This window comes from Diplotaxodon limnothrissa, linkage group LG12 (genome assembly GCF_057381915.1).
Source record: "Diplotaxodon limnothrissa isolate DT_005_m linkage group LG12, D_limnothrissa_male_GT1.1, whole genome shotgun sequence".
NCBI lineage: Eukaryota > Metazoa > Chordata > Actinopteri > Cichliformes > Cichlidae > Diplotaxodon > Diplotaxodon limnothrissa.
This window is the reverse complement of record NC_140607.1, coordinates 18608902-18680990: the sequence shown is the minus strand read 5'-3', so window position 1 is coordinate 18680990 and position 72089 is coordinate 18608902. Positions and strand designations below refer to the sequence as shown.

At 40.5% G+C, this 72089-nt stretch overlaps 2 protein-coding genes across 2 annotated transcripts; one reads left to right on the top strand and one right to left on the bottom strand.

The window, feature by feature from the left end:
* Positions 1-29875: 29875 nt before the first annotated feature.
* Positions 29876-58633, top strand: rasa1a (RAS p21 protein activator (GTPase activating protein) 1a). The gene is made up of 25 exons (XM_085367251.1): positions 29876-31115; positions 44954-45106; positions 47474-47609; positions 48528-48598; positions 50161-50278; positions 50572-50603; positions 50845-50897; positions 51014-51164; positions 51323-51401; positions 51841-51964; positions 52067-52223; positions 52367-52454; positions 53231-53311; positions 53676-53833; positions 55254-55330; positions 55445-55617; positions 55710-55869; positions 56056-56198; positions 56336-56451; positions 56546-56632; positions 56731-56798; positions 56892-56980; positions 57065-57142; positions 57436-57570; positions 57664-58633. The coding sequence occupies exons 1-25, from the start codon at positions 30580-30582 to the stop codon at positions 57745-57747; spliced, it is 3147 nt and encodes a 1048-aa protein (XP_085223377.1). The 5' UTR covers positions 29876-30579; the 3' UTR covers positions 57748-58633.
* A 167-nt stretch (positions 58634-58800) lies between these two features.
* ccnh (cyclin H) lies at positions 58801-64290 on the bottom strand. Its single transcript, XM_085367252.1, has 10 exons — positions 64156-64290; positions 63931-64082; positions 63707-63832; positions 63541-63614; positions 62250-62463; positions 61978-62141; positions 61572-61642; positions 61218-61323; positions 59035-59098; positions 58801-58931 (listed from the first exon to the last, which is right to left on the bottom strand). Exons 2-10 carry the CDS (start codon positions 64045-64047, stop codon positions 58905-58907), a joined length of 963 nt encoding a protein of 320 aa, XP_085223378.1. The 5' UTR covers positions 64048-64082; positions 64156-64290; the 3' UTR covers positions 58801-58904.
* Between the last annotated feature and the right edge of the window lie 7799 nt (positions 64291-72089).

Here is a 72089-nt window from a genome sequence, read left to right as displayed (position 1 = left end):
AGTTAGCCTAAAGACATAAGGAAAGAGACACCGGGACAAGCTGTAAGCACAAGAAACAATCTGTCCTATATCTTTTGCCCCCTCCCTCCCCGCATATCCTTTTGTGCTCGCGCAACTCAAAGGAATTTGTAAACCTGTCATGCTGTTATGTATTCCCTTGCATTGCTGATGTTATGCTGCTGTTATACCTTTCTGCCAGAGCAGCATTCAGGTCATGCGGCTCTTGCGAGGTAGCGATAAACTTATTGTACATTTTAATGGGGTCAACAAGTAGAGGGTTATATTTCATAGGTGTGTTGTATTGTTTGGCACATACAGGTTGACCTTTCTTAGTAGCTCAAGGCTTTTCTGGTCAAAAGCACTTCTCGACATATAAATAAGAAACAGCGTTATCACAATACCACACTGTGCGTGCAAGAACACAATTTATGAATCTCCAAATGCTTGTTAGTACACATTTAACACCCACATTCGCACAAGCGCAGCATACTAATGTAGCAGTCTGATCACCGCATGTCCCGATTAAATGCAGCAAAGACGGGAGGTTTTGAGCTGCATTGTCATTCTGCTCAATGATGTCTCAATAGGTTCTCTGTTTACCAATTAAAATGCTCCATCCATCTCAGCCATAAACAATCATCCTTGCTCAGAATGGTCCTTATCAGTACATAATGAACCATCACGGTTAAGTGTGCGAGCCAGCAAATTGATGTCCTTAAGCTTCTGACATGAGGCATACTTCACGTTGGCTCTTTGAAAGTGCATCTCAAAGATCACTCTCTGCTGCACAGAGAAAAAGAATGAGCTTTCAAGTGTCATTAGGGGAGAGGGGGAGAGGGGGGGGGGCTTATTGAAGTGATCCTCCATACAAAGTCTGCTTTTGAGTATCAAACACATGTCACCAGCTTAAAAAGTGACTGTTAAAAAGTCAGCTTCCTCATTCGTCCGCATTCCTCCACAACCAGCATATTATATAATAAAAAGAATGCTGCAAATTATGCGCATTTATTCTTTGGACTTAAAAGGCACAGCATTTTGTCTAGTGAGTTACTTTAATTCAATTTTGATACAGCAGTAAACATTTGAAAGCTTCACTTTTGGACTGTGAACTCTTGACAGTATGCCACTAATTGAATAGAACTGCTCGCAGCTACTTTAAATTTTGCAAATGGTTCACTTCAGTGCCACAGCACTCAGTGCTAATTTGGGAATGTCCCCAACATTTAGACCCTCTTTCAGAAAAAGAAAAAAAAAAAAAACAGGGGGACGAGGACTATAAAGACATGAATTTGCTCCCACTGAGGGTGCAAAATTTAGATTGGCGCCGACACTTACCAACAGCTACCAGCCTGAGAGGAGTGTCACGATATCTGGGCATCCGAGGGTGAAAAACAGGCACTAAGAAGGGAGTTCTTTCTCTTCCTAGTCATAAATGATCTATTCTCTGCCATTATGCACTCTAACTGGAGCTTTTAAGAATTCTAGTTGATGCCAGGCTCCAACAGCGAGGACCAATTAGATACAATGCTGTTATTTGGACAAGGACCAAGCTGCAGTGCAGTACCAGCGGCTTATGAAAAGTACATGAGGGTGTGCTGGCACAGGTCATATTACAGGAGGGGTACTACAGTGCCCACAGAAGTCTGCATCACCCATTTATTATTATTATTATTGTTGTATTTTTTTAAGATGGGCATGCTGTATCTCCTCTGCGTGGCACTTTGAGTGTTTGCAGGAAGGAAGCAGAAAAAGAATGAATTACACTATGAGTGTGCACCCAGCATGCCAAGTCTCCTGCAAGAGTTTGTCATGCTGCATTTAGTATGTAAGTTTGAGGGTGGGGGAAAGAGAAAGGCAGGGACTGCTATTGTGTGAGTTTGCACCTTCACCGTAGCGATATCTGCTAAATTCATTACTCTAGTTGCCTTTAAATGCTTTAAATCCCCCCGTGTACACACACTAATTAAGGCAAAGCACAGTCATTAAAGTCCATACCAGCTCACCATTAAGTGATTGTTTAAAGTCATGCAGATGACTGTGGATAAAACAAAAAGGCTACCTGCAACCGCCGGAACCGCAGCTGCAAAGGCTGACAGCCTTCACTGCATACACTGCATCCTCCCTCCTTTAACTTATTTGTTCTTGCAGTTATGTAAATTGTCTTATTTGCAGTATTTGTGGCTATTCATTGCAGTCTCTGTAGTGCTCTGCATCTCACGTGTGGAATCTAATTATAGACTCATTTGCACTTCAGAGGAGAAGATAGTGGGCTCAGCCTGGTGTAGAGCATGCACAGAAGTCTAATAAAAAAAAAACAGACTCTACGTTTTATTGAATCCCCCCAGTAAGAGTCACTTTTCACATCCAGCCACAGCATTATAGTCAATTATGTTTGTAACTGTTAGCTGGTGAAAGCTGACTCAACAGTGATTGACAGTTTTATAAACATTTACTTAGTCTGAATGAGAGAGTGGGTGCCTGACAAATTCTCTCCAGACTAAATTACCCCTCTGGGGGGGATTGTTGGGTAACTTGGATGAGCTCTAATCAGCACTCCTGCACAGCCTCGTTCCACTGCGCCACCAATCGCTGTATTGCGTTGCAATACCGGGGAGTTCTCTGGATTCGGCCTGTACCCATCATATCAGCACGACGACAATGCGAGGTGAAAGCTGCTGTCTCCAGTCGCTGAGCAACACCTCAACTCTGCACTGTCAGTCAATAAAGTTACAAGGACACGATGAACTCCCAAGTTTTCTGCCAAGCTCGTCCTCCTCCCCCCCCCCCCCCCCACACCCACCCTCTACCTCCTCTGTTTACTACACTTTAGCTCAAAGATGCTGACGTGTGGAGAAGCACGGAACTGTCAGTGCAGGAAGATGAAGTGAACATGCGCCTCCCACTTTGTCGGGAGTGGGGCTCCACTGCCTCAGCCGGGAACTCTACACAATTAGTTCAGAGCCTCGAGGGGGATGGCTGCTCATAGGAGATGAATGCTCGCAAGATACAGAGTCAGCTGTCTATGTGAGCATTTTTGGATGTCACAGGAAAAAAGTAGCAATAATATATTTTTTAAAAATTGCAAGGAATACTTAAATTTTTTATGGAAATTAAAAGTCTGATTAGGGTAATCCTAGCAAGACTGAACATGTCTAAAAGCATTTTGTCAGAAGCACACGCTTACATCTCTGTACAGGCTTCATTCCACTCTGCAGCCCTTATGTTCATTAATGTTGCAATACCAATGCATGCACTCAGCTATCTTAAGGAGACCTCCCCCCTCCCCCTTTCATCCCTCCCTACTTCCTTTCTTTAACAGTGGCAAATCATAAAGAGGCTGTAAAGCCAAAGGAGAAAAATATGTCATGTGTCACGTCAGGCTTTTCTCACATTCAGTTTGATATGAGCAAGCAGAGACTTGGCGGGGATCCCGGCCGAGATTCTGAACCCAGCATAATCTCCAAATCCTCTCCAGCCCACTTCAGATCCCAGACCAGCCTTGAGTTCAATAATGTAACGCTACACACTGCCGCAGTTAATAGTAGCAAGTTTCAGGGTGAAAAAGTTTCCATTTTAAATAATCATGCCCACTTCAGTCCACGCTCTCCCACTCCGAGCCTTATGTTAATGCCTCGGATGACTCCAGTGTGAATGGATGTGCAATTTTCCCTCTTCCTTCATAGAATATACAGTAAATTTTGAACTTAGCTCTGTGCCCTCTGAATGAAAATCATTTCCTTTTATCTTTCATTTTACCAACCGCGTGTTATCAAATCCTTCCTGACGTGTAAAAAAAACGATATCTTGTGAATAAATAAAATGAGCAAGTGGATTTCATTTTTTGTCCCTCAGTTTTCTTTTCTCCAGAAAGTTATTATGTCGTGTTTTAGTTTATTTAGCAGGAACAAGAACCTACTAATTTAAACCTATTTGATGTTCCCAAACACCTTATTTCTCTCACTGATACTTCACAGAACATAATCTATGTTGTTTACCTTGTCAGACCTCCAAAGAATGTTATTATGGCTGTAAAGCAGTATGTGGCATCTGCATGAATATGTATAATAGTCTGTTTGCTTATTGACTTTAACAAACCCCTCTCATATTTGCCAGGGCTGGGTTTGTTGGGGTCCATGTGATCTACACAGAGAGGAAAAACTAACAGCGAAAGATATCTTTCGCTCGAATGAAGCCTCTCTGGAGATTTCTGCTGCGATGGAACTGCGTAAATGTAGTGCGGGAATAAGGTCTGACAATGTGAGACTAGTGGAAACAGAGAGCAAGATGGATGGCGGGGAAAAAAGGCGGGTTCTGTTGATCACTTGTTGTTGTTTTCGCTGCTATGACTCTCTTTTCTCCCGCTGACAGAGAGAAAATATTAGAACCTTTCTTCTTTTTCTTTTTTTTTTTCTTCCTCAGCCAGAAACTGCGTCTGTTGCTCTCCAGTGGTCTCCTTCTCTTTTTACTGTCACTGGAAACATTCAACCCAAGGCATTTTCACACAGCGAGAGGCATCTGCCACCACCAACCTACATATTCACACGCACATTTGCTCACATACAAACCTCTGAAACAGATGAACAAACATCCACAGTGCATCCACAAAAAACGCCGGCAAAAATATGTAAACATTATTTGCATAATCACACACATGCCTCCGCGAATCCAAACACACTTTGGGACTGAAGTCTGGGATATTCGTACTTAGCGTGCAATTACACTCAATTTTTTCGAGACTCCTTTTTTATGCTTCATATATTTATGCTACTTACAATTGCATTAAATAACTAGACTAAATGGAGCTGCTATACATCCAGCAGGTCTCTACCTGAAATGGTGCCACATATGCAAACTATAGCAATGCCTGTATTATAGCTCCAAAGCAGCAATAGATAAAATACCTGAAAGTACAGATTGACCAAAGAAGGCAGAGAAATTCTAATGAACGCAGAGAGCAGAACTGAGCAAAGAATCAGCACAGGTATAGGAACCATGCAGTATATTTAGGATTGTTTCCCACAGGGAACAAATACCAGCCTGAAGTCTGAGAGTCAGCATTTTTTTTTCCAGTTTTTTTGCAGCTCTGTTTACCATATTTGCAAGATTTCTCAGGTAGCTCCACAGTGGTCTCCCAGGATAGAGATGCAGAGGTGTGGAGTTAAGAGAAGAAGTACAGCTGCGCACTACTGTAGTGCTCCTGGGTAGCCTTACAGCTCCCCCACATGGAGAACAACGAACCACTGAGCTGTGACATATAATAAATAACGGGAGATGTAAAATACTTGTCAGTGCCAAGGTTAGGGTATGCTGCATGAAGAGGAACTTGCTTGACTGTCATCGACATAAAATCTAAACAACTTTTTTTTTCTGTGCCTCTGTCCAAAAATTGCCACTCGTTGATATTAACGCTGATCGACTCTAGGCACGTTAAACTTTGAGGTAACTCGTGAATCACTGAGCTGCACAGTAAGAGTCCATACAAACACAATTCGATAGCACCACATAGCTCTTGCGAGTGCATTCGTTCAGAGGGCAGGATGCAACTATAATTGTTGCCTTTGAACGCAGGAACAGAGACACAATACAACTGACTAAGCCAAGACTGTGCTGTGCAGGGGGAAATCTGAATGAAAGGGGTTTGTGTCTCCCAGAGGCACGGAGCGAGGACTGGGGCAGAGGAAGGCACGGGGCGCACAGAATGGTTTATTTTTCTGCAGACCAGTCTCCTCCAGGATGTTCTTTGGACACCACCACAGATGTTTTGGATGTAACGAAAAGGCACAATTGGGGCTGGCCTGAGTTCAGTTTCGGTCTGTGAATGGCGCCTTTCAAAGGTTCTGCTGAACCACATGGTGCCCAGGAACTCGGGCGCAAAGCCTCATTAGAGTTACTCGATGTTGCAACCATAAAGAGGCTCAAATAAGTCTGTTATTTATTTATTTATTAAGTTTGTTTACTTTTCTCTTGATCCTGAAGCGGCATAAATATTTGTAGTACAAATTAGATGATGGTTTGAACGTGCCTCTGCATGACACCTAATCCCTCCAGTACTCTGCGTGTGAAATACCTCGGCAGACAGAAATGTTTCTGCACATCCTTCAGAGCTGCTGTCAGTGATGAGGTGTTTAAAATTTAAAGGTGGTGAAGTGCTAACTTTATTTTTACAGCGGTTACTCTGAGTTATACAAATTTAATTACCTTTCACTTTTCTACTGGATACGGACCGCTCAGAGTTTTGTAGGCTCTTCCTTTCGTTAGATATCACAGCTTTTACCCGTGCAGGCTTTATAACGTGAGTGACATTCCCGCTTTCTCTTTGCAATTATGAATGCCCAATCGGAACCTGATGTAATCGTTACCTGCTGAATTTAGATTTTGCACGTGCACGTGGAGGTCAACACAAATAAAAAGCTTTCCCTAGGCGCCGCAGCCCCTTTGCACCGACAGAAGAGGCCACGATATCCAATTAATAAAGGAGGTTAAAGTTGACTTTCCACTGGCTGGTCCAATCTCAGCAGGTGCCCTGGTTAATTTGGTGAACAAAGTCATGGCGGGGGTGGGTGGCCACTTAGGAAAAAGCGAGTCGGAGGAGAATGGATGGATGAGAGGAAGCAGGATAAAGACTGAGGGAAAGATTGCGGCCCCCTGACAGCTCAGCACGCATTGCAAATGAGGAAGCTGACTGAACAAAAAAAAACATCTGCTGAATGTGTAATGGGAGCGATCAGACCGGTTCAGGAGAAAACTGCGTGCTACATCAAACACCAAAACAAAACTTTTGCAACAACCAGAACTAGATAAGTCCACTGAAGTTTTTGTTTGTTTGTTTGTTTTTTACTGCCTCAGTGGAATGACTCTTTGTGTATCAAGTCTGCATGTAAATGTCACATTTCATAGACTGGCCTGGTGTTTGTTACATAGCAAAATACTGTTAGGAGCTTTTTTTTGTTTTTTTTTACACCTCTGCTTAGTCCAGAGTCGTAGTACATGATCAGAAAAGTTTTTCTGATGTGACATGTAGCTGTTTCTTTTTCATAGGCCTCCCCTCCTCAGCTCCCACGTGGATATGCAATCAGAAGCATCGTTCACTTGACTCTACCCGGGAAGCCAGTGACTCTTCTCTCTGCAAAAGGAATCCTGCGAGCTCAAAAACAAAAAGATGGACAGCTGTTGCCACAATACACACACCCCCTGTGACAAGCCGCCAGGGACGAAGCTTATGACTATATCCACTTTTTCCCTAAATTCACATACAAGCACTGTTGGCAGCTTTTCCTCAGCAGGCTGAGAAGAATTCCTGTCTGCCGCCTTTGTTTTTCTCCTCCCCCTCCATCTCTCACCCCTGCACCTCCCCGTCTCCGTCACATCTTCCACGCTTTGGTTTATGAATCCAAACTGACGGCAGGCAGACTTCTTTTCAAACTTTGAGAACAGTGACTCTGAATAGAACATGTAGCCCTTCGGCTCCTGGGGGCTCCAACACTCCTGAGCTTTCTTGAGTGGTGCATTTCAGAAGTGGAAAAAAAAAAACACATATTCAAAATAAAGAAAGTGACAAAGCAAAAAATATATATATGAATTTCTTTTCTCCAAAGAATTCACGAAAAGGTAATCCTAGAAAGCGCAGGTAATAAAGGGATTCGTGAAACTTGGGGGTAGCATTTGTTTAATAAAAAAAAAGAAATCTCAGAGAACTTTGGCCACACATTACTAGGATTTCACAGCTGTTTCATCATTTCCAATGGAGATCTAGCTTATCATTACAAGCTCTTGAAGGAGCCACTCTCAGCAGTATTATCTTGATGCAATGTCATCAAATCATAGCGTGCCCTTATTCTGAATAAATGTTTTCATCTAGCCTTGAAAAGCTTCCCCTATGGCTACAGCATAATATTTCATTACTTTGGTGTAATTTTCACTGGAATAAATTGAACAAAGTAATTTGATGCAGCCATGGTCTTTTAAAGTTTGAGATTGAATTTCACCTACCTTCAAAGTCTGCTAACACAATTAAGCTTAGTTCTTTGACTTTGAGTCTCTTTGTTCTGAACGTCTTTTCTTAGAAGTTAATTGCATTTTTTTTGGGGGGGGGGGGTTGTTCAGCAGTATAAAATGGCCATTTATGATGCCTCACTTATATCTCTTAAACCAGGCTACCCTGTTGTTGAGTAAAACACTTAAGGTAAAATTTTCTATATACCGTTTTTTGTTTTGTTTTTGATCTGTAGAATTTGGGTTTTATAAATCTATGTATGTGTTTGTGTGTGAGAGAGGGAGTTTGAGGTTCTGTGTTCTCAATAAATTTCATTTTTTGAGAGGATTTGGGAAATACTTGGTGATGAATGAAGAAAGTGTGAAAGAGAGGTGAATGAGGAAGCTTTAAGTATTAGAAAGGCCAACTATGAAGTGGATGAATAGTGGAATGGCAGCTGATCCAGATGACACACCTGAGGAAGTATGGAGAGGATATAGGAGAAAGGGCAGTAGACTTATTAACCAGATTGCTTAACACAATCATGGAGAGTGAGTTGATTCTGAGGAATGGAGAAATGTTCTAATCCTGCATTTCAAGAACAAGGGTGATGTTGGTGTAAAGTTGATGAGCCATGTCATGAAGCCACGAAGTTGTTGAAGCTAGGTTAAGAAGAGAGGTGATCATCAGCAAGCAGCAGAGCACTACAAATGTAATCAATGTTTTGAGAGTGATGATGGTGTATTGAAAGAGTATAGAAAGCCTCACCAGGTGTGCAGTGACTGATAAATTCAAGGTGTGGGTGGGATTACGTCTGCCCTGAGTCTGTTCTCGTTTGTGATGGTGATGGACAGGTTGGGAAATCAGGTCAGGCAGGAGTCTCTGTGGACGATGATGTTTGCAGATGACACTGTGATCTGTAGTGATAGTTGGAAGCAGGTGGAAGAGAGCCTGGAGAGCTGGAGATTTGCTCTAGAGAGAACAGGAATGAAAGTCAGTAGAAGCAAGACAGAATACATGTGGACAGCTGTAACAGTAAGGATGCAAGGAGCAGAGGTAGCGAAGGGGGATGAAGTTAAATATCTGGATTCAGCCATCCAAAGCAATGGATAGTGCACAAGAAGTTGAAGAAGAGAATGCAAGCAGGGTGGAGTGGATGGAGAGGAGTGTCATGGGTGATTTGTGACAGAAGGATAGCAGCAAGAGTGAAAGGGAAGGTAGTGAGAATTGCTATCATGTATGGAGTTTGGAGGCTGTAGCACTGAAAAAAGACAGGAGGTGGAGATGAAGATGTTAAGATAGTAGATAGATAAGAAAAAAACAGGAACTTTTCTGTCATTTCCTTGTTTATCTAGTACTGAACTACTTTGGTATAATATGAGTGGCATTGTGGGTCTTTAACAATAGAAAAAGCTGTAAAACATTTGAAAATACACCCGATGAATCCAAGGTCCACTACTGACAATGTGTCCCAAATTTAAAATGATAATCTAGATCAGATCTCTAATCCTTAAACCTAACCAAGGAAGGAAAATGGCAGATTAGCCTGGGTAAAAGACCGAAAGTTGAAGCACACAATGATGTGTGCTGCTGGCAAAGTTTCTGGGCTGCCTTTCCTCATAACAGCCATCCCTCAAGAGTCTCTCCATCTAAAGCAATGCATTATCAGGGACTGTAACATCTAGTCCTTTTTACTGAATCAGTGGCATTGTGGGCGGAGTCTTTAACAATAGAAAAAAGCTGTAAAACATTTGAAAATACAGTTAAAAGTTCAAAATCTATGCACTGCTTCACATTTTCCAAAGCCTTCTAGCAGGCCAGATTGGAGTCTTTGCCGGGTCGATTCTGCCCCCTGGACATTATGTTTGACATCCCTGGTTTAGTTATACAGAGGAGTGATAGTGGATATATTGGACAAAGGATGCCAGGCAGGAAGAAAAGAAGAAGACCTGAGGTGGTTCATGGATGTATGGATAGGGTGAGATGGAAGCAAATAGTCTGCAATGCTGACCCTTAAAGGGAGCAGAGTGAAGACAAAGAAGAAGTTCTCGCTAAATTTCAAATCAAGCTCACTTTTAATGGTTGAAAACTTCAGTGGTTCATTAACTTGCTTTCCTTTAAGATCCCAGGAAGGTCTGTTAAAGCTAAGTGAATGACCTGCCTTACAGAACAAAAAAATGGTCCAATTAAACTCTGCCCTCCATCACTGTATTTAACCTCAGTAATGACTTACTTATGCAGAAGAGGTTTGATTCTTATTCCATTTTTTTCATGGGCACATTAATGGGAGACCACAGGTTCGCTCTCCACAAAAGGTTTGGTCTTAACCTGAGGTCATCACATTAAGGCATTTGCAGTCTGCAAACATTAAGAGTTAAATATTTGTTAAACACATTATAATCACTGTCATTGTCAAGTGGCCAACTATAGCCCAGCAGGTAGAGTGGTGGTTTGATCTCCGCTTCCTTCAGTCAACGTGTTGAAATGTCATTGCCCTTAATACATTATTTGTGGGTGTCTGTGATAGAAAAAAGTGCAGCATCACAGCGAGTAGGTGAATGAATTTGAGCTCCTTCTTAATGTATGCATAACATAATTGTGCATCCTTTTAAGTCATGCTCTGAAGCATAATCACGGATAAAGGTCCGTGCACAGCTTGTGACAGCAAGTGACTCTTTAGCTCAGGGTGATGAAGAGGATGAACACAGGAACAAAAAAAAAAAAGAAAACAATGGGTAGTCAGTTACATGTTGTAGCTAAGTGTCCAGCCAATTGGCGCTTGCAAGCCCAGCGTCCCTGTAGCCTCCTCTGCAGCCATCTGTGAGTAATGCTCTGAGAATAAGCAACGGGGAGCTGGGGAACTCTGGAAATGCTGAATCAAATCAGCACGACCAGCTGTAAGAGAAGAAAAGTAAGATGTAGAGTCCTGGGAGTAAAAGAAATAGAAAAGTAAGCAAAAGAGAAGACTTGCCTTTTTTTACACACTGAGAAAGTAATGCTTAAATATCAATATTGCAAGTAGAAACATGACACTAGTCACAATTGTTGTAATTTTATAGCAAATATTTTCACAATTCAGATTTCTCCCTCCCCCCTCCACAATACAATGTAAATGCCAGTGGATTTGCAAATCTAGAGACTTGCAAAAGAAGGTTTTAATATTTGTTTAACTTTTTTCCCCCGCTTTCCATCACAAGGCTAAGCAGATTTATAAAACATGCATGAGCGTAGCTGGGACGGGATTATCACGAGAGAAATGCAATAAACTTCGTGAAATGGCACTACACATTGCTTTCAGCCTCCAAAACCCTCGTCTCCTGGATAAGGGATTTCAAAACAAAATGTGCATTCTTGCATTGGTTTGCATGTAATTGGGGGACTGCGGAAGGGAATGACCCATCGAGGACGAAGGGAAGGAGGGGTCGGTCAGGGAGTTTGGGAGGGTTGGAATGGGCTGCTCTATCATCTCCACCCAGACGCCGCTGGGATTTAGAGTGAGAGACAGCGCTGAGCTGTGGAGAGACAAATCACTTCTCTTGACCTTTGAGAGAACAGCTACATACAGTAATAATCAACTGAACTGGGGGGCAGGGGGGGAGGGGTGCACTGGCTATAATATTGAGCTTGCCACAGAGAAGTGCTCCTCCAACATACTGCTGGAGGAGATAAGACCGGAAGGGATGGAGGCCTAAGCGCTCCTCGATTCCTTACATGGGCTTATGATCTCCTCATCTTAAAACTCTGGTGATGATGTGAGAACTTGTTTATCTCTCAGTTTTAAAACAAACCACGATGCAACAGTGCACCGCCAGCGCTCAAGTCAGTTTAAAGATTTCTCGCAGCCGGATCAAAGTCTTTCCATCAGCGCTCCAGACTGCATTCTTCCTCCAGGGTAGCACTTCACTGAGGTCTTGAACACTGAGATTTCCACTTTATGTGCCTTCATTAAATACTAACTAGTGCCATTTTTCGCCTCCCTGTGATTCACAAGCTCTTCTCTGCCTTCGGTGATATGCAAGCAATGTTGCAGCTTTATGGCCCCCTAACTTGCTCACCTGCCACGGTATAGAGGTTAGTATGATGGACTAGTTACTTGTGGTGCCTGTCACTGTAGTGTGCATTGCACTCTGATCTACATCGTTCTTGGCTTTAAGTACTACTTCATGCCCTGAGCAATTATGGGCTGCTTCACTATAGTCAGCCAGAGAGAAAGCTGAAGATGTATTGGTGGGAATAGCACCGTTTCTCCTAGTGAATTATTCATCTGTTACATTACTGTAGAAGTGATTTAGATCTTTCTTTGGATTGCCTGATTCACTTTCTCCTGTAATTTCTAACAGCCTACTCTCTGTGCTTTTAACATGAGAGAGAGCTAGGCCAAACTTTAAGCACAACATCCATCCACCAATCCAGCAATCTGCCAAACCATCCACCGTCATCCATCTTTTTAATTCAATTCAGTTCAGTTCAATTGTATTTATATAGCACCAAACCACAACAGCAGTCATCTTGTAAGGTAGAGATCCTACAATAATACAGAGAAACCCCCAACGATCAAACAACCTCCTTTGAGCAAGCACTTGGAGATAGTGGGAAGGAAAAACTCCTTTTTAACAGGAAGAAAGCTCCAGCAGAACCAGGTTTGGGGAGGGGTGGTCATCTGCCATGACCAGCTGAGTCAATGGGACAAAGACAGGACATCCATCCATCCACCCATCTATAATGCTTATTCACATCCCCTTTCATGTTTCCCCACCCCTCTGAGTTACCTACTGACTCTAGTGCTATTAGGATCCTTATAGTTCAGCCATGTCTAACTGCAGTCCAGTGTACACAACAGGAGCAGGCCCAGGGGATTCTCCCACACCTCATCACTTAGACAAATTAATAACTGCCATAAAGACTCAAGTGACTTATGAGGCTGTGAAAAAGCATCATCTTCCACGAACAGTGCGCTGTATCCCGTAATAAATTTTAGGGGGAAGCACGCATACGTGCCACTTTATTATTACAAATAATAAATGAACATTAGGCAACTGGTAATACAACCAATTTGTCTTTCTGAGGCTTGCTAATGACGCAAAGCACTGTGAGTGAACTTACGAGAGAGAACTCTGGATATTCTGGCACTTTCCATTAAAAATTGAAACGCAATCAGTGTTGTAATCTTCAGCTGCAACTCTCGCTGAAGTCAATGGCGCTGAAACAACAGCGAGCCAGTTCAATCTAATATCAATCAATCATAAAAGATTGTATTCGCCGGATGAAACTGCTGAGACCGAGAGCTGTACACACAGCCACTGCACTCTGCAAGCCAGACGAACGTGACTAACTGTCCACCTTTGCGTTATATTTTCACAGCAAATGTGAGCAGACAGGTCTGAACTCTGCTTGACTTTCCATAAATACGTTTACTTGATTTTTAAACAGGGGACACCCTTGTCTGTATGCTCCATCCTCTGCCTCCCCTCGTTAAATACCCGGTCATCAGGTCACAGGATCATGGCACTGGGCTGATCTCAGCTGTCTGTGGTGTAGAATAACAGAGAATCCCATCCTGAGTGCCAGTCAGACAGCACAGCATATACCAAGCTCTAATTAAGTTAATGAATAAGATGAATCATTGTTCCAGTTTCCCAGAAAGCCACTTCAGCGAGAGCCACAGTAAAGTTGTGCTTCATGTTGACACGCAGAACAGAAGGGGGAGGATTTTAGGTTGGGTGTACCCCGTAGTGTTTGTGTGCATGTCTAAAAAACAAAGGGAAAGCACATGTGGGTAGGATGGTGTGAGTCAAAAATAAGCGTACACACAAACTGCATCTTCCTCCCTTCCTATGATTCAGTGGCTCAGTAAAGCCCAGATGTCGTAAACAGGATTTATGTGGTTTAATTAAGTTTTTGTACAATTACCTTTATTTACAGCTGCAAGACGCAGGCACCGGGGAATTCATGGGATTGTGAGCCAAACAAAGAGGTCGTAACTTCTGTCCTTTACTTCTTATTGTTGCCAAGATAGACGAATGACACGTCTGGGCACGCCGGCGACAAGTTTTCTTTGGTGCAGCTTAATATTTAAATGTATTCCAGATCAGAGATTCCTGTGTTGAAATAATGACTATTGTTGATTCGCCTGTCTGCTTTATAGCTTCAGATGATTGACAGCCAGGGTGGTATGTTTGATATGTGAACAATATCCTACTATTCTCAAACATTTCTTGTCTAAATGTATGTAAATATAGCCTGCCAGAAATGTATTCTAAAAAATGTACATTCCCTCTGGTTATCATCTGCTCCCAATGCGCATATTTCATTCCCACCAAAGTGTTCCCCAATTTCAGAGGCAAGATGATGCTGATGTGTCTCATAATGGTGATGTATTTTCTAGCTTCTATCTATATATATGGCAATTTAAGGACACCTGTTTCATACTTGATGTTACATTGCCATCTATTGGCCAGAAGATAACAGAAAGAATAGAAAAATAAGTGTCTCGGCTTGTTGCAGATATGGGAAATAAATCAAAACACGTGTTTGTTTTGACAACAACAGAAGCCCTCTCGGAAAACTGTTCCCATCTCTGTGTCAAACCGTCAGAGCACGTGGCAGTGTCTGTGTGCTGGCTCGCTGCCATGTGGCACACAGAAATGTCTGTGACTGCTGGCATTGTTGTCCTTTCAGGAGTCTCGTCAACACAGGCATTGTGCAGTGACAGTCACGCAACTTTATCACTTGCAGATGTTTCGCTTAAAAATGCGTCACGTCAAGAAGAATGCAGCAAGAAAAGAAGAGCTTTTAGTGCATTGTCTGTGATACCAATTACCTTTTCAATGTTGTTTTCACCAGATGAATGGTACAATGTGTGCTCTTTTTCTCAGCCCTGTCAAAACAAGGAGCCTGCAATCTCACCACAAGAGGGGGCTTCATCCACACCTTTTATCTCACTGGGATTAGCCTGGCAGCATGCAGAGCCACTGCCTTTCTGCTCACTTTCTTGAAATCGTTAAATGTCAAATTTGCTTAATATGTGGCTTAAAAAACTGATTATTGATGGTTTTGAAAAGTGTCTCTTTGTGCTCAAAATTGTTTATCTTCTTATATCTCTGTAGAACACCTCAACATTGATCTTTTAACATGTACTGATGGTGAACAGCAAAATCAATACCACAGGCTGAACCCAAGTTTTCTAAGAACTGCTGTTTGCTTTTCTTTCTTTCTTTTTTTTGGTGCGCGTCTGTGTGTGTGTGTGTGTGTGTGGGTGTGGGTGGGGGGGTGATTTGTTTGGTTTGTACACGATGGCCTTTCGTCAACCCTGTTGAATGGGATGGGACATGAAACTAAGCTCAGACATGCAACATGCCTCAGAGGCATCCAGCCTGAATTCAAAGCTTTACTTCTCATTATGATCTTCATAAAGAGGCTTTTCGATGTCATTGGCTGGAGCATGTCTATAGAGAAGAAGCAAGAGAAAGAAAAATAAGAAAGCAAGAGAGAACATCTATCTATCTATCTATCTATCTATCTATCTATCTATCTATCTATCTATCTATCTATCTATCTATCTATCTATCTATCTATCTATCTCAAACTGGCCTGGATTATGAATTCAAATGCTTCATTGTTATTGAAAGAGTGAATCAATGAATAGCAAAAGCACCGTCATTCATCTCAGGCACATTTTTACCATGCTTTGGAAGACAGTAAAGGAAGGGAGCAGTAAAAATAGTTCCTGTCTAGCCGGTAATGATAAAACCATACCTCATCATGCAAACACTAGCCTTCATGTATTCTGAATAAAGCCAAGAGCAACATCAGGAACTATTGACCTGTTCAGTCACGCACAGCACACACAACAAAAGTCCTCAGGAAGTGTTTCTTTGAATTGTCTCGAACACTTTCTTTATCTTCCAAATCCCAAGGCATGTCAGAAAGACAGATACTTTCAGTACTCAGCCTTGAATCAAAGGTGCTAGGACAAATTCTATTTTGTGATTACAGTTGCTAAGAAAGTAGCACTTGTGCAGCTGGAGGGCAGAGAGTGTCAGTGTGGGTTTCTGTGTGCCTTTGTGAGGAGTGGTATAAAACATTAGCTAAAAGCAGGGGATAGAGTAACCTTTAATTAACTGCAGAACAAGTTTTGCCCCTAAGCAAAAAGAGGAAGCAGAAAAAAGATAGAGAAGATTTTAGAAGATTGCCTCTGGTGAAAATACAAGCTCTTTGCTGCAGGCTTGTTCAAGCTGACATCAGTTTATACATTAGTATCAACATCATTACAGTGAGGAGCAGAAGGGCCATAGGCTCTGGGCTCAGTTAATAACAATAACAGCTACATATATATTTGCAAGTGGTAAAAGCAAGGAAAACGCTTCCTTTGAATAAACAAATAAAAATTAAGAAAAAATCCTTCCATTCATATATTTTTATAACCGCCTAACCTGTTCAGGGTTGCAGTGAGGGCTTGAGCCTATCTTAGCTGTCATAGGGCATGAGGTGGGCTATACCATGGACTGTGCATTCCAGCGCTACAGAAAGCCAGTCACCCTCACATTTACACCGAAATGAACACACATGTGTTTCTGCTGGAATGAATGGGTTAAGCACAAAAGATAAACGTGCTTTCTCTTTTAATGGCTTGTTCTAGATTTCCACACCTGCAGTGCCCTTATTTTTTTTTAGCGTGGTGTCTAATCCCCCCATTTCTGCGCCACTTAATCCAAAACAAAGCCTCAGAAGCCCATGGGAGCTGCTATGTTGGGACCCAAGTTCATCACATTGTAAGCAACACACTTTTTATGACATCCATTCAGGGAGAGGATTATGCACACAAAGATAGCAGACACTCACCTCTTGCCTCCAGGCACTCGGCTGATTTATAACACAATCTATTCCATAATCTAAATTTGTTTTGCATTCAGGCTGGAAAATATTTTTCTTTTCAGAGAGATTATTTGCTTTTTTCCAAGCAACTGAATCATATAAAGAGCTTTCCAATGGGAATAATCCCACATGTAGCCATGTTTCTATATAGATATATAGAAACATGGCTACATCTGGCCTATATATATATATATGTGTATATATATATATATATAGGCCACCACAGCTGAAGTGATCAAACAAAATGCTGATGCCAGTGTGGAGGGTTTTTTAAACAACCACTAACAGCTGTGCAAACTATCCCTTTGGCACATCCTTTGATCTGACAGTGCTAACTTCTATTGTGTTGGTGCTGCTGATATTAGTACATATAAGGCACCAATGTAAGATATTACCTATATTTCAAGTGTGAAATTATTTTTGGGCATACCAACCATTATCCTCGTTGCTATGCATTTTTAAAGGGAAATCAATGATATACTAGCCTATTTTTAGTCACTTACTTTTGACTTGTCTACTGTTATCCTGATAATTTGAACAGAAGGCACGGCACTGTTATGTTGATTGGAAAAATAAGTCATGCAAAGTAAATAATGAAATTCTCACCCAGTGGAGTTCGAACAGGGAAGGCAAGGTTCGTGATATCTAAAAATGAAAAGGTATAGTAAAGTGATTTCTCTTGTTTCATCTCAGAAAGCACTTCTTCATTAAGCTTTACGTGCATATTTGTATCAGTTCTTTACATCACTGCCATCCTGTGGCAACAGTTGCCTATTGTCTCTGGAAGCAAAATTAACACAGCACTTCAGCCACTGTTGGCTGGAGCTTGTCGAGCTGAGAGGCCATCAGCTTGCAGCTGTTTGTTTGTGCATGTGCATTGTGGAGAAGTATGGGCTTTGATGGAAGAATGATGGGAGATTAGCGTGCTGCACGAGCTATCACTGGATTTGCTTTCACTGCTCTGAGATCAGTTACCATCTGTGCTTTGTGTAGAAACAGATGTTGCATTAGCAAGTATACCAGTATACCAGATGAATTTTCTCTTAGTAACCACCTCATCAAACATGATGTAAGAGGTTTTTGATGACTCATTTACTTGTTATTAATGAAGGCTATGATGATGGAGAGCGGAACTTCTGCCATGTCCAGTTTAATAAAACACGCAAGTTGAACAGGTGCAGGTTCCACTGAAACTTTCAGATCTCTAGGAACTTACTTACTCGACCAAATGTAGAATTTAACCAGCTTTTTTTGCTAAAACTCCTACTTAATATTTCATTAATATTTAATCCTTCTCTAGGTACATGCAGTTCTTTTATAGAAGATCATTTCTGCTGCAGAAATGTTTCTGCCATTCAGAATTTGGCAGAAACAACATGAAAGCATGGATCCATCCTGCATTGTACCAACAGTTCCAGCTGCTGCTGGTATAATGGTGTGAGGGAGATGTTTTGGTAGACTTTGGAACCCTTAATACCAAATAAGCATCATTTAAATGCCACAACCTACCTGTTGGTCAGTATTCCCAACCCTTTATGACCAGTGTGTACCCATCTTCTGATGACTTCTGATTTCCACAGATCCCTAAGAGAGCACCTTTGGGATCTAGTAGAACAGATTCACATCATGGCTGTGCAACCCAAAAAATCTGCAGCAACTGTATGATGAACTATATGATGCTATCATGTCAACATGTACCATAATTTTGGATGAATGTTCCCAGTATGTTGTTGAATTCATGCCATGAAGAATCAAGACATTTCTGAAAGACATTTTACAGGTGAAAGTCACATGTAATTCAAGCCCATGGGCTCACAGCCCTGCATTGAATAAATAGAAGAGAATGAATAAATGGATGGATATTAGTATGGCAGGTGGAGGTTCAGTTAGTGATGCACTTTTACTTAAGTAAAAAGTGACACAGAGGAGTCTGGCTGTCCTTACTTGCACATTGTCATGATTTGGCTATTCATCTGTAAAGACCAGGAGCTCATATTGAACATATAATGTGAAAGGGTCTTGCAGGCTGATTGGTGAGCCACCAGACAGTTGATTATATACTTAACCTTGCATCCGTTCCATTCTGTATATGGCAACGGGGCTCAACTTAAAGCCAAGGGGAGACGGATCAAGCAGAATTACAAAGAATACACCACAGAGTTGAACAGTAGGGGGTTACACATATGATTGGAAAGTGGAGTCTAGTGATTTTCTGAACATGCCACAGATCAATAAGCACATGGTGTGTTTCCAGGTTCTTAGCCCCAAGAGACTGCCCATGTTGATTTGATCAAACTGCGGTTCATTTAGCTCTCTAACTGCCTCACTCTCTCTTTCTCTTCCTGACATACATGCGCCAACAAAAACATGACACCTCACTTTGATATGTACTCTCTTCAGTTCGGTGGGGAGTCAGTACTCTAGAGAAGCTTCCATTATATTCCATTGCACTGAGTCTCAATGAAGTGTGTGAGTGAGATAGCAAAAATAGCTCTTAGGTGGCTAAAAGTGGTATTAGATTAAATGTTTAATTGCAATGCTAACCCAACTTCTATCTATGCCCGATGTCACTCTGTCCTTAATTCATTACATTAAATCCCTGCCTTGTTTCCCCAAAATATAAAATCTTTAACAAATCAAACGTGGATCATCAAGAATGAGAAATCTATACCAAATCATTTGGGTTAGGGTGAACACTGACTGTATCCAGTGCTGTTGGCCAAAAAGTCTGAATTAAGTTGGATGAAGTGGAAGAGTGTTTCTATGGTGGGAGAATCATGACTGGAATTTCCATGAATATGAAGGTAAAGGGTACAGAAGTAATGAGGAGATGCTAGGCAGGTGTGGTGTTAAGGAGAGAAATTCCAAAGGGCTAATGGAAGTGTATTTTATGAAAAGAATAGAAACAGCTGTGGTGAGCATGTACTTCGAGAAGAAGGAGGAACATAAGGTGACAAATAAGGGTGGAGGAAGGTGCACACAGGTGGACTCTATGCAAAAAGAGCCATTTGAAATGAATAGGAGACTGCATGGTTGTGTCAGGGGACAATCTAACGGGGTAGCATCAATTAGCAGTGTGCAGCATGATTTTAGAAATCAAGACGAGGAAGTGAGTGAAAGCAGAGGCAAGGATTAAGTGGTGGAAGAATGGTGCATCGAGTTCAGGGAAGCGTTGAGACAAGCTCTAGGTGGTAGGGAACAGTTACCAGGTGACTGGGAAAGTACAGCTGAAGATAAAGAAAGTAAATAATGCAGAGGATTAGTAAGGAGGAAGTGAGGGCAGCTAGTAAGAAGCTGAAGAGTGGAAAGACCGCTGGTTCAGGCGACATGTCTGTGGAAGACAGTGGGCTTTTTAACCGATACACTGATATCCAAATGCAAAGGCTGTAGTTAGATAAAGGAAATAGTTGTTGGAGTTGGGTTAAAAAGAAAGGTGACAATCAGCAAGCAGCAGTCTGGCTTAAGGGGGAGAAAGAGCACTTTACTTTGAGAGTGTTGAAAGAGAAGCATAGAAAAGATCAGAATGAGTTGCTGTGGTTTTGTGGATCTAGAGAAAGCATATGATAGGGTGTCAAGAGAGGAACTGTGGCATTGTATGGGGAAGTCAGGAGCGGCAGACAAGTATGTGAGGGTGGTGGAGGACATGTATGAGCACAGCAATCCAAAGCAATGGACAGTGCACAGAGAGATGAAGAGCAGAGTAGAGTGGCTTGAGACAATTATCACAGCTCATTTTTGAATTAAGAACACAAATGAAAAAGAAGATCTGCGAATTGGTAGCGAGACCTGCTATGATACATGGTTTGGAGACAGTGGCAATGACAAAAACATATAAGGCCAAACTAGAGGTGGGGGTGGAAGAGCTTAAGATGCTAAGATTTCATTGACATCAAGAGATCAGAAGGTATAGGATTAGAAAGGCATATACCAGAGGGACATCTCAGGTTGAGCAATTTGGAGACAAACTTAGAGATGGTTTTGGCATGTGCAGAGGATGGTGGGTGGATATATTGTAAAAGGGATGTTGAATTTGAAGTTGCCAAGCAGGAGAAAAAGAGGAAGACCTCAGAGGAGGTTCATGGATGCAGTGAAGGAGGACTTACAGAGGGTTGGTGTGAAACGTTAGCAATATAGTGAGATGGAGGCAAATGGTCCGCTGTGACAACCCTTAACAAGATTGATGCAAAACAAGATCCTTAAGCTTGACGTTTGAGTGGGACAAAGTGATCTTTGTTCCATTTGATGAATTTCTCTGCTACATTTAACAAGCACATCACCTGTTATCTGCCTTTAAAGACAACCCTGTGATAGTGAAGTGAGGCCTTTGCATCTTTACCGCTGCCCTGATTTCTCATTTGCATCACAACAATATTGATCAGTTCGATCTGCTATGGGGTTTAAGGAAGGATTTCACAGGAGCTCCCTAATGGGGTATTGCTCCAATACCACCTCAGCTGTGAATAATGCTAATAAAACCTTGGAGAGATGATCAATGCTGAGGATTCTAACAGCGTGAGAATGTTGGATAGTTTCTGGCACCGTGTAGTCAATTGAAATAAAACAAGAGTTTCATGAGAGAGTACAAAACAATGTTAATGGTATACATTCCAGTAATTATATTCACTCTATGCATACCATATGTCTAGAAATAATTTACATTGGTATGTGTTCAAAAGGGCACCAAAATAAAAATAAAAAAATTTAAAAGTATGCACACAGTTGTCCTGTCCCCTCCATGGAAGCGCAAGGCACACTGCTGTGGCAGTCAGCATTGAACATGTCTTTGGGGATGCTCCATTATTTACACCATGCCTTCCTGTGGCCCCGATGAGACATGACAGGAGCCACAGGAAGCTTATGAATTATACAGAAGGGCCTAAAAGCACGAGGGGAGCTTACAGGATGATGGGAAGGCCTGAGGACACAGCAGAGTATACTGGGGCTGCAGACTGCAATGCACATGTCACTGCAGCCTGAGGGGCTGGAGGGATCTGAAGCAGGCAGAGAGGAAGGGACATACTTTGACACAGGAAGATGCGAGAGTAGAGAGGGAGAAAAATACGCTGAAGAAGAAGAAGAAGAGGAAGCGTAAAGATACAAGAGAAAAATAAAGATGACATTTGAAAACAGCAGACATGACTGATAGAAACGCTACAAAGGCTTTAACGGGACACAGAGGAGATAAATAGCTAAAAGAGCAGCAGCAGCAGTCTTAATTTAGCCAGAGAGACATTAATCCCTTTTGGGTGCATATAAAATAGAGGAATGACAATGATGTCACGCGTGCATGTGTGCATTGGACAGTGGGGCGTGTGATGTCTCAGCTGTTGCTCAAATAGGCTGCGCAGTGAGTAGCTTCTGGTGTCAGCCTGCATGTCCTAATGGAGAGGATAACCTCATTTAGTCTGTGACTCATCACCTTATGCAGCAAAACAACACACAGTGATAAAAGATTCCGGTAATACCCTTCCTGTTTTAGTAAAGTGATAAGATTTGACCTATAGTACCAATAGGCATTTTAAAGAGTCATTTCTGGCACATATTTAGTATTAGTACAGCTTCTTTCTCTACATGTCATATGTGTGTATTATTACTGAGGACAACCATCTGCAGCAGGATTAACCCCTGATGCAGATTAGTCCGTAAGCGTATGGTCTAGATTACAATGGCTATTTGCTAGATAGAACCACTCTTTTATTGCTCTCTCTCTTATACACACACACACACTAATGTGTTTTATGAGTCTGATATTTGTAAGTAACTTTTTACAGGAAGTGCCTCTAATGACAACCCCTTTCATTGGTCCTCAGGGAGCTGCTGTCCATCTCTCACAGCATCCCCAGACGGGAAAGGGAACCGCCCAGACCGCTGGTGCCAGGGTGATATCATCTGATAATCAACCTCAAACATGGGCTCTGAGCCACACAGTGCATTTTCATATAGTGAAAGGTCTTTATCCTTCACTCTTGCTTTTATATCGAGGTTTTTTTTCCTGCAAATATTGATCCCGGAGATTGAGTGAAATTGGTGTGTCATATAAAAAGGGAAGTTGTTAGCGCTATATATATCTGAATGGGTGCCAAGTAAATTAGGCTTATTAACTAGAATCCCTGTTTCTTTAACCATAAACCAGAATTTTATTTATTTATTTATTTTATTTATTTATTTTTAATTGAGACAGCCCATTAGTTGTAGCCTGTATTATGAATATCAGCTGTCATTCTACATGTGCTTGAGCGCTCTCAAGCACATGTAGAATGACATGAGGAGCACTGGCATCACAGCAAACATCAACACGAGAGACAAGCTGGACTTGTACTTAATCATTTCAATTATCATAATAATTATTTAAAGTGTTGTAATGAGCACTTTAAAATTGGCTTTTTGTGAATCATTGTTACTATCTATGTAGCTGTGAAAAGGTAAAACAGATGGAAAAAAAACCCACAAAAGTAAACATCAGAACTTTTAGAAGCCATTCATGGTACATGGTACTATAAATGAAAGTGAAAAAAAAAACTGTCTCATTTGTCAAAGTTTGCTTCATAAATCAAAAAGTGGCTGAGTTGTACAGAGCCGCCTACTTTCCACAGCCATTCATGGCTAAAAGTGTGACTGAGGGGGCCATGTGCTCTGTCCCCCACCCCCAGTTCTCACTTCAACTCAGCCCATATGTGCATTCGGGTGGCAGCTGCAAACTCCTTCCTCCCTTCTCACTTGCCCTCTGATAAAAAAGAAAAAAAGAAAGTGGAAAAACAGCTCTGCGCACAAGTCGAAGAGCTTCTCTGGTCAGCATGTGTCTGACAGCTACTGTGAGCATCAGGAAGACACACAAAGCTAAAGAAAAGGCCTTTTCCTATCCAAAAACAACAAACCTATTATTTACAAAGCCTGTGCCATCACTGTAAGAAGCTCTTTGTCTTCTTTTGGGATTCTTTGCTCTTATTTTCTTATCAAGTAGGGGCATTAATTACATGCATGTGTGCACACACCACGCATCACAGTGGCCTTCCCATCTGCTTTGTCCTCCTGCTCCGGGGACAGGACGCGTAATGCAGCAGGCATATATGGCCGCTTGTTTAGGCAACAGGAGAGGAAGTTTCCTCCAGCGCCACTTAAAATATTACAAGACATGTGGGCCATTCAGGGAAACAAACATATACTGCACACAGAGACATAAATATGCAGAAGGCCTCACGATCCTGCCTCTTTCACACTGTCTATTTTAGACGCGATAACACTCTGAGAAATGTCACCTCACTCTTGCTCACACACACATCGTATCTGTTCAGTATGGCAAAGTGCTGTCACCTTCTTCAGCTAATGTGTCTGGGTCAAAAGTGGTAATAAAGTCACATTGATACCTACTATAGTTAAAAGACCACATACAGTGTAACTGAAAACACTAGAAATGTCTTAAAATCCAGGCCAATTTTAAATCTTTACAGATCCAGCAATGAAAACTTCAATCTGGTCGTACAGTGATTTTAAAAACCATGAAACTTAATGCTCGCGGATCAATTATTCAACAAATATTCTCAAACATAACTTAGAATATCTGCAGATTCTTTTGTACGTTTGCCCAAGGAATTCCAAGCACACTTATTACACACAATGATATTTTAATATGAGCTAAAATGTGCAGTGAATGTCATGGTCCCTGTGCCTCACCAGCTGATTCTGTATTAGGCAACATGTTTCTCTCTCTCTCTCTCTCTCTCTCTCTCTCTCTCTCTCTCTCTCTCTCTCTCTCTCTCTCTCTTTCTCTCTCTCAAAGACAAAAACAAAGACAAAAATGGTTACACAGGAATGGATGCACACAAAAACGCACACACACACACACACAAATCACTGCATGCAAATTCACACATGGGTGAAGTCCTGGAAATTAGATTTTGGACTATCTATCTCACCTCTACATGTGTAAAAAAAAAATAAAAAATCAGTCTTTCACACCCCATTACATACATGCACAGAGACAGGGTTGAATTCAGACATGGCCGAGAGTGGCTGAACTGCCATTCAGCAGGTATGAGGCTGGTCCTCTTGTATCACGTCTACTAAGGGAAGACAATTAGCTATATCCTGTCTGCAATCTTATTATGCTCCATGTGGGAGGATCTGCAGGACACGTCATCTGCCACTGGGACACATGAGATGATCCCAGTCCTCCAGATTACATCACCATACAAGGTCAAATGATGACTAGCAAATAAAGGACTGAGCCATGAGGATGCTTAAAATACATAATTATATTTTAATATGTATAATTCTGTGAAATTAAAAGCAGGGGCAGTGTTGATTTAATAAAAAGCAAAACAAAAAACAGGCTGTTCTGACACTTGAACAGACCACTCACACTGAAGTGCTTTGATTAATGAGCATGTTTAAATGTCTGGCTATCCTAGTGGGGAATGTTTGTTTTGCGTGCTTACAACTGAGTATACAGTGGGGCAAAAAAGTATTTAGTCAGCCACCGATTGTGCAAGTTCCCCCACTTAAAATGATGACAGAGGTCAGTAATTTGCACCAGAGGTACACTTCAACTGTGAGAGACAGAATGTGAAAAAAAAATCCATGAATTCACATGGTAGGATTTGTAAAGAATTTATACGTAAATCAGGGTGGAAAATAAGTATTTGGTCACCTCAAACAAGGAAAATCTCTGGCTCTCACAGACCTGTAACGTCTTCTGTAAGAAGCTTTTCTGTCCCCCACTCGTTACCTGTATGAATGGCACCTGTTTGAACTCATCATCTGTATAAAAGACACCTGTCCACAGCCTCAAACAGTCAGACTCCAAACTCCGCCATGGCCAAGACCAAAGAGCTTTCGAAGGACACCAGGAAAAGTATTGTAGACCTGCACCAGACTGGGAAGAGTGAATCTACAATAGGCAAGCAGCTTGGTGTGAAAAAATCAACTGTGGGAGCAATCATCAGAAAATGGAAGACATACAAGACCACTGATAATCTCCCTCGATCTGGGGCTCCACGCAAGATCTCATCCCGTGGGGTCAAAATGATCATGAGAACGGTGAGCAAAGATCCCAGAACCACACGGGGGGACCTGGTGAATGACCTGCAGAGAGCTGGGACCAAAGTAACAAAGGTCACCATCAGTAACACACTACAACGGCAGGGAATCAAATCCCGCAGTGCCAGACGTGTTCCGCTGCTGAAGCCAGTGCATGTCCAGGCCCGTCTGAAGTTTGCCGGAGAGCACATGGATGATACAGCAGAGGATTGGGAGAATGTCATGTGGTCAGATGAAACCAAAGTAGAACTTTTTGGTATAAACTCAACTCGTCGTGTTTGGAGGAAGAAGAATACTGAGTTGCATCCCAAGAACACCATACCTACTGTGAAGCATGGGGGTGGAAACATCATGCTATGGGGCTGTTTTTCTGCCAAGGGGACAGGACGACTGATCCGTGTTAAGGACAGAATGAATGGGGCCATGTATCGTGAGATTTTGAGCCAAAACCTCCTTCCATCAGTGAGAACTTTGAAGATGAAACGAGGCTGGGTCTTCCAACATGACAATGATCCAAAACACACCGCCCGGGCAACAAAGGAGTGGCTCCGTAAGAAGCATTTGAAAGTCCTGGAGTGGCCTAGCCAGTCTCCAGACCTCAACCCCATAGAAAATCTGTGGCGGGAGTTGAAAGTCCGTGTTGCTCGGCGACAGCCCCAAAAGATCACTGCTCTCGAGAAGATCTGCATGGAGGACTGGGCCAAAATACCAGCTACTGTGTGTGCAAACCTGGTAAAGACCTATAGTAAACGTTTGACCTCTGTTATTGCCAACAAAGGTTATGTTACAAAGTATTGAGTTGTATTTTTGTTATTGACCAAATACTTCTTTTCCACCCTGATTTACGAATAAATTCTTTACAAATCCTACCATGTGGATTCATGGATTTTATTTTTTTTTTTCACATTCTGTCTCTCACAGTTGAAGTGTACCTCTGGTGCAAATTACTGACCTCTGTCATCATTTTAAGTGGGAGAACTTGCACAATCGGTGGCTGACTAAATACTTTTTTGCCCCACTGTACATGTCTTTCAACTCGAGTGCCTCTGATGATCATACGTCAAGTCAATGTCAGCTTCTGGATTTCACAGCTCGCTGACCTTCTGTATCACAGGACTTAAGGGATCTCTACGCCTTAGAGGAGAACACAGGCATCAGCTCCCTGAGTGACCAACAGGGGTGCAGGGTGTGCTTCCTCCCTTGTTACACAATCCAGATAATACTGTGAATAGTTATGTGAAATACTAAGTAGGCTACATCCCATGGAAATTGCTTTAAAATAAATAAATAAATAAATAAATAAATAAAGCGCATTCAATATTTTTTTAAACAGTGTTTACAGATGAGAGAAAAACAAACAAAAGTTCAGTTGTTTTATCTACAAAACGTGAGTATATGTTCTCTGTGTGAGGAAAAAGTAAGCATCGCCCCTTCTGATAACAGCTTACTGTCTATCATGATTGACCACTAAAATCTACATCACTTGTAGACCGCTTTTGAAATGGTAGAATGATTGCTTTTCAGCAACTGGGAGATCTTTATGAAGATTTTACCAGACTCATAGTCATCTACATTTTTTCCACGAAGGCCTTGAAGACCTCTTTTGATACTGACTTGAAGCCACCAAGCAAACAGATGGGAAGCAAAGTTAAGATAACAGGAGATCCTGGATGTCACAGTTAGGAGAAGATAGGTTCCAGTAACTATCTAATACAGGTCTAATCACTGGTTTCCAATCTGAAACTCACGGTCCTGATTTTGGATCGGAAGGTGTGATACTTTTTTTCATATCTTTTTCATGTGACCCTTTTATTTTAAATAAATAAAATTACAAAAAATACTATTTTAATTGTCATCTAGCTTCAACTGCGTATCTGATCAACCTGAGAAATACTAGTACAAAAGCAAAGTGATCAGAGCTGTTGGCTCAAAAACTGAGAAAATAGGTTAGAAAGGCCAGGAAGCAGAGAGAGGAAAGATGAGACCTCCAGATATTCTTTTCACAGTGCCAGCTGCTCCGAAATGGATTTATGTGGAGGTAGAACAGTAATGGCAGCTGCCCTGTGGGCATGACTGTAGATGGTGGGTGGAGAACAACAGTGGCCTGCTGCTTAAGCTGCGCACGTATGCACTCTTATCTTAAAGTTAGCCAGTGGCTGATTTACTAGAACTTATGAAAAAAACCTTTAAAAAGTCAATTTAATTCATAATCAGCTTCACTACTTCTGCTGTAGGTGAGACAGGACTGTTTTATGTCTGATGAATTCAGAAAATTCACCTTCCCTTCTGCATGTTTAAAGGGTGTGTGCTGAGAGTATGTATAGAGTAAATATAAGTTTGTATCAGTAGTTTATCTGTATTCAAAATATGATGCATTCAGAAAAAACAAAACAAAAAAAGCCAAAACATATGTTTTTGTAGGTCGTGAGTAAGGCGTCACTTGGCCACCTGATTAAACTTCATGATTATCATTGTTTTCCATTGTCCTTAAGTGTATGCTTGTCTGCACCAACTTGTGCATAAGTCTAGTAAAGATCAATATATATATATATATATATATATATATATATATATATGTAGACTACATAGACAGATAGTATTTATTGAGTTTTATTGACACTGTTAATCGTTGTCCATTCAGTTAAAGGAATAAAACAAAACATTTGTCCTCCTGGTGTTGTTCTGTAATAGTGCTGCAGTTTAGCACAACATGCAGATTATTCTCTTCATCTAGAGGAAAGAGGGTGATACAGGAAACGAATTCAGCTTTGCAACAATTAGGCTAAAATTGTATTTATGCATCTAGAAATAAAAAGAAAGAAAGACTTGGGTCCGTGCGTTGCACAAATCTGAACCTGGCTGCTATTTTAACGCGGTTAGCAATGACGTCTGCAGCACTAAAAAGGACCATGCCAGAATTAAAAATTCAAGCCTATTTCACTAGGAGCCAGCAATGTGATGGAACATCTGTGCGTGCTTTTTTTTGAGCGTTTTCCCTTCACATTGGTATTTTAGTAGTATTATCATGCTATTTATGACTTTGCAATTAAAGCATTTTCCTGTTTTGTATAAACGTAACTGAAAGGTTGCAAATTAGTTTAAGCGGTTTTCTTGCTGCCCCGTAGTGCTATTGCCAATATGTTAAGGTAAACGCCTCGAACATCTTAAACAGCTGAATAGCATTGTAGCATATCTACCCAGTATGTTTCTATCTAACAGGATGCAGTGGTGAAATTAGTTAGAATTAGCAGCCACAGCCTTTAACCCGCCCCTTTTTTTTTTTTTTTTTTACTAAAAGCCTTTGCTTTAATATAAACTAGAGGACGTGGAACTATACATGCTGTCATTTACCTAGACTTTCATTACCTGTCTGAAGGAAAAACAGGAACACACACGTACACACAAATCACAATGTGAAGTTGGGGCTTGAAAGGGAAACGCTCAGGTGTAACTGATAACATCACGGGAGATTTTGAATCTCTGTGTTCTTGTATGGAAGCAAGAATAAGAGGTACAATTAAAAAAAATATTTTTGCAGTTGTAGATTAAATGGGGAACTGTAAATAAATCCTGCCATTAAATGTTTTTTTTCTAATTACTCTTTTCTGTTTATTGTACAGAGCCGCTTATCTGATAACTAGTGAAACTTGTTCGGTGCTGCTGACGTGTTAAAAACAGCAGATCAAAGGTGTAAACATTTCCTGCCACAGTATAGTAGTTCAGCAAGAGATTATTTGCAGAAAAATATCTAGAGGACTGATTTTACTCTGCTACTTGTCTTCTTTTCTGAGATCCTCTGGTAAGAAAAAAACAAACAAACCATAATGAGATTCTATATTTCATTTACGTAACAAGGACAATATCGCATTTTATTCAACTTAATAAGATTTAACGTGATTGAAGATGCCATGGATTAAATTTGGGGGGAAAAAAAGTTCCGCTCTGTGTTCACTTAGCTGTGTCTGATCTTTAACTGGAGAGGAGTGGGAGAGGGAGGGGAGACAAGAGCAGCGCAGCAGCGGGCAAGCCACTAGCCCCGAAACCCAGAAATAAAGCTTGTACGCAGATAATAAATGTTGGTAAACGACATGGCAGTACGCGGAGAACAACATGCGGCTCCGGGGATATAGGAGATAAGGCTGAAGTCGTCTGGGAACGCTACTGGAGACGGTTTAAAACTGAAGAAAACAACACTGGGAAAAAAGAAGGGGATTACACACAACAGTGACAATAAAACAACACTCATCGACAAGTGGTCTGCTTTGGTGCCGAGGGTGAAGTCCGAACATCCCCCCAGACTCAAAAATACCAACAGGAAATATAGGTGAAGTGATATTCTGTTGGAAGTATTGTAACGGTTAATCTCATGTAGTGTTTCTGCGTGAACTCTAAACTCAGGAAACAATGAAGACATAGCGAGCAAGAACTCATCAAGTGTCTCGAAGCTGCTAGCTGTCCCGCTAGCGTTAGCTCGGTGATTTTTGCAGGGAGCGAATGCGAGGCGAAGCTAACGCCCGCTAGTGCAGCCAAGTAAGCTAAGTTAGCTGTTGGCTAACATTAGCCGGCTAGCTGAACGCGTTTTTGAGAAACTTTTGGTGTTGTTTCCCAGGAGCCCAAACACCGGGGGATTATTGTAAAAACAGAGGGGAAGGGCAGGTTCCCTTCTGGACTTTTCCCCCTCTACGTATTTTTCTACTATGATGGCAGCGGAGGTCAGCAGTGAGGATACGGGCTCGGTCGCGACAGGGACAGGGGTGGCAGGCGGAGGAGGCCCGGAGACGACGGCCCCTTTCCCATACTATCCCAAGCCGAGCAGAGTCCGAACCACTGATTTGGTGCAAGGGCCGGCACCAGCCACCCGACAGCATTCAAACACATCTCCGGACTCCCTTTCAGAGATGAATATAATCTATTCCTCCATGCTTAGTGGGGATATGACCGGAGCAGGGAGTGGCGTAGCAGGAGGTGGACATTCAGTTTTTCAAGGAACAAGCTCAGGGACAGTGGGCGGCATGTGCTGCTCTCCAACTATGGAGGGTCCAGCTAGTCGGATCTCACCCACATCAACAGGCCCGGATGGGCCCACTGTCTTCCCACCACTTCCACCACCACCTCCTCCGCCTCCTAGCTGTGGGGGGCTCGGTGGCACTATGGATGAAAGCGACATGCAAGATGGGATGGAAATCGACGAAGAAGAGGTGACGTTCCCACTCTCCGCACCTCCCACTAACCAGTAAGTAAACCACAAGTTAAGTGACGTCTATAACTTCTAGAAAATAGAAGCACTAAAGCAATGTATTTATTTTATTGCGTTTTCATAGCCTTCCTGTTTTGCACTTGAGGTATATTTGGTAGATGTGGCTTTGAAATAATTTCAGTTCCCCAAGACACATTACCTAAAATACATCTGTTGTGCGTTTGCACACCTGTTATCCTAGAAAGCACTGAAATAACTGAGATCAAATTGAATTGTCAGGAGATTCAATATGAAATAGAAACCCTAGCAACACAGTAGTAATGCCTGTTCATTATTTTTTACAGAGAGCTGATTCACTTATAGTAAATGCCCTTATAAACATTCTCACAATGGACTACTACATATCAATAATTGACTTGGACAGCTGTTGTCAGCATAGCCTCATTTCACAGGATCAACCAAGCAGAACAAGTATTATGTATATACACAGTAAACACAATAATCAACACTGAGTAATACAGTGTAACAGTAACAAAAATGCCGTCAAGGATGTGGGACAACTGGTAGTGCAGGCGCTTTTGTTCACGTTTATGCTGTTGTTGGTCCTTCAGCTTTGCCCATTCTGCAGAGAAGTCATGGTATACAAAGAACTTCTTTGTGATGGAGTGAAACTGAGCGATTAAGAACATTCAAAATTGCACTCTGCAGCAGTTGTCCAGGCTTATTTGAGCTTTGTTGTTGTTTTTAGATTTCTTTCAAGTGAACTCGACTGTAGGTTTTTCGTTTCCTGTTCCACGTAATCTTTCAGCTTAACATTCAATTTTTTTTGTAGTTTTTATGTTTTTGGAAGAAGATAGGAAATCATTAAGTTTGGATAAAGTCAGTATATACATATCAGGACACTTTCTTTGAATAGTTCTTTCAGAATTGAAGATGCTTCTCGAATAAGAGGTAAAATGTCTTTAAGAAACTTAAAGAACTCCAATTTTTTTTTATTTTTCCAAGCTCCTTAGCCTCCCTTTCTTTTTCTGTTGTATCAAAAACCTAAATCAACAATTGTATGGAGACCAACTTGATTCCAGGTGTCGTTGGTGACAGTTGTGACAATTCGAACTGATGCTCAGGTGATGCACAAATACTTCCAAAGCAACTTTGTTTCTTTGATTAAACAAAGCATTTTTCTTGTTTTAGATTTAAGTTTTAGGCTGGCAAGAACCCTTGGCACTATTGGCCCAGATACATTAAAATCAATGCCTGTGCTTTTGACAGAAATCCATACACCTTTCTGTTATCTACTATTTATAGTAAAGTGCATAGTTCTCTGTAATGCTACATGGGAAGTAGAAAATCTTGTTTCTTGTTTGCTGCACAACTGTATGCTCTGAGAGAATGGCCATCGTGTCTAAATATTTTGCCTGTGATTGAAGTGAACTAAAACTTAAAACAAAGCATTTGCAAACCTTTTTTCTTTTCTTGTCTGCAGCACAGTAAATTCTGCCTAAGCACTGTACTTTAGAAAGCATCTGACTAATTGTGGGTACTGTCATGACTTTATCAGGCATGCACAGAAACCCATGTTCAAACCTGCGTGCGCACTGCTGATGTTGTAATAACCTAAATATAGGCCTTCCATTTGTTATAGTCTCATTAGAAAACTGCTGAGCTTTGTCATTTCTGGCCCTCATACTGTGAGATATGGAAGTGACTAGGCTTGGAGTGTGGATTCAGCTCTTATTTTAGAAGCCATTCTATATCTCGCTGTCAGATTACAGAGGAAGGGGAAGGGCAGCGTTTTACACTGTTGCCTGTTTTGGTAATGAATAACCTTAAGTGGAATGAACATCACTTATATCTAGGCTCCTACCTATCCTGCTGCTTTGGAAATTGTAGTTTTGCCCTGGAAATGCAGACTTCTTCACAGGTTTACACTCACCCCAGTTTTTCAGCTTGAAAGATTTTCACTGAGGCATTGGAGCAATTACTGCGTGTTATGGGGGGGGGCTTTCTTTGGTTTTACTTGCTTCATCATGCGTAACTTGAATTCAAATATTTATCTGCTACATTCGCTAAACCTCTCACCAGTACCTAACTTTGGACTAGAGTAGAATACCCAGAATCTTTTTGACTCTCACCAACACAGTCTCCTGTGTCTTTCTTAATCGAGTTGTGCAAGACATGTTCACAACACAAGCTTTTCCGCTGTATTGGCTTTGTGGTTTGGTGAATTGTTTGTAGTGGTTGTGATTGCACCGGAAAGCTGGACCACATTTTTGGGTATTATTAGTATATAAGAATTGTGTGGCAGTTTATTAGAATGAGGTTTACTATTTTTGATTTGGATGGATTTTCTTTGTTCTTTAAGGTAATTGTATTCCGTAAACATCTGAATAAAATACTACAGTCATACACTTAATATACCACTTGTGTGTTTTTTACATGAGAACACTTGCGATTGGCAGTAAAAGAAAATTCAGAGAAATGACCTCCTGAGAGCACTTATCTTATCACTTTTTCTGTCACTGGATGCAGCTCAGAAACAGGCAAGTTATGAGGTGCTGACTTTGTCTTGTAAAGTTGGCCCAGTAAAGGCTGGGATCTCTCTCTCCTTCTGATTGTGCCACTGATCCACTGTTGATAGAAGGGGCTGATGTGATGTCAGAGGTGCTGCGCAGTGCATCATGCCAAATCTATTAGGTGTGTAACTGCTCTGAAACAGATAGTATCTGAGATAGAAGCATCCAAGGTCTCAAATTACAATTAGATGGGTCGCACCCTGTTTTGTCCTTGGGTCCAGTCATGATTGAGTAATCGTGCCTGCAGTCAAAAATAACATTTTTTTTAAAAAAATTGTTATTATTCACCCTCCACTCTCAACCCCAACAAATATTGTACCTCAAAACAAATCAAAAAAAAGGAGGCAGACTACTTAAACTGTGGCTTAAAAGTAAAGCTGAGGGACATTGACAGCTTACTGCCTTAATCACAGTGATTCTGTATGTGTTGTTCATTTGATTATGTAGCTAGTAAACTGTTGCAAACTGTAACAGTATAAAAACAGTCATTGCTCAACATGAACCTTGGTTTTTAACATCAATCAGGGTTCTGTTTATTCTTGCTAAGCAGAAGATAAAATTCTGAATAATATCAACAAGAAAAAGCAATAAGTATGAAATAACTTACTAAAACAGTTACTTAAAATCACCTAATTTCTTCAATTACTTAAATAACCCAATCAAGTCTGCAGTGTAATTTTAGATTTAAAAATATTGCTAAATTTCTCCTTTTTATTTCCCACAGTGTTGGCCCAGCTTGTCTATGACAGCTGATTATTTTCCCTGCCTGTAATAAATTAATTTCCTCTGTAACAGTAAAACACATTAGCAGAGCTTTCACATTCCCCTGCCAGTGCTGACGAGGGCTAAAGCCAGCTAACCTGGATACATTAGGGCTACAAATAAGACTTGCGGGCTATAGTCAAAAATATTATCTAAACGGGGTATTGTCTAGTTTCCTGTGTGTATTTGTGTGCATGTATGTAGGTAAAAAGTGGAAGAGGGCTGCATTTTTTTAAGATAGCCATATTATATACATTCTTATATTAATAATGAATAATTTGCAATGGCCACAACAGTCTTAAAAGGGGCACCTTCGGTTGGAATCAGGTTCAGTCAGTCCTTCAGCTTCATTAACATAGTGCTGCCTTTTTTATTTTCATTTTAGGGATTATTTTGCTTTTGATTTTTAGGATTTTTGCACACAGTTTCTGTCCAGACCCTGGGTCAGATTTAGCTATCAGGCCCTATTTTGATCATGTGTGGTTAAAAGCACTGTATGAATGTTTGAAAGGATGTTTGATAAGAAGCTGATGATTAACAAAGATGCAGGAGTGAAGATGTCAGGTGGCCTCAGTAGTGTGTGTTCCTGCTACCTTTAGAAACCACTGGCCGTGAGCCTGAGCTTAAACAAACAGCACATTGGGAAATGAGTCGTTGATTTTGAGTTTCCACGAAGATTAGAGGGGATTTTAAGTCATAAAGGGTTTCCCACAGGAGGTTGTGGTAGGCGGAAGGAAGGGAAAAAAAATTGGAAGCAAAACTTGGATTTGAAAATCTGTGGTTGTGTGAATGAGTTTACCAGATTTACCAGTTGGCTGTGGAAACATGTCTGTAGGTTTACTGCTAATTTTGCAGCAACACTGCCTAATTGGCCTTTGTGATGAAGGCTGTTACAGACAATGGAATTCTGATAAACCACAAGGACTGATTGCATAGTTTAATTAGATTATTCCCTGATGGAAGCTGTTCCTAGTGGTCAATATATTACAGCACTTTTATTACAAAGCAGCATTTGATTAATAACACTGTGACAACCATTACACTCTTGAGCATGCCATTTCCTGTCCCTTATTTTTAAAATTATTGCAGCTCTCCTAGTGTGTGTGTGTATGTGTGTGCGTGCGCGCGTGTGCATGTAAATAATATATAGAAGTATTAGGCTGTGATTGCTCGTTGCTCAACAAATATCCCCTCAGTCTCCTGAACCATTACAACCAAGGATGATCATGCTTAGGGCTGGTTTGACTGATTTGCTGATTGATCCCGCTCCAACTTTTATTAGTATAATATCTGTCTTGTGCATTCATAACACAGTCTATAGTTTCCATATATTTCCAGCTTGCTATACATTGTCGTGCTATACTCTTCCAGCGCCCACATTGCCCTGCCTTTTCTCACCCAGCATCCTGTTTTCAAGACTTCTGAACCATTCATTGTGGCCCTAACAGGATCCTCTGAAGCATTTGAGTTGTGTTTGACAATGTGCAGGATTTCTGATTTGAATGACTTTTCTTTTTAACTAGGTTTGCTGATTGATGGATTGGGGAGTGAATGGAAAGTATTACAGTGCCAGGTTAGGCTTTGGTATTATAGTACTACTGTCATGACTTCCTGTGATATGAAAAAATTATTTTTGCGGCAGTGATGCCGTTGCAGTGAATGCTGAAGGAATAGCCACATAACTGAAAACTGCTGTTGCATGTTTCCATTTTATTGTGAGCTACAGTATCTTGTTGTTTTTTTAACAGGTGGACGTGGTTTTAGTTCTTGTCATAAATGGTGTTCCTAAATGTATGCTTGAACTTGTAGTAATCAAATGCTCAGAGGAAGATTGTTGGCATATGTGGGAGTGAAGCTTGTTATTATTACTGATGTAATCCTGTTATTTCAAGGAAGCTGATTCACAGAAGGACAGCTGAGGTATTGGCTTGAGTGACTGGGGATTAAAGTGTTGGCTGGTTATCATTTAGACTGAGCAAAGCTGAGAATCCGAAGATTGACTTTCCCATATCTTCATCTGTACAATTTCAGGTGTGCTGTCACCCTCATTATTGAGTGAGGTTGCTAGCAGATGTTGTTTGTCATGTGACAAGCATGGTATTTTACTATAGTGTCATTATATTTTTTCCCCCCTTGCTAACTCCTGGAAGTTAATCATGTTTAATAGAAGCTTATACATAATGAAATTAGAACTTGCTCCAAGTCACAACTGGTGTCTGTCATCAGCTCTACAACTTCTTTTCTATTTGTTGTGGAAACATGAAAAAACAAATGTAAGTAAATGATTAAAGGATCACATTTTGCATGGGAGTTGTTTGAATGGCTACGCACTTGTGATGCACTTGTTTATTCTGTAGGGTAATAAGACCGTTGACCGTGAACTCCTGAAAAGAAAATTCTATAATTTAAGATACTCCTTGAATTTCATGGCTGTACAAACATTGTTGTCCATCAGCAACACCATGCTAGCATGTTAGGTTTTAATTTGCTTAATTTTTTTTTTAATGCAGGTCACAAAGCTTTGTTTATGCTCGCTGTTGTTAAATTTGTGGTTAAGCTTTGGTGCAATGTTTTATGGTTGCCATGTGCATATGGAAAATGGATGAGCTGGAGGTATGGGTCTGTGTGCACGTTCAGCTCTGCAGGTATAATGGCGCTTATTTTCAGTTAGCGCAGGATGCACTGGTTCTGCTTCCCATTTGGCACAGAACTCAAAAGTATTACTGCAGCAGTTTGGAAAAAAAAGAGACCCTTTGCAGATAATTTTGGCAAAATTTGGTTTATGCTTGAACACCTATATTTCAAAGATGCAAGTCAAGCGTGCCTCAAGCTTGAGTGTGAAATTTTATGGTGGTGTGGATTTTTTTATTTTTTTTATTTTTTTTTTTTGGGGGGGGGGGGGGTTCATTTGTTTGTTTTTTTTGCACAATGAACAAAGTAACAAGCACAATCACGGCTTCAGCCCATAAAATGTGTTAGCCCTAATAAAAGTGAGATAGTCATGCATTAGGGGATTCAACAGTGTTGCCTTTTAGTAAATGGCCTCAATGTTGCTAGACTGGCAGCTGTTTTAAAGCTGTTTTTTCACAATTAATCATCACTAAAGGTATTTGATCAGTCCAGTTTAACCTGAAGAGGATTTTTAAAGGCTTAAGACTTTCATGGAAATAATTAATTTACCATGTTAAGTGAAAAGTTGGAAAATTGCCTGCCACATAAAATAAGCCGTGGTAGTGGTGGGGAAATTAAGCCAAGGCAGTGTTACTTTATGCCATTTCTAAAGCTAGCTGCCCTCATTGCACTGTGGTGCAATGTTTAATTTAAGCCTTTAACAATTTAAGAAATTATTCAAGATAGAGCTGAAGGATTTAGGCAAAACTTTTTTTTTTTATTAAACGGATACTACAATTTCAAAATTTCACTTTCTAAAGTCAGCCTTGGTTTCAGTACTTGCAAACTAATAGATTTTAAATGTGAAACTTGATAAGAAGTTATGTTATCATAACATATCTTCATATCTATTACTTTAATTTCTAAAGCAAGGACACAGTCAGTTAATTAAGAAAGCACTAATAGTAAAACAAAAATATGCTGATTTGGTAGTTTCTTTACTTGGTTTCACAATGCTGTGTACCTTGTTAAGCCAGAGTTATTTAGGTGACAAGATTGCCCTATTTTTTTTTTTTTTTCTTTTATGGATGTGTGTTTTTTTTAGTGTTTGTGGGTAGCATGCAAATGTGTGGTCATACAGTTGGCGGTATATGTGCAGATATGCCACTCCCTACCCCTGCTGTTCCCCTGCTTGGAACACCAATCGCCAGCATGCTCGTGATACGTGTTTTTAAGGGAGAGGGAGAGAGAGACTAAGGGAGAGGGAGAGAGAGACTAAGGGAGAGGGAGAGAGAGACTAAGGGAGAGTAAGAGAATGAGATTGAGAAGCGGATGAAGTGGGAGCAAAGACCAGCGCTTGACAGCAGCTGAAAGATCAAGTTGTGTTATTCTTCAGAATAGCTTCTAGAGAACCAAAGAAGCAGACAAAACCATCCAGCTGTCACCAAAATAGGTTGTCGGTTGCATGTATCCAAGTCCATCTGCATCTTTGTGTACTCCTGTTTATCTTTCTTCCATGGATATTGCTCATTAACCCTTGCTACGGGAGATGGACGTAGTAAGGCACCAAAAGGGTCACATCACCATGCTTGGTACGGATTTAAAGCTGCCGTTGGTCTGCTCTACACGTCAGAGCTTACAGTTTTTGCCTGGCCAGCAGCGCTGTCGGTGGAGTGGGTGCACCTTGTGAGAACACGGGACACAGGAGGGAGATGCAGCAGAGGGTAAACTCGGTGTAAGTGGGAGATCAAATCAGCCTATAAATCTCATTTTGCATTCACAGCTTCTTTTTCCTTTTTACTTCTTTACAGTTGCAGGAACCCCTTTTGAGCTTTTTTTATTTATACAGGTTTAAAAAAGGTTGTGAACTGGATTGCAACAAGATATATTAAGTATTAATTGTTGCAGTTTTTCAGACATGGCTTAACGTATGTCTCCAAAACATCTTAAAAATAAATTTAGAAAATTGCATGATGCTTAACCTTGGTTAGGTCAGCTTAGGGCTGGCGTGCCACTGGTCTGGCAACACTGGCAGAGACCCTGGAGTTATGCATTTTTTACATCAGAAACACTCTGGCTGGGTACAGACAGTAGTGTTCCTGCAGCCTGTTTTCACACCAATCTGCTGTCTAAAAGTGGGAAGCTGCTGCCAGAAAGTCTTGTGCACTTAGCTTTGCTAACAACAGTGCAAGAACTCGAAGTGTAAGAATCACTTACAATGTTACACCTCCATAATTTGTCAGTTTTACAAGCAGTATGCTCACACTATAGAGCCTGCAGAGATAACATTTTTTCCCCAATCACCATTTCGGACTCCACGAACCTGTTTATTTCCAAAAAGTGTCAATAACCGAATAATCATGTCTCTGTATGGTGTATTGAATGAATAGATTACACATGGAAGAAAAGAGTTGTTTAACTTTTGTGCACATGTGGTATGTTTTTGTATCTTTAACTAAATTGCAGCCTGTTGTTATCTAGCAATTGCACTTAATTCATGATAACAGTTGTAATTCAATTCGCCACACTAATATACTGCAGAAACAGTAATTTATTAACGGTTTTGCTTGGAGAAGGTTTACTGGTTTATTAAATACTCTATATGTAAGCATATGGTCAATAATGTTGTCATTGTCCAATTCTCAGACCTAAGGCACGGAAAGGTGCTAAAGGTTATTATGTGCAATTGTATGGATATATGTGATATGCAAAGAAAGCTAATAGAGTGCATTAGCTCTATTTAAGAATACTGGAATCTTGAATATGTGTGTAAAAGGTATGCCAACTACACAAAGTCTGTAGCTACGAGGTGCATTGCTAATGTACAGCCATGCACTATTTCTTTTCTTGATCCTGATGATGGCTGACAGTATGTCTGTGGAGATATTTGAGTCCAACTGTCAAGACGAAGGAAGATGAAGAATTGAGGCATAAGCTAGAGAGAAAGAGCTCCCAAAACTGCTTAATGAGAGACAGACAGGCACACAGAGAGACGATGTCTAACCCACTCAAGTCACAGTAATCTGTGCCTGTCCTGTTAGTCTTATTGCCCCTAGAGACTAGGCTCCAGCAGACAGGAATAAATATATATATCAACAAAAAAGCGTTTTGTCTGATTTTCTCACGTGTGGTAACGTAACAACAAAACTGAACATTGAGTGGATGACCACAAATACTAGAATTGTTGCTTGCAATCATCATTGAAACTCAGATTTAAATTCTCTGTATAGCATTTTTGACAAAAAAAGGTTACTGTGTAAATTCATCCATAGTCTGGTGAAGCTTGTTAAATCCTTAAATCTTATCCTGTCCGCTAATTTTAGAGACTGTATTTTCAAATAGTAGCATGTCATGACTGCACTGTTTTTGGGTTTTTTGAGGTGGGGGTTTAAGAAACAATTCACTCTCTGGATGATGCACTTTGCCTTCATGATATAGACTGATTAAATTTGCTCAGATCAGTCCGTTGATGTGATTGTCTGTCATTTTCTATATCCATTTTAATGTCTGTGAATGAGTCCCTCTGTGGGTAGGATACAATATGGTTATGCTGTTATGGTGATCCTGTTGTCTAATACCCTGATCATGAGTTGGGTGCACACGAATGACCCAAACAATTTTGTTATTTGTTATTTATCCTCAGCTTTATTTATATTGTTATTTAAAATGCCTGTATGGAACGACTGTTCTCCTGTTAGTTAGACATATAGGTTTTATATCCATGCATGCATGCTCATAATTTTTGTTCTGCAAGCTTGAATATTAAAGTATGATTAAGTGCTAATTTTGTTCTATTAATAAACAAGTATTTTATCCATTCAAGTTCTTCTTTAAATTTGGATGAGTGCTTCTCTCTCTCTCTCTCTCTTTCTCTTTCTCTTTCTCTCTAAGAGTCTGTTGGCTGTCTTTGTGTAATGAACCTCTCATTGTAGTTAGATTTAAAAAAAAAAAAATGTTTTGTGCTCTTTGTGGCTTTGTGGTGCAGGCTGTCCTTTCTAGAACAAAAGCTATAAACAGCACGTAACCCTTGTGTCTAGTGATAGAATATTTTTAAGGCTTTCGGTCATCAGCCCTGTATTGAGTCATCTTGCTCAACTCACTAGACTTAGGCATGCTAATGTGCAGCAGTGCACAGTGATATTGTTCTTAAATGCATTACACGGTTAGCTAAACTGTCCATGTAACCTACCCAAGTAAATCACTTGTTTACAAGCTTAGCTGGAAGGTTTATCTTGGCCTCTTGTATCGTGATGGAGTGATAAAACAGGTCTCTGGTGTGAAGATACCATTCAAAATGCAGGCATTGGCTTGGTGACACTGTGGGAACATGGGTATCTGTCACCTAGTGTGGACGGCACACTGTTGTCATTACATTCAGGGTGGCTGTAGCTCAGGTGGCAGAACAGGTCAGCCACTAATGGTGGTTCGATCCCAGGCTGCCCCCTGGCTGCATGCCAAATATCCTTGGGCAAGATACTAACCCCATGTTTGCCTACTGGTGGTGGTCAGAGGGCGCCAGTGTCCGGCAGCCTCGCCTCTGTCAGTGCGCCCCAGGGCAGCTGTGGCTACAATGTAGCTTGCCATCGCCAGTGTGTGAATGGGTGAATGACTGAATGTAGTGTAAAGCGCTTTGGGGTCCTTAGAGAGTAGAAAAGCGCTATACAAATGCAGGCCATTTACCATACTGTAACGTATGGGAGTTGCCGGGCTACTGTGCAATATAATGAAAATAGTAATGTTTTTAACATTAGTCTTTAGAAACACACACACACGGCCATGGAGCTGTAGTTGAAAAAGTAAATTCCTTATCTTGTGCCAAGCTAAACCAAAACGTCATGGTGTTGCTTGATGTTCGTGTTTTGACATGAAAGAGCATTCCTGAAGCTGATAGTAGCACTGTCTCATATCACCATTGCTGTGGCTTATTTATCTCAACACTTCTCCTTTTGTTTAACTATTTGCATCCCGTGTCATCATAGAGGATATATAGCTTACACACAGAGCTGAAGGAAACTTCATCCAATGAAATAGTTTTACTAAATGTAGATGCAAAAGAGCCTAAAGTTTCACAAAAAATCACTTTGATTATACTTTATCATGATGTGACATATGATGTTACAGCTCTCTTTTACCACCATTTAGTGGTCCACTATCCACAATTGTCTCTCTGTTATATGGAGTGCAGCTAGCGAGTTTTCAATGGAGTCATTCGATTACATTTAGATCACACATTTTCTTTTTTGTATTTTGTTGTTGTTCATAGTGGGATGTAGAGCAGGGCAATATGGCCAAAAATATTTATCACAATATATATTTGAAAATTTGCAATAACGATAGAACTAACGATATAATAGATGCAAGCCAAAATACTTTACAACTCCGCAACTTTATTAGTGCAAAAAGCCCCCATCAATTTAGTTTCATTTAAACAAGAAGCTGTTTTTTATGTGCATTAATGCTATATAAAAATTTAACAGTGCAAATGCAAGTTCCTTGCTGACAATTTAACCAAAAGGCATTTTCAGTGGAAACTGGCCAACATATCCTGAGCATAACCATGTATAATATCCACAAAAGTTAAAAAGAGGTGTTTTGCAACATGAAACTGCAGTGTGCCAAATAAATAAGTCAAATACGTATTTTTCGGACCATAAGGTGTGCAGAATTATAAGGCGCATTAAGCGACACAATAAGGTAATGTTATGTTGAAGCACAGTACGTATTACTCCGCGAGGCTCCTGACTACGGTAGCCGTAATGATCCGACAATCCATCAAGCATTGCAGCTTCATAGCTTACCAAAGTCACACTAAAAAAAATTTTTAACCGATTTTTGGGCGCCGTGTACCACACAAAATCAGTTCAAGGTCAGTAAGCACAACCAGAGTTCATAAGGTGCACCGGATTATAAGGCGCACTGTCGATTTTTGAGAAAATTAAGGTGCTCTTAAGAGCCTTTTAAAGTCCAAAAAATACAGTAATAACGACGGCCCGCTTGCATGTTCTACCCCAAAAAAGTGTTTTGGTGTGTATCTGACGGACAAAAACCAAACCAGTTCCACATCACTGAAGTTGCACCATTTTTAGAAACCAATTCTGGTTCATCTGTTTCATTCAACGATCCGCTTTTGCCCTTCTCATTCTCCGTCGCTGCCATGCTTTTTTCGCCATGTACGTATGAAAACAAAGGCTCTGCGCATGCGCGTTTTACCCATTTCAATCGTCATATTTCATTTTCTTATCATTGACTAACATTCTACTGTTATACCGTGAACAGTATAGTTTGGCCCAGCCCTAATGGGGTGGACTTTTGAAATCGCTGCATCATTAACCATTAAGAAAGAATTAAAAAGTACAGCTGCTTGAAATGTCTCAATAAGTGCAATTTCAACAATTTATGGGTTGCTATTTTTAGATTGCAGAGGGTCGTTAAAGGCACAATGGCTTCACATGGAGTATTTTGAACAAAGGAGAAAAAAAACAAAAAAATGACAATTGGAGCAACTTGTTAAGACAAGAAAATACTTCTTGCTTTCCATGTTCACTCATGTTTACAAGTGCTGGCATCAAAGAGGCAGAAATGGCAGTTCATGTTAATGAAACATCAGAATCATTAATTTGTTCTCTGAGATGTCATACTTTGCCACTTCATCTAGTTGGCCACCCTTTGGTGGGCTGGTTCTGGCTCACCGTGTCTTTGTTTGCCACACCCGATTAAAAGTAAGTGTGTGTGTGTGTGTGTGTGTGTGTGTTGGAGGAGTCGTAAACAACTTAAATAACCTCATTCCATAATAAGTGGAGCTTAACTAGCCAGTAGGATGTGGTGGAAAGTTCTTTTTGTCTGGATGTTATTGTTTTCACAGTCATCTGTCTTTGCCTCTCAATGTTATTTTCCCATATTTCCTCAACCGCTTAAGGGCTCCTTGGCCCTTCTCTCTCCAGCTGCTCTCGATTGCCATCTTCAATTCTCGTTATCACCAAAAATCCCCCCCAAACCTCCCTCATGGACACACTCCATCTCCTCTTCAGCAACCTTTCTCCAGCTTCCTGCATGATAGCAGAGTTGATGGCATTTTTCTTTACAAATGGAGACCTGTACTTCCCTAAACCAGATGGGAGCCATTAAGGCCTCCTGTGAAAAGAGCTACTGCAGCACCTCATTCATCCTCTCACCTCTGCATGTTTTCCAGTCACTGCCCTCTGTTCTGAGATGCAACACTGGCCTAAATTTGGAAAAACATGTTAATTTTTTACCCCAGCTGGCAGGGCCCTTTCAAATTCAGCCCCACCTGCTGAAATTTTAACCAATGTCGTTCTTAGGTCTTCTGTTTAATTCAGAAAGCAAGACTTAAATAGAGTTACTAAAAACTGAAAAAGCCAAACATTTGCTTTTATGAACCTAAACCTTGTCTTTTGAACTAATGGACATACAGTGCTAAAGTTTTAGTTTAATCTCTAGATTCAGTAGAGATTGTAAAGCCTTGATTAAACTTTGTTCATCTGTGAGTCTGTTAGGTTCTGCTCAGGTTGGAATAACATAAATTTCATCATCAGATAAGTTCGCAGGATGGTCAATGCGGACTGGTTTTTGTGACTGTGAAAACTTATCTGCAGAGAAATATCACCACAGTATGTCACTATGCATGAAGCCAAATGGACTTCAAAGAAGTATAGCAGGAATAAATACTCGGCCGTTGAGTTTGTGGCCGTCTGTGTCCAAAACTAGGTATAATCAAGCATTTAGGTTGTGTGCTGCGTGTGTAATGGGTTTATTGTTTTTATATGGCTTTTTTTTTTGAGTTGTAGTTAAATATAGCTTGACTTGTCAACATATTGTTTCATGGTTATAACTTGAGAAATTCTGCGTATAAACACTTTATGCTGCATGTTTCTCCTTGTGGCAATTTCCTTACTGTTTGTTTTCTCTCAGGTGGTACCATGGCAAGCTAGACCGAACCATTGCAGAGGAGCGCCTGCGCCAGGCCCGAAATCCTGGCAGCTACCTCATCAGGGAGAGCGACCGCCGGCCCGGTTCCTTTGTCCTGTCTTTCCTCAGTATGACCAATGTGGTCAACCACTTCAGGTATGATTTTTCTACACCATTCAAACAGAATATAACTCTCTGACTGCTCACAGAACTCTGGAAAGAGAAGTTAATTTGAACCTACTTAGCCTACAGGTATTTCTATAATTTACAGATAAATCAGAGTGGTTCAGGCCTGAGGTTTAAATAAAATAGGACTGTTATTGATGTCTTATTTGTGTTTACCCTAATAGCCATGTAGACTTTGAATGGCTGTCTAGCATGGTGTTGCTAACATCTGAGACCAGAGAGAAATGTGTGGTTGGAATAGTTAGAGTAGCATGGTGCAACATGAAGTGTTTCATTTTTTTTTTCTATGGCATCTCACAACAAGCAGGATCCAAGTTGTAGGAAGTCGCCCTCGGGTAAGATAAAATCTCTGAAGTACTGAAGTTATTTATTACCTGTTAACCAAAAGGGCAGAAAGCTAGAGACTACAACAGAAGGGCAAGTTCAGAGATTAGCCCTTATTTCAACACTGTTAATGTTTAAGAAAGTAGATTCTGGGGTAGGTCAGCCTTTTTGTCCCACAGATTCAAAGACTATACAGAGCTTAAAAACAGTGTTTTGTCATGGCAGCTTGTACATTTAAATGTTTGCTGCGACAGATGACGCTGTGTGTGTTTGCGTGTAAGGTGGACAAGGTGTTGTTTTTTTTTTGTTTTTTTTTATGCAATGTGTGTGGGCGGACTTGATGCAGAAGAAAAATGACACCACACTTGTTTAACAACAGTACCCTGGAGCATTTTACAACCTTACAGTCAATAAAAAAGACGAGAAGAAGATAAGACATTACAGTCTGTCCTTTCCTTCAGTGGTTATGCTATGTTAATATTAACTCTGCAGCTCACCAAGATTCAGGGCAAACATCATCTAATTAAGTGAAAACGACATGATCTCCTGTGGACATATTGCCATGATGTCATCAGTTACGGGAGAAAGGAGCTGCTCTGTATATGATTTATTCGTGTTATTTTAGTGAGTTAGTGTTTGTTAGAGATTTGTGGTTCCGTAACTGGTTGCAGTTCAGAATCCGCTTGTTAAGTGATGACGGGCCAACCCTGCTTCCAGGTCCAAGCTCCTGCTGTGTTCATTAAGGCTGTTGTCTTAACTTGTAATCTTAACTAAATTCTTTATATATTTTTTTATTTAATATAAACAATCCCCTCAAAATAATCTGTGATCATCGTAGGCCTCTCTGCCTTTTTATTAGCACTAATCATGTGCATCATGCCTTTAAGCTCAGCTTTAAAACCTTACATACAGCCTATGGACTTACAGTTTGTCAGACACCACATATTTGAATGCTTCAGATAAGAATCTCTCTGAAGCTAACTAAGATTTCAAAAGGACATGAAGCTTAGGATCGAGAATTTTTCATGGTGAGTAATCCAAACCATGCAGGAGAATATGCGTGACTAACCTTGAGCTGTGAATGGATCATCTCCAGTATTCTCTGGTTGTTTGGTCAATTTTCAGCATCGTTTCCTGCCTTTTGATTGCATTTGTCATGTCTTCCACCCTCACATGAACTTTTTTAGAAGGGAAAGTTGATATCAGGGTGTTTATTGTTACCCTAACCATAAATCTGTAGCTAGCCATCAAGTAGCACACCATTATATGCCAGTTAACCAAATTCCAATAATCCTACAAACACTGCCGCTGTTTGGTTTCTGTTTTAATTTATGTCTGAAATGAGAGCAGAGCTGCACATTTTAGCTAGTTGACTTCTAAAGCTAGTTGACTTCCCGCTAACTTCTAACTCTGTTAAACTTTGTAATTCTTGTTTTGTTTTGTTTTTTCCATTGGTGCCTGGATGCTAAACTTTAGTGTAACACCTGGAAGGGCACCCACACAGATCAATTTAATTGAGATGAAACAATTTGGGCTGTTTTTAACTCTCAGCGATGCCACAGTATTTGAGTTCAGGAACCGAAGAAAAGTTTGACCTGCTAATAATGTCAGCAGATAGCAGTAAACGTACCCGTACACTGCAGTGATTTTCAGGTTTTTAACCTGTGTCACAATTTCCCATTCATATCTAGTAAATGGGTTTGGGACTGCTGTCGAAACAGACTTAATGGATTGTCTTCAAACGCACAGACTGTCAGCACTGATGTTTCATTGTGTCGGTATGAGCTTACCTTTGCACATATGAATGTGATGAAGCAGTTTATCGTCAGCTGTGTTTACACCAGAGCTGGATGGTGTATCATAGGAACAATGATGGAAGTAATCGATACAGATAATTCAACTGTCAAATAAATGAGAGTTGAACTCTTTTTGATTGTCTTTACTCCCCAGGGGTTTACCTGTACTTAAAGCTAACTGCGGCACCTTCTTTATTGTTATGTTTTCTATTAACAGGATAATCGCCATGTGTGGGGACTATTACATTGGTGGGCGGCGGTTCTCGTCCTTATCAGACCTGATTGGTTACTACAGCTATGTGTCTTGCCTTCTAAAAGGAGAGAAACTGCTATCACCAGTGGCCCCTCCAGAGGTGAGTGACTCCATGGCTGAAGGTATACAGTGTAATTCAAAGTACTGCGTTTAAGATAAATGTAAAGTCTTGTAGTGTTCCTCTGTAATTTTATTTGACCCCCGATTTGTTTTGTCACACCGTCCCCAATGTTTCTCAACTCAAAGTAGGCCAAGGTTGTGCTATATTAAAAATGAACTCCTCGTCAGTTTTAAAAAACTTAACATAACGTGAGAAGTTTCTCGTGTGTTTTTTTTTTTTTGTGCTGATATAAATGAACTATGACTTTCAGATGGCATATCATTAATGATTTCCTTTTAAAAACTGAAATTGTGATGGTTGGATAGCTGTGTTTAATGTAGCGAATAAAATGTGTGACTGGCAGCTTGTTGAATTAACGGTCTCCTATGCTGTTTTGGAAATAAGTAGAAACGAACTTTCCCCAGGGCTCTATCAAAACTTCAGACCCTTTTTATATATACTTAACAGTGTGCAAAATGGGACAAGAGTAAAGTGTGCATAATGAAACCTAATCTCCTGAAATGTCCCTTAAGAGTTCTGATCTGATAAAACGTGTGAGGGTTGAAAGATGAGTGGAAATATGCACCTTTTGAGATAACTCGAAGTCAGCCTTCACTTCTTTATTATTTCTTTCTTCCTTTTTTTTTTTTTACGCCACTTGTTCATTGCAAGAGGAAGTATTTTACGGTCTTCCTTTTCCTTTTTTTCTTTTGCCTTCTGGCAGATTTCAGAACTGTTTAAGGCAAAGCCTGGGCTAATGTTAATTATGCTTTTTAAGGTAGTGGGATTTACCCCAGGGAGCTGTAGTAGAATACTTGATTTTCAAAAATAATTGGAGGATTTTACATGAATATAATTCTGAAAGGTCAGGGCTAAGAATGAGGCTTTTATTCTTTTTTTTTATTCCTGTTTCCACAGCCTGTAGAAGACAGGAGGCGAGTCAGGGCCATACTTCCATACACCAAAGTGCCAGATACTGATGAGATCAGGTAAGTGTCATGTGTGCACAAAATCTGCTTTTCTTGTCTTGTAGGGCAAAATCCTCGTGTCCCAACCATCACTTTCCTAAAAGTATTTTTTTGAATGTGAACCATAATCTTTTAGTTGCACACGAGCCACAGTGACATCCTAGACCTAAAAAATACCTATTCTTAGCACAAAGAACAGCCTAGTCTTCCTTTCATTTTTGTGGCATGACACAGCAGGCTGGAAAGCACATTATCTGACTTGTGACTGAAAAATGGTCTTGTCCCTGTCATTAAGCTGCAGTAGGCACACTTACTGATGATCCCAGCTATTCCCAATTTCCTAAATCTGATAAACAACTGTCTGAAGTCAACCTCAACGCTGAGCCTGCCAGTGAGCCACAGGCTTAACTGAGCACACATGCAACATTTACTTCAGCTTAGGGGTAGGCGACATGGTTCAAAATTTTATCATGACAATTCAAGAATAATTCCAGTGTCGAATTTATAAAATAGTTAACAAAATATTATTGATGCATGCGGGCAGCAGTTTAAAAAGTAGGTATATGGAGGGCATTTTTTTGCAACAAGTTACTGTTGCTGATCACACACTTCCTAATTTTAAGTGTGACATGAGGCGCCACCAGCCGCAGCATTCTAGTCTAACAGTAGTGACACAGCAAAAGTCAGATTTAAGCACAAAAGTAGCCTACTAAACATTTTAGTTTAACATTACCTAAAGTACCTTAACCTGGTAAGACCTGAACTCTTTCATGGCATGCTTTTTTTATTTCTCTTTGCTATTTGGGCTGACTGGGACCTGATGAATGTAAAAACAAAGAATTACCTGATTTTTTTTTTGATTTTTTTTTATTTTTGTTTCTGAGGAAAAAGAGGTCCACATAAGAGGACGTTTGTTTTAAATTTCGATGGAACAATGGCAGTGTTCTTATAAGTGGATATCAGGCCCTTGCAGAACAAAATTTAGTGTTTTGGTCTAGACAACCCAAAATGTGATGTCCACATATGTGGATGCCAGTTCCTAGGAGGTTAACTTTAACTCTTCAGGAGCCTGTGCAATGCCTGTCACATAATAAAACTGAAAGTAATTTTCCACCTGGTATGTTGTATCAAAATCTTAATTTTTCCACCTTCCACTATTCTTTCTCTCATATGAAGCGGAACTAGCGAATGCTCCGATGATGCTCGGTGGAGTCTAAATCGTCATTGGAGCCTGATACAAGGCTCTTGCTTCAGACATGCCCGGGCTTGTCTCGTTGGGTGTACAGTGAATACATGACGTTGCTATAGCAATATTGAGATATGACATTTTTATATTGTGTAAAAAAAATTATGCTGGTATTATCACGAATGAAATTATATGGCACAGCGCTACTTCAGATTTTAGTAACGCTTTATTTCCACACTAAATTATTATTGTCTGTATATGTGTTCACTTTACTGATCCCAAGTTCACATTAAATCACAGTTGAGATGATAGTCCCCTTACAGAGCGACAATGTGATGCAGATAGTGTTGGATAAAGTCTTTCTTAGTTACCTTATTTTGACTTGATCTATTTGCAGCTTCCTTAAAGGGGACATGTTTATTGTTCACAATGAACTGGAAGATGGCTGGATGTGGGTGAGCAATGTTCGCACAGAGGAGCAGGGACTCATTGTGGAGGATTTGGTGGAGGAGGTGGTAAGTACGGCCTGACATTGAGAAGCTCATATCACCTTATTTTTCAAAAGATCTTTATCAAACAATAAAAGTCAATTCGGTGGGAAAAAGAACAAACAAAATTAATAGTGGCATCTGCACAGTAGTGTGCATTAAAAACAAGCACTGCACTAGCACTGTGAGGTGACTGCAATATAGGACACTAAAGTAGGCAAAAGCATAGCACCCACAGTTGGGATGGGATATATGAATACACAAAATAATTGCATGACATTGTAAAAACTACAGATATTTCTGTTTGTGATCATTTTCAGGGCCGTGAGGAGGATCCACATGAGGGAAAAGTGTAAGCTCCATGGCACTGAACTGACTTACTTAGTGTCTGACATCTGTTCTCTTCCATAAAAACCTGTCCTCTCTGTTACAATAATTTATCACACATAATTGTATTACTGTAGTTTATTATTGCAGAAAATGCATCCATACGCGGAGCCTAGTTTGCTTTGTCTTTTAGACATGTGATCACTACTGAGCATTCGGTTAATTGCGTTAATTCAGTCTGTTTTCCTTCTGTTGCTCTCCTACAGCTGGTATCACGGAAAGATCACCAAGCAAGAGGCCTACAACCTTCTGATGACAGGTACACTTTCACTCAGCACTGCAGACTTTACAGTTTCTTTTTGTCCCAAATATGTTGTGAACATTATCTAAACGTCTCTTTTTCCTTCACTTCTTTTGCTCCTTTTAATTTCATAGTTGGTCAAGTGTGCGGTTTTCTAGTCCGGCCTTCAGACAACACACCTGGCGACTATTCCCTCTTTTTTCGCACCAATGAAAACATCCAAAGGTTTAAAATCTCCCCCACACCTAACAATCAATACGTGATGGGGGGGAGGTACTATAACAGGTATGTCTGCCAGTGTGGCTGCCTTCAGTGTGGCGATGCAACACAGTTATATAAAGAAAGTTGAAGTATAACTGTAGCATTTCTGCAATGCAACATCAGCACATATTGAGGATGCCGATGTAGTTGCTGATGAGCTGAGTGTCTTTTCTCTCTGGCAGTGTTGATGACATCATCGACCATTACAAGAAAGAACAGATTGTTGAGGGTTACAACTTAAAAGAAGCTGTTTCAGTTCAGGTAAGCAGTTATATGCTAACGTCATATAGTGAACCTCACTGTATTTTTGACTTAGCAAAATGACATTCGACAGTGTGTTTTGTTTTGTTTTTTTTGTGTGTGTGAGTCTCTGAAGATATTAGGGCTTAGCATTTGTGCCACCTTGGAAAGGCAGTGTACAAATTTTTTTCTGAGATGTCATTTTGTTGATATTTGAGGTGAAGTTTTAGAGCTTAAATGAATGCAAGGTGGAGGACTTAACCTTAAATATGTTAAAGTACTACATTTTAATATGATTGGACTCTCAGTGAACAGTAAATGTCAATTTTTAATAAAAATCATCCACACTTCTCTTAATCAATAGACATAACAGACAGAGAAAAGCGATGTAAGCTGGTCGTTTGAATGATGTCATTTTACCTCTGTCCTTACACGGTGTTTGTTTTTGTATTTACTGTAGCACCAGGAACAGGTTCTGACTGACGTAGTGGATGGGAGAGAAATTTATAACACTATCAGACGGAAAACAAAAGATGCTTTTTACAAAAACATTGTCAAAAAAGGCTACCTCCTGATCAATAAAGGTTTGTGTAACGTTGGCTCGTTTTGTCTGGGCTTTTATCTTCTTGTAACATCGTGAGTAACTATTATCTCATTGAGAGTCTAAACTTTGATTTCTCCCACAGGCAAAGGCAAACGGTGGAAGAACCTTTACTTTATCCTGGAGGGTAATGACGCACAGCTCATCTATTTTGAAAACGAGAAAAGAGCCACGAAACCCAAAGGGCTGATCGACTTAAGCGTGTGCTCCGTCTACGGCGTGCACGACAGTCTGTTTGGCAGGTCGGGCTTTGAAATCTAATCAGTGGTTTCATTTTTTACACTTTAAAATCTGAATGCTTAATGATAGCAGTTGTGTTGACATTGTATAGATGGAAATTATTTTTAATCTTTAAAGCATTTTGTCTTCTGCTTTACTTTTTCAGGCCAAACTGTTTCCAGATTGTTGTCCAGCACTTTAGCGAGGAACAGTACATATTCTACTTTGCAGGAGAGGCTACAGAGCAGGCACAGGTAAACAGAGAGTCAGCACTTTACTGTCACAGAAAATGGTTAAACAAGGCAGAAACGCATACACATTCTTAGAAATATTTTTATACACATACATTTACTTTTCTGAGAGCTGAGGGTGCTTCTCTAAAAGAACAAGGATTTCAACATCATTATCTACTTTCGTAGAACTCAACCGACTGGTATTCTTTCCATTTGTCTTCTGCTAGATCAGAGTGCAAATTTATTCCATTATTTATTTTATCTTTCATGTATCATTGTCTAAAGTGGAAGTTAGAATGCTGGGAAGAGAAAAGTAGGAAGGAAGGAAAGAGCTTACGAACATACTGCATCATTTATCAAACCCCTTGAATTAGAGGTGAAACACCACTTTAATCACGCCTCAGTTCTTTGATTTAAAATCTTTCTGCAATGTCATAAAAATGCTCGAAAATGAAAGACTTATTGCTGTAGCTTCAGTTTGACCTGATGGTGGCAGTGTTGTTTCACTGTAGAATTACACATTTACACTGTAGCACCGGTGGAACAGGTTTACTTTAGGACAGCAGTTTTCTCTTGTTTTATATTGTAATATATTCATTATAGTATATTTTGTCTTAGATAAGTTTGGGGCCACAAAACATTTTCAGTTTCCAGATGCAAGTGGCCACCAGTTAGAAATTTCACAATAAGACTTTCATTTTATTCCTTTTTGTGGAATAAATGAGTACACACAGTGTAAATACAGTATTTTTTTTTTTTTATGTTTTGGCCATTTTCTTCTTTCCTTTTTTCTGCAGGATTGGATGAAATGCCTTCAAACCTTCTGTAATAACCTAAGGAAAACCACTCAGCCCACCTCCAACAAGAGGCTTAGACAGGTTTGTATAGCAGCACCCAGTGTGTGGTCATGATGGCAAAGCAACACAGCAGAAGATTAAATCCAGTGAATAAAGAGGCAGCTCTCATTCAGGTGTATGTGCAAGAGAGGGCTGCAATTGTGACATCAACATTTTAAAGTTTAAAATGTATCAAAACGTAATAATATTGTGAAAGATTAAACACTGATTATTAAAATGGCTTGTATATTAATTCTTCTGTGATGAGGCAGTTGTTCTAATTTTTCTGATTAAAGATTAATTCAGTAGTTTGACGAGGTTCTCCTCAAATGTCATGGCATATCAGGACATCTAATTATTGCAACCCATCAGTGCATATGTTTTAATCTTTATTGCCGTCTTTCAGGTGAGCAGCCTGGTGCTGTACGTGGAGGAGGCGCACAAGTTGCCAGCGAAGTATTTCACCAACCCCTACTGTAACATCTACCTGAACAGTGTCCAGGTTGCTAAGACGCACCCGCGGGAGGGGCAGAACCCCGTCTTCACTGAGGAATTCATCTTTGAGTAAGTTTGTTGTACTTGTTTATTTCTCTCCTTTGGCTTTTGCTGTTATGTTTCTCCCTTCATGTTTTATCCTTCTAATGTTTCCAGCTATTTTTATTGCTTAAAATCACTTCATAGCATACTAGCATCATGCTATATAGCCAGTGTAGTGCCAATGTTTACCACTGTTTGAGAGAGCACAGATAAGACTGAGGTGTCGAAAGTCTGCAAAGTGAATCTGCCCCAGGACCATGTAGGAGTGGCATAGTTAACAGGAAAGTACGGTGATTCACATATTCTGCCTAAGGAAACCCATATCTTTATGGCCGTACACATTAACATTGTCACTGAATAAGCTGCACCGATGGCATTGAACATCGTTTTTTTGTTGTTGTTTTTTTTACACTTTTGTAATTTGGATATTAGCTCATGCGACTGACATCCCTCTCACTCGCAGAGTACATGTCATGCTTCAGTTCATCTCATTGTTGCTTAAGCAGCTTCCAGCTTGATTTAGCCACTTTTCATGTCACTATAGCGACAAAGAGTCTTGCACTGTGGCCAGTGCTGTTGTTTGAGCAGGGTTCTTGCTCTCCTGCCAAAGATGCACATCTTTTTGTGTCTGCTCTGTTCAGTGAGTGGCAGAGAGGAGCTGAACCCTTGAGTCAGCGGTGTACATACATGCAATGTTTTTCATCTGGTTTGTTAATGCAGGCAGAGGCCTTACACCCTGGAAAACACACACACACACACACACACTTTTTTGTTTGAATTATTTGACATGTAAATGTAGCTGAAATTACAACTCAGCTTTTGTCCTTAAGTTGATGTTTGGTGGACCCTTTAATAAAATGCTTTTTCTTGTTTCTCACTGGCTGCACATGCAATGAACTAGAAAAGTGTAACATGCAAAAAATACACATCTAACATCTGTGATGTTTATCTGAATAGATACTTGAAGACATATATCTCTCATCTGTATGGCACTGTAGCTGCTATTATTGCTCTTTTGATTCTTCTGAGCTCTCAGTCTGCAGTAATATAAATGACCTGGCATTTATATAAATACAAGAGCACGCAAAGGAGGAACACAGCCTGAAACCAAGTGAACGATTTGTTCACAGACTACAATTTCTTTCTCATTTTTTTTTTTTTTTTTAGTATTATATTCCATGTAAATGTAGTCATTGTTTTACAATTGGAGCTGAAATGCTGTGCATGTGATGTTAGTGAAGTTGAAGTGTTTGCTACATAGCAAAACATTAATGTGGCAACATAACAAGATACACAAACAGATTAAAGCATATTCCCATTTATATGTACATATGTTAACAGATAATTTTGAAAACGATGCACTTGAATACCGGTACTGTACATTTGAAATGAGCAGTGTGTGTGGTTCCTGGTTTAGAGAATGATGTGTTTATCTCTGTTGTTTCAGTGACTTGTCCAGTGAAATTAACAGATTTGAAATCAGCTTGAGTAACAAAACGAAAAAGAGTAAAGAAAACGACATCTGTAAGTAACAGCTTCAAGTTTTAAAACAGATTCAAATCTGCATTTACTTTATTTCCGTTATCTACCCTTTTCTCTCCGTGTTCATCGATGCCTCAATGTCTCTTCCCTTCTCAGTGTTCATGCGCTGCCAGCTAAACCGGCTGCAAAAAGGCCAGATGATTGATGAGTGGTTCCCTCTCAGCTCCTACGTTCCTCTGAAGGGCATTGAGCCGGGCTCCTTACGTGTACGTGCCCGCTACTCCGTGGAGAAGATCATGCCCGAAGAGGAGTACAACGAATTCAAGGAGGTCTGAACCACTGAAAAGTGGCTTTGATTGCAACGTCTATTAACGGTCTACTCGGTTGTTGACTTTATGTCCTTGTTGTGCATCCTTTGCAGATAATCTTGCAGAAGGAGTTTTATGTCGTCTATGCTTTGGCACATGTGTGTGGTCAGGACCGCTCCTTACTGGCAAGTCTCCTCCTGCGGATCTTCAGGCACGAGAAGACTGAAGCCCCGCTACTCAGGACACTCAATGACAGAGAGATTAGCATGGAGGGTAGGAGTCACTGCTATTGTAATCCAAAGATAGGAAGGCTTAGGCATCTAAATAGATTGGTTTTAAAGAATTATGAAAGAATCATTTCATTGAAAGCTATAAGTGACAATCATGTTGCTTAGTAACCGGGAAGTTGTCGTGTCCACGCATTTTAAAAACCCTTCTCTGCTTATGCATTGCTACCAGATGAGGCCACAACATTGTTCAGAGCGACTACACTGGCCAGCACACTGATGGAGCAGTACATGAAGGCCACAGCAACACCCTTCGTCCACCACGCGCTCAAAGACACAATCCTCAAAATCATGGAGAGCAAACAGTCCTGCGAGGTAAACGCCTGCTAAAAATGTTGCATTAAGTGTTGATACCGTACAATAAGGTGAAATATTTATCTTGTTGAATTTATTTGTCTATTTCCCCGCCAAATCTCGGCCTAAATCTACCTTTTTTAAAAATTGTTTTTAAGTTGAACCCTTCAAAACTGGAAAAGAATGAAGATGTGAATATGAATCTGGGGCATCTCCTCAACATACTGTCTGAGCTGGTGGAGAAGATCTTCATGGCTGCTGAGATCCTTCCACCGTAAGCTCATTTACCCTCACACAGCAGAAAATCAAACCACAAGTCCAAGGAACCCAAAAAATCAATTCAGGTGTCTCTATAATTACTTTTTCAGTACTTTGAGGTACATCTACGGCTGTCTGCAGAAGTCTGTGCAACAGAAGTGGCCCACCAACACCACCATGCGAACGAGAGTTGTAAGGTAGACAAACTGCCAAAAAACACCGATTTTCTTTGAGAGTATGAATGTTTGTTTATTATGTTTCAATATCTTATTATGCTTATCGATTCCTTTTCTAGTGGCTTTGTCTTTCTAAGACTGATCTGCCCCGCCATCCTCAATCCCAGAATGTTCAACATCATTTCTGGTGAGCATCTGCTGAAAAGCGCACACGCCATATCATCTTTGCTCACTCTGTGACTTGCCACTGTGCATTTGACACTACTGTTCCCTTTTGCAGATCCTCCATCTTCAACAGCAGGCAGGACCCTCACACTGGTGGCGAAGTCTGTCCAGAATCTGGCTAACCTGGTTGAATTTGGTGCTAAGGTATGAATTCTTTCATTCAGCTTTTGTAGGAAGGCACGTGTCGAGATTTGTCTGGATTTGACAGTTGTCTCTGCTCACGAACAGGAACCCTACATGGAGGGTGTAAACCCTTTCATCAAAAACAACAAACACAGGATGATCATGTTTCTGGACGAGTTGGGGGTGAGTCACATTTGTTGCCGAAAGCTCAAAAGATTAGTGCATTTAAATGCTTTGTAGTTTTATAAAGTAAAAGTAAAGTACTATTAAGATATCTTAGCAATTCAGTGTGTAGTTACATCTCTTTACATTGACAAAAGCGCTAAATTGAGTGGGCGGTATGTCATCGCTGCTTTTTTACTATTGGTCAAATTAAGAAAGTAGCTTAAATACTACATTGACCTTAGGGAAATTATAAAAGGATACCTTTTCATAAGCTTTGAAAAACTTTAAGAAACTCTTAACTGTGTTTCTAGAATGTGCCTGACCTCCCTGAAGCCACGGAGCACTTTAGGACGGACCTGTCCCGGGACCTGGCCGCGCTGCACGAGATCTGTGCCACACACTCAGACGAGCTCCGGACGCTGAGCAACGAGAGGGGCTCAGGACAGGTTAGAGACCGCTGCCACATTCTCGCACAGAGACATCAATTAATGTCGTCGCATTTCACGAGGCTCATTTATCTCCCCGTTTGATCTCCGCAGCATGTATTGAAAAAGATGCTGGCCATCACAGAGCTCCTCCAGCAGAAGCAGGCTCAGTATGCCATGTCCAACAGCAACAGGTAGTACTGCACTCTTCCTCTCCTCCCATCCTCCCCATCCTTGCGTCAAGTCTCCGAGTGCAGCCCGGTGGAGACATGGCATGCTCTACCCTCATCACCATGGCAACCCATCCACCATTCTCCATCATATCTTCCTCTGATAGTCCCGCCCATCCCACCCACCTGCCATCTTGTCTCGTTCACCACAAGAGAGCTATGCAACAACAGCAGCTGAGTACAACAGGCGACGGCGTACTTTAAAAAATAAATAAAAAAACAAAGAACTTGCACCAGTAACTGACAGCTGTATGCACAATGCAAATATTTGTTCCCCTCCTCCATTAACTGTGATTTGGGTACATTTATTCCTTTCATCACTGAGGCCAAATGCTGAGAGGGGCTTTTTGTACCCAGTATGTGTTTTCAATAGCACAGGTTGCCAAAGTGCCCCCCCACCCCTCCTACTCAATATGAGGAAACTGACAAGGAGATGCTAGTTTTCCTCAGACCCCTTTACTGGAAACTGGATTACAAGAGATGATGCTTTTTTGTAATTAGTGACTTATTTGAAGGTGGTGACAATATCTGCAAAGTACTGAAACAAGCATCTCTGTATGTCTGTGGTTTGTTTTTGTTTTTCTTTTCTAGATTGGAACAAAGTCTTTCGAAAAAAGAAAAGTATGGTTATTTTATATTAATAAATTCTCTTGCTGGAATCATGAGTATATACATGAGAAGAGCTGCATTTTTCCCAATAATTGTATCAGCTATTTTTTTGATTATCTGGTTGAGGCTTTTTTTCTTTTTTTTGAAACTTCAAGACACATAATCAGAGAAACCAAGTAAAACAAAAGTGTTTACAGCAGTAAAAAGAAAAAAAATTGGGATAGTACAGACTGTATCAGACATGCATGCACTCATTAAACTGTTTTTGTAAAGTAGATTACGGAGTGGGTTTTTCTTTTGGTCTCCTGATTTGAAGGAGGAGAAATGTGTGCACATGGTGTCATGTGACAGAAATATGTAGAAAACTCTTTATTAAAAAAGCAGAAGAGAGAGCAAACAAACAGCTGACTGCAATTATGACACGAACACCTGCATTTATGTCACATCCCTTTACAGTAAAACACTGGAATTAATGTGTATATATAATAACTTTAAACTCTGCTCAGTTGCACAAGTCTAGATGAGGTCTTCATCAGTCCATTCCTGAAATAAAACAAAAGTCTAGATTTAGAAAGAATTGTTTAAAAAACAAACAACAACAGCAACAAACAAACGTTAAACTGAGAATAATGTTGGCCTGCCTCACCTCTTCTACCAACCGTGGTTCTTTTGCTACATGGCCATCTTCTTCATATCCTCTCTTTCGTTTGCTGCGATGGGGGAAAAAAAAAGAAAATTTAGCATGTAGGTGTAAAACTAGTTTTGCAAACACTTCTGCAAATCGCAAGTGTTGTTTTGCGAGAAATAACCGTCCCACATCTTTGCTGTTAACTGTAACTTGTCAACTCTGTCGTCAACTCATTTCGGTAGTGTGAGACCTCTAGTGTGTAGTGCCCCTCCATAATCACTCTTAGTTGCATTTTGTGTTTCTCTTCATTATTTTAGTTTCTATGACTTCATTTAGACTCTCTTCACGCCATGTTTGCAAGCCACACACGACTGGCGAGGCCATCTGTCTGGAACATTTTGATGCACAGCAAACAAAGTCCCTTTCACAAACGTGTTCGCTTTATCTTACAGGACAGAGTGCACCATCATGTCACTCGCTGCTGCCATCCAGGTAATGTGAGTTTTCATACGATTTTTCACCTGAGAATCAAAAGTGTGGCGGTCGGGCCGCACAGCCAGCCAAAGCGAGGCCTCATCATCCCGTGAGGTGTAGAACCGAAGACTGGAGCAAGTTTGTACTTTCCAAGCATGTGGCCTAGATTCCTGGCGGTATAAATGCAATACGGCTGTTCTCCATGGGAAACCCACTTGCTGCGTTTCTGAATGCTGTCCTTCCAAAGCCCTTCTCGAAATGCTTCAAACGATGACGCCGTGTTTAAAGATGGGCAAAAAGCCTCAAAGATTTCTGTGAAGATCTGAGAGACTTTACTGCAGACTTTTATTTTTTATTTTTTATTTTTTTTTAAATCCTTGCTATTCCTGCCACTCCCTAAATATAAAATAAAAAAAAATAAAAAACCTGAGCAGTTACAGTTGGTAACTGACATAGAACCAGACAAATAGGGGGTTTGGTAGGGAGGCTACCTGATGGGCCAACTTCTGTCTCGTGATGACACAGGAGAAAGGAAATCCAAAGCATTGAAGTAGCGTTTTTTTTCTGCCATCATCAGGGAATTCAAACATAGCACCTCTTGCCAAGACAACACGAGCCTTAACGCCCTTTCTACTCACTGTCCTCTCACCCACGTCGCCTGATTTTTACAATAAGCTCTTCCTTTAAACCATTGACGACTTCCAGTCTGTGTGTGAACTTTGACGCAGCAACGGGAGTCGCTTGTTACTTCTTTTTTTGGCTGTTTTTTTTAAAATATGCTGCTTTGTTTATTGATGTTATATACTTAGGCTTGTATAGAGAAACTGTGTTTGTGTACGATTACAGCTGAAAGGTAGTCATAGGAGTTTGTAGGAGATACCTGTAACCCATTCTGTGCATGTGTAATCCTGACGGATCCTGTTATTGTGTGTGGGCCTACATATATGCTGCTCTAACGACTTTCACCGGAACTCCCCTTTATGCCTTTTTGGACGTTTTAAAAAAAAAAAAAAAAGAATCTTTCACACGTTGCAGTCTCTCTCTCTCTCTCGCTTTTCCCTCCACCAACAGGTGGCGTTTCAGTACATAGATCCACCCGGAGAAGTCATGCCATGCACAGATTTACCAACTTCAACGTCATAACGGTTGGCCCCGTGTGCCTCGTCGTGATTCGAGCAGCTGCAAAAGTCTGAATCTGTGCCTGTCATAGCGCAAAAGTTTACCACAGTTTACTGTAGTTGCACTTAAGATACCACGGACCTCACCGAGTGTTAGCAGACATCTGGCGACAGATAAGTGACATAATGTCTCCTAACATCGCCCAGAACAACAAAAAAAAACAAAACAAACAAAACTCCTCATCAGCTATACCAATATCAGCTGTGCTACATGGTATAGATGTACTTTCTGTATTTCATACAGCTGATGATAATGATGTGTAATCCTTTTTATTTTTCTACCTGATTACTGAACCTTGAACCTTTTGCATCTTAGATACGACAACCTGTCTAAAATAAAACAATATATACCTGGACTTAGTCGCTTGTTTGTGTGTGCCAGAGTACTACGTGACAGTTTTACAGTGACATTAAGTGTTATTTTTCTTTCTACATACATATGTACACACTGATCAGCTTTATATATTCTGATTTTAATATCACAATGTTTAACTGTCGGAAAGTATCACAAAACAAAAACAACCAAGGGAGTTAATGTCGTCTCCTTACTTGCTTGAACTGGCAAATTCGGCATGAATCCTCTCCAGCCTCTGTTTGGAAATATTCACCTCCTCTAGTTTAGGAGGCTCATATTTCTTCAGGAGGGTTTTCATTCCTGAAAAAACAAAGCAGCAAGTTTGAAAGCGCATTCTTTGCCAAGGCCCTGTTTTGTAGCTCTAAGGCACATGAGTTGGATTGGCATTTAAAATGTATTCAGTTCTTCCTTTACTTGTGCAATTCAGCATAATAGTTTCTGTATCGTGCAGTCAATCGGACAGAACCGCAAGAAAAAGCCTCTGGAGAAGCTAAAACAGCTCAATATCACCATCTTGTGGTGTCAACTTGAAGGTGCGGTTTACTCACGTCTCATGGAGTCGTACATCTTTGAGAGCGTCTCCTTCTCCTCTTTCAGTCCTAAGCACTGGGTCAGGTAACTGGGCATGAGAAATAATACATAGAAGGGATCGGTCTTGATTAACATACGACGGACAAACTTCTTCAGAGAAATTACATTTTACGGTTTTTTTTGTTCCTGATTCAAATTTTGCTTTTGTAATGTATTTGCTGTACATATAAATTAACTAAGCCAGCCAATAATCACTCTGGACTTTATGATGAAATCTTAAATTCTAAACATTATCTAACATTTAAATTTTTTTTTCAACCACGAGGAAGATTCGATTCATAATTAGACATATTTTAAATCCGTGTTTGAAATTCAAACTGACCACTGTCACCTGGTTACTGATTTAAGAACTTTGTGTACTACCTCTCCATGTTAAGACCGGCTCTCGAGGCGCTGTTCAGAATAGCTGTCAGAGCGATCTGGGAGGGAGAAAAAAGTAGTCCTGCATCTGTCATAGCTGCCTGTGTCAGAAAGTCATCGGCAGTCTTCCTCAGTGACTCTGGGCTTTCCAGTGTAGGGTACCGGGTCTGGAAAAAGCGATATTTTCAAATGAAAACTTAAGTAAGCGAGATTAGGGCAGTAGTAGTTTCCGTCTTCGTGTTTATAGTGTGAAGCAGTCATAAGAGCACACCCACCTTGAGGTCGATGAGCAGACCTTCCATGGGTCTGTAGGGGTTGTGGACCACCAAATGAAAGTTGAGCTGCTGGATTAGCAGTAGCTCATACTCCAGGATCTGCTCCAGAACCCTTTCTTGTCCTGCTGGGGTCTCCTGTACAAGATTGCCCACAAACTGGGTGCAGGACACATTGAATTCATCTACTTTGCAGGCCAGGTATGTACACGTCAGCCTAAAACAAGTAACAGGTTGCTTAGAACAAGGCTGAAAAAACATTCTATAATTAACTCATTATTCAACACGACATGAAGGTTAAGTGGTTTAAGTGTTAGTTAAATAAATCATTTTTATACACAGCAAATCATTCAGTGACCCTCCCCCTATGCCCTATGGATGCTGCACTTTTATCTTAGAAGGAAACATTCCCATTAGGAGGAAAGTGTATAGCAGGAAGTAGGAGATCACTGAGAACAACTTTGGTTAAGATCGAAGAGGAAAAAAAACCCCACAAAAAAACAAAAACAATTTATTATGAGGTCAGGTAAAATTATGATGTCAAAGAAAAAGAAACGCTGTGTTTAGAGAATCTGTCTGCACTTAGTCTAGACGACTTGATAATGTGACTGTGGGTGACGATCACATGGGTCACCCCTGTTAACACTGAGCACAGATTACGAAACACCTGAGATGCTTTGCTGCCACATACTCTTACGCGTTTCTCATCCTGACATCTGCCCACATCATCTCTCTCCACTGAAGATCAACTTTGACTCTTGAATTGAGGCTTTCAACACACCTGACATCACATTAATTTACGATAAGAGACCACCAAACTGAGTTACACTACAACCGTCGCATCGCTTTGATCGTTTTAATAAAACAGTTCAAAGTTTGCCTGCGAGTTTAACAAACTGGGAATTTCTGAAACACACCAAGAGATGTATGCTTCTGTGTACAATCTACACTGTAAGGATGTCACCTCGTAGCCACAAACCCCTCTGAAACCCTACAGCATAACCTATGCAGTAACCTGATGTCCACCTCTCTGCAAAGCTACGCATCGTATTGAGTCAGCATGCAACTTTTGTAATTGGCCTGCTCAGCACCGTCGAGTCTTTTTTACTACTGTCGACTACTTTTTTTCACCTCAGTGTTTGAATTTATTAAAGTCAATATAAGGACTCACATATGTCAACAAATTCTTAGAGGGAAACTGCCAAACCTATCAGAAACTTTCCTCAACAGACACTTCCTTTAATGTGTCACCTCAGTGCTGTTCGTTTTCCTTTCACCGACCAGCAGTACTTACATGATAATCCTGGGGTGGTACTCCATGACGGAGTTGCTCAGGTAGAATCTCCTGAAGTACATGAGGGCTGTACCCTGCAAAACGAGAGAAAGGCACGTGGTTCACAGATGTCCTCGAGGTCACATGGCTCTGTTCAAAGAAACCGCATGCATACATACATACATACCACCACAGACTTTGGCATTGTGGGCTTAAAAGCATTGCAGAATTCCAGCAGCCTCCTCTCATAGTGCCGAAATAGGACGTCTTCCTCATGACGCTGCAAGAACATGGACTCACTCACCCCGGGCTTCTTCAAAGAGGAGGGAGTGAAGGTAACTGTCAAACAGACGTTCATGGACTACATCTTTGGTTCAAATATGCCTAATGACATTTTTAATCGCAGCTTACCTTCCCACTTTCTAGGGCCTTGTTGCGGAATTTCTGATTAGCCTTGCACCTCATATGCTCGAGTTCATCTTCACTTTTAAAAATCCAGTATTTCTTCTGGGAGCTGTTGTGAAACATGTCGCCTGTTGTGGAGAACACCGCAGCAAAACTGCCTGATAAAAAAAAAAAAGAGTCAACGTTAGCCTGCCGTCCAAACTTTGATAAATCTGAAATAAAATAACTTACAGTTGTTGAGCGTATTTGAAGGTCAGTCCATCCACGACACCTATGCTGCGTGAAAATAATTTTCTACAAATGAGCGCGTTTAATGCCTCAAGACAGTTCAAAACTAACGTCTTAACAAGCGGACTGCGGCAATAACAAATCCCACGCGCGTCGCCATTGGATTACGTCGACCTCGTCGGTTATTGATGACGCACACATACACATATACGCACACAATCTAAGTCATATTTAGGGACGTTTTTGGCAGTTTTAGACGGGAATGCCACTTGAAACGCGCCGAATGGCTTCAATTTATGTCTAATTGGGGTAGTTTCGGTCCCCAGAGGCAACAGCGTCCCCAATGAACGGGTGTGTCAGCTGATATAGGTCCCCAATTTTGACAGAAGTAAACACACACACGAACTCACACACACACAAGCAAACATACTCCAGAAAAAAAAGAAAAAACAGGAGGTTGGAAAGAAAACGAATGAAGCGCCATGAAGACGTTTCACCTCCCACCCAAGAGATTACTTCAGATGATATCCCACCTTTGCAGGGTCACGTGTGCTAGGCCGGTTAGAAATAGCTGCCACTTTTGACAGTCTGTAGCGTTGAAAGAGGTGTCTGACCTTATGTGTCCTCTTCACTTGGGTTAGCACACGCTAAATAACCCAGAATAAATAAGCATGTAAACCTTGAATAAAGGCCCGCATTAACAGCAGCTCCCTCCTCCTTCTTCTTTAAATGAGCCAGGACAACATAAAGTTCACACTGCTAAAGCTGGTTTGTGACTATATGTTAGTTAAAATCAAGGATTTTGATTATTTTTTAGTGGGGGGTGGGGAAAAAATGCGCAACAGAAACGAAATCACACGGTATGTTTAGACAGAGCCACTCAACCCCCCACCCGTGTTTCCGCACGCCCTCATTTGCATAAACATGAGTAATTTATGAATAATAAATGCCCTTGCATTCAGCGGGAGCCGTTAATTTGCATATCACCACAGCTACAGTTTTATTTCCTTAGTGCGGCGTTATCATGAAGCCCTTCGAGCCTGCATAAAACCAGGCTCAAAGAAATGACGCTTTAACAGGTATGTGCGCACTTGGGACTATTTTATATAATCTTAACCCTTTTCTCTACAGGCGCTTTCCGTGTGAACGCTCGCGTCTGAGCTCTGTCTGTGATAGGCTTGTGCACAAGGCTACGGCGGGCTTCTACACTAGCCATCGCTCGGTCTTGCCCTGTAAATTGCATAAACATGAAGTGCCGATGCATTATTGATGAGACCATTGCAACGTTTACTGTATGTGCGCATATGTGTGCGTGCGCGGGACTGACTGTGCATGCACGCTTGTGTTGTCAGCCTAACACCTCTCCCTCTGCTATTTCGCATAATTCTGCAGTGTGATGACTTATTTTTGTCTTTCTGTGTTGTGTTGGACTATCTTGAAGGTTTTTGTTTGTTTGTTGTTGTTTTGTTTTGTTTTTACATTTCTGCTGTTTAATTTGTCATTTATATATGTATGTGTAGGTTTTTTTTTTTTCTGTTTTGAGACTTCATCACTTCATCCTGTGCCTTCACTATTTACAAAAGAAATGCTGGCTTGATGGTGAGGCAGCAAGTGAAATCTGCCTCCCCGTGAGTGTGTATGTTCATGTGATGGGTGATTTGAAGGGAGAGACACCACAGTTTTAGGTCAGGTGTGTGTGTGTGTGTGTGTGTCCCTGTGAGTAACGGTTGCTCCTATGCAATCTGACAGGCAGTGTTTTATGGGAAATCAAACTTGGGTGATTTTGTTGCATTGCCAGATCAACTGAATGATCTTTGAGCCTCCCTGATCGAGTTAGACTCATCCTCCCAGAGTCGAGCCCACACTCCTGCCTGTTATATTTCAGCCGCATATGAAAACCTTTTCAGGCGTGCTGAAATGATTGCTATTCACGGACACAAAGTCAGCTAAAATTCAGCCGCCGATGCCATGTGAACCATCACCTCGCCTGTACGCAGCTTTGTAAACTATTCATGGCGGTGATAATGCTGAGGAGGGAGGCGAGGAGAAGCTGGAGGAAGATAATCCCCACCCCGTGGCCCACCTTCCTCATCTCATCTATGAAGTTACTTTCTAGCATGAGAGGAAATAATCTGGATATAACCTTGACAATGATGCAGATGATTTACCAGAATGAGCCTGCCTAATCCATTTTTTTGCCCGCCCTTGCCCTGATATTCCTCGTGTTTGCTGCAGCTTTCATTCCATTTCAGCTTCACACGCCAACAATTAAATCCCGATTCTGACTCGTCGCATGTGCATATTAATTTTCTACTCTCCATCCTGCAGCATCCAACGACACCCCCACCCCACCCCATCCAAATTGGTACCCAGGTTGCTATGGCAACCATAAGTGGCAGTGCTGATGTCAGAAACTCCTCCAAGGACAGTCATGCAGGCATTGGGTCAGGTGATATGCAACGCTGCTGGGCATCCAGGAACAAAATGGCGGCCACTCCCCCCCCCACCTCAGTTTTCTTTTCTTTTTCTTCTTTTTTTATTAACCACATGTGAGACTCTCTCTTTGAGCTTAAATAAAAGCGTGGAGTGCACCTGTGCTCCCCCCCACCTCTCTTTTTTTGTTTTGAAATGTGTGATATGGATGATGTGGGATATTCTCTGTGTGATTGGTGTGAGGGAAAGGCATCACAGAGCTGAGCTGTCTGAGCCCCTCAGAGATCGGCTGCCTGTCTGAAGAATTTAGAAATCTGTCTGGCTATTTAAGCGCATTCACATCTGTGTGTCCCTTTGTGTTTGAATGTGTCCGTACACTGGTTTTCTCAGGTTGGCATTAAGCAGTCAAAGGTTCCCCCCCCCCCCCCCCTCCCCTTCAGACACTCAGCGCTCCCCCACTGCCTCTTTCTCTTCTCTGTCTCTAATTGAGCTTTGTGTCTACCTCCATCTCCATTCAAATCCAGCCTCATTTGCATACTGCCGCTGCGTGCTGGACAGCTCCCCAGCTGTACTGTACAGAACTAAATGAGGAACACAGACCCACTTTGCGTGACGTGAATACTAAGCAGGCGCGATAGTCATTTTCCTGTTTCCTGAAAATACAGCTACCTGAGAGATCAGGGGTAAATAGGAAGGAGTGCGGTCGTATCAAATCAGTTGCATTCACAGTCAGACGGGCATTACCAGACTGGGAAGGGGATGCTGATATAAAGGCAGAATTAATTTTTTTTTCTTAAACGAAACAAGGCAAAACATCATATACTCTAATTTGACTTAAAAGTTGCCAGAGGTGTTGTGATGTAGGCTACGAAGGTTTCAAGCTGACATCATTTATATTTGTATTTAAATTTAAATCCTGGAAATTCTGCAGGAAAACAGGATTCACCCACTTTCTTTTCCTTTTTTTTTTTTCCTTTTGCCAGTTACGTGACAATTTTGCCCCATTTTGGCAGGTTTAATTTGAACCCTACTGCCCTTTAGCTTTACTCTCACATCATTCCCTTTGAGGCCCGATTTTAAGGTCCCTTGCATTTTAGCAGAGGAAGTTGCTCAGCATTGAGGAATTTTTAGGGACGTTTTGCTTGAGTGCACAGAGACACGTAATTATGCTGTATTTTTGATGCACTCCAGTCACATTTAACAGAATGTTAAGCACGCTCTTAATGGGAAGCTTAAAACCCCCCCAAGGCCAATTTTCATTTTGAGCATACTGGTAGAGATTTGTGACATTTCAACTCATTTCAGTATTCAATCAAAGACATAGCTCTAGGGAGAGCACAACTAGCATGCTCTTTACGGTAAATCCAACTGTCCTTGGCTTTCCTATGCAGCCGCTTCCTCCATAGTCACACCTTTGAGAATTGGAGCAAATTAAATGACCCATTTTAGCTTTACCTTGAAGACAAATGCAAACAGTGTGAAAATGTTTCAGTTTTTTCTTTTCTTTGTTTCTTCAGTGAGTTTGAATATAAGGGCTTTATTTAGAAAACAAAATCACGTGTGCTCATTTTTAAGTGTCTGGCAGTGTTTAAATCAGCAGGGAATGAAAAACACATTGTGCTCCATCATTCTGAGCACCTTAGGCATTGAGGGGAATGTAGAGGAGGACAGACAGAGTGATGTTAAGGTACAGTCATTCTGGTGAAAATCCAATCCATACTGTACAATGCTCCAACAAGTCCACCAAATGACCCTTTATATCAATGTACAATGTCCTCACCTCTCCAAATAGCCGGGCTATTCGAGTGAAATGCTGTACAGGTAGAATGTTGTGTGACCAATCTCTGGGCACTGTTGCTGCTCTATTTGAACATAAAATAAAACAAATATCATATATATATATATATATATATATAATATTAGGGTATAGTTTGGATTGTTATTATTACTTAATGTTTGTTTGTTTTCTTTTATTTTTTAAAAAAATCTATTATCTCTCTTCCATAACTTCTTCAGTTTTTAGGGTAAAATAATTGCAAAGAAACTAAATGAATCCCCAATGTCTCAAGTAATAGATCAGTATGTTTTGGTTATTACTTGTTGTTAAATTTAAGAAAAAAAAAGTATTTTTCGTTCATTCTAAATTTTCAACTTTAAAAAAATCAACACTTTTCCTCGATAGCCACATTTTTAATGGGTTCGTACCATCACAAAAGCGTTGTGCCCGTGTGTGTGTGTGCGCGCGTACATGAGGGCTGTACATCAGTGTGAATTAGCTTTCAGAGGGGGGTTATGCATCTTAATCTAATTAAGAACGAAGTGCCTGAATATAGATGAAGAATTATGAGCTTCAAATTGGGGGAGGGGGAGCTGCGTTTGATCAAGTCAAGTTGCCCAGCAACCAAAACCATTTATTTCAGACAAAAAAAAGAAAGAAGAAGAAGCCCTCTAAGCTTTTATAATCGGGTTGTCTGCATTAAAATGCAAAGGACGTTGGCAGACTGCACCTGAAGGATGGCAAAAATTAGTCAGGGTAAATTCTCAACTTACAGGTGAATTGCTGACCTTCTGCAGTAAGGGCCTGTCAAAATAAACCCTTAAACCCTGCAAATCAGCCCAAATAAGCTTTCAGATGCAGCTTGTAAAAAGGAAGTGAATAAAACCGAAGTGCATTTGCATACACTGTGTTTTTCTTCCCTCTGTTTGAGCATGCTCAAGCGTGTTTAAACACAGTTGTTATTAATTAAACTCAGTGTTGAATTTTACACTCAGATTTACTTGTTTAAATTAATCACTTTAAAATTAAACTCCGTTTAATTACAGACTGATAAAAAAAAAAAAAAAAAGCATGTTGTGTAAAAACTACATCTATTTTGCCACAATCATCATGAAAAAATATTTAAAATAGTTTTTTGATGTATTATTTTGTGAAATAATCATAATCTTTTTTATTTCTTAAAAATCCATATATTTGACAAACATTAACTTATAGAAGTACTCTCTTTGGCTCCTCTAATCGAGACACGAAAGCTGGGCATTGAAGTGCTCCTGCTGTAATCTCTGGCACCCTCCCCTCTTTTGTTTTCCTAATTGCCACCACCCTTTTTTGTTAGAGGGCATTCTTATAAGTGCATCAATCTGAGCTGGAGAGGACTGAAGGCTTCCTGTGGACTTCCTGTGGACTTCGACAAAAAGCCCTGTCAGGTAGATCAGCCATTAGTCACCAGTCTACATTGTCTCTGACAAATCTGACGTTTAAAGTAGACGCGTAATTCCAAAGCACTCTCTGTGCAGAACAAATTGCAAACATTTTATTCCGGAAACATCATAAATGTTGGCTGGAACAGAAAACATATTGATGGAAAAATAATTATTTAGATCTTTACCCAGTTAAATTTGATTACAACAAACAAATAGTAATTGACATTATAGCATTTTTTTTAAGTTAAATGTAATTACTGCCATTTTTTAAAATTTAGTTCTGCTATGATTTAAAGAAGATTTTTTGGTATTTCATCTTGTGACATAAAGTCACCTTCATTTTTGATCCGGTCATGCAACAAGAGCAACAACAACAACAATAATAATGCTAATAATAATATTAATAATATTAATAATAAAAAATAAATAAATTGGAAAAAATATTTATAGATCCTCATTCTTGTCTTTTTAACTGTGTATCTGAACAGTACAGTAACTGTACTTATTCCTACGACTTCAGTGTAATGTGTAGTAAACAGTGCCACACAGCCCTGATTAAATAATGCCCTCTTGTGGTCTTTGTATGAGGACTACTGAGGGGAAGTAAAATTAGAAATTAATATAATCAGCACTAGAAATAATACACTTTTATGCGTTTGTTCATTTGCTTTAATTTCCACACACACCCAGTACTTGCATCACATTTCCACTCATGTTGTTATATCCACGTCCCATTTTAATTGTGTTTCTTGCGAGTGTCATTTAAAAGAAACCCCCAAACACACAAACGCTCACACACATAAACTCGCTCACTCTTTTTTTTTCCCTAATGATTTGAGTTACTCTTTCTTTTCACTAGATGGGGTAAGAGCATCATTTAATAGACCATTAAGCCTAGCGAACGTTGCCCCACTGCACCTTTGCAAACAACGATATCATGATAAAACTCTTATTTAATGATTTTTTTATAGAAATCCAAAGTCTAAAATGGTGTCACCTTTGCAGGTTTTGCTTAAAGTACTGAACTTTCTTCCCTTTGGGCCATAAGCAGCACTTACCAAAGTGCCTCAGATGCAAAGAAAAATCGGAATATCACAAAATGTACAAAATATTGGAATACTGGTTCATACTGAAATATCAGTTCTGCTTTGCTTCTCCAAAGCATTTTGCAAACTGGATATAGAGATGATTTGCAAAGCTTCTGCTGCAGTCTGGGCCGAGCTACTCTGAATATTTGCAGTGTTTGTTTTTAACAGAATAACTCTCAGAAAAACACATCTTCCTGCTGTACAATATTTTTGAATCTATTTTAGATTTCATTTCATTCTTTTTCTCATATATTCAGTCTCTCAAAATTGTGTTTCTCTGCAACTCATAAAGTTTTCTCTCTGTCCTCCTTCTTTATCAGCACCCTCCCACCCTCGCTTCATACATTCATTTCAGAGTACCATTAGCTCATGCTTGTGTTAGGGCCGCTGTTGTTCATCCCAGCCCAGCTCCTCAGTGTGTTTGAATTGGCATACGAAAGAGAAGGGGCGAGCTTAACCGCCAGAACTGTGAGACTCTGTGGAGATGACAAGTAGCTCCTTGATTAACCCATAGGCTGGTTCAGCAGACCCACACTTTGCCTGTGTTCTTTATTCATTTCCCTTGTCCCTTTCTTTCAGAAAGAGACCCAATAGGGCCCAGCAGGTGAATGTAAAGAAACGTGAGAGGACTCCCCTCTGATCAGCCTTTCAGACCCAGACAATGGGCCAGCCCACCTCTTGTACTGCTGCATTAAAACCCTGATTAAAGCTCTTCCTGTTAGCGATTGATTGAGGATGCAAAACTAAAACCAACAAAAACCCGCACTGCTGAGGCCTGATAATGACTGGGCCCCACCTACAAAGCACAGGCTTCAAATGATTAGTGGGGTTTTGTTTTCTTAGTAGGTGTGAGAGTGTGTGTGCGTGTGAGTGAGTGTGTGTGTTAGAGAAAAAGAGAGAAGGGTTAGGGAGGAGAGGTTGTCTAACCATACCAGGAGGTCTTCGGGCTGATAGTTGTAATTAATCAACGGGCTTTCTAAGAAAAGACAACAAAACTTTCTTTCTTTCTGTAGTGTCTGTAGACGTGCACATTGGGATTGTGTATGCATATCCGTAAATGTGTATGTCAACACAGTAAAAGGAGATGATTAAGAAAAAATGTTTCTTTGGCTTAAAATCTATTAAATAGAGATATAGGATTGCATACACCTTTAATGTGTTTGAAATATATATATTATAAAGTGCAGTGGAGTTTTTTTTTTAAATGCTTAACAT

Bases quoted from the DNA above. Each gene is read 5' to 3' on its own strand.
- rasa1a (XM_085367251.1), top strand. From the start codon at position 30,580: ATGATGGCAGCGGAGGTCAGCAGTGAGGATACGGGCTCGGTCGCGACA. The intron at 52,455-53,230 runs GTAAACAGAGAG...TTTTTTCTGCAG, and splicing joins AGGCTACAGAGCAGGCACAG to GATTGGATGAAATGCCTTCA. The intron at 56,633-56,730 runs GTAGACAAACTG...TTCCTTTTCTAG, and splicing joins ATGCGAACGAGAGTTGTAAG to TGGCTTTGTCTTTCTAAGAC.
- ccnh (XM_085367252.1), bottom strand. From the start codon at position 64,047: ATGTTTCACAACAGCTCCCAGAAGAAATACTGGATTTTTAAAAGTGAA. The intron at 59,099-61,217 runs GTAAGGAGACGA...CCCCCATCGCAG, and splicing joins GAATTTGCCAGTTCAAGCAA to CAAACGAAAGAGAGGATATG. The intron at 58,932-59,034 runs GTGAGGCAGGCC...GTTTTATTTCAG, and splicing joins AACCACGGTTGGTAGAAGAG to GAATGGACTGATGAAGACCT.